At 45.8% G+C, this 72,089-nt stretch overlaps 2 protein-coding genes across 2 annotated transcripts; both read right to left on the minus strand.

The window, feature by feature from the left end:
* Positions 1-15,744: 15,744 nt before the first annotated feature.
* LOC147965809 (uncharacterized) lies at positions 15,745-16,446 on the minus strand. The gene has a single exon (XM_087530618.1). The coding sequence runs from the start codon at positions 16,444-16,446 to the stop codon at positions 15,745-15,747; it is 702 nt and encodes a 233-aa protein (XP_087386744.1).
* A 34,576-nt stretch (positions 16,447-51,022) lies between these two features.
* Positions 51,023-57,678, minus strand: SHOT1 (Mitochondrial transcription termination factor family protein). Its single transcript, XM_048679566.2, has 4 exons — positions 55,762-57,678; positions 52,748-54,486; positions 52,513-52,616; positions 51,023-51,820 (listed from the first exon to the last, which is right to left on the minus strand). Exon 1 carries the CDS (start codon positions 57,602-57,604, stop codon positions 55,850-55,852), a length of 1,755 nt encoding a protein of 584 aa, XP_048535523.2. The 5' UTR covers positions 57,605-57,678; the 3' UTR covers positions 51,023-51,820; positions 52,513-52,616; positions 52,748-54,486; positions 55,762-55,849.
* Between the last annotated feature and the right edge of the window lie 14,411 nt (positions 57,679-72,089).

The raw sequence follows: 72,089 nt of genomic DNA on the forward strand, positions 1-72,089 counted from the left end.
GAAAAAACAACTAAAATCTATGCGCCAAAGGCTAGAACACCTGAGAGCAAATTCACTGTGGCAAGGCCCGACTACAGAGGAAAGAAGGTTAGTTAGGAGAATTTCTGAATTGCTATCAAGAGAAGAGGCGATGGAGAAACAATGCTCGAGGGTGACCTGGCTTGCTGAGGGCGACCGAAATACAGGTTTTTTCCATGCACAGACAAGAGAGCGGGCACGAGTTAATAAAATCAAGTCACTTCAGTTAGATGATGGCAGAACAATTACGGCCCAGGCAAAGTTGGAGGGTGCAGCAAGTGAGTTTTATCAGTCCCTCTTTACGGCCCAGTTAGATACTCATCCGGAGGAGATCACTGCATATGTTGAACAAAAGGTGAGTGATGCGATGAATGAGAGACTATGCGCACCCATAACTGACACTGAAGTGGAGCGAGCTTTGTTTATGATGCATCCGAACAAGTCACCGGGTCCTGATGGTTTCACGGTTGGGTTCTATATAAAACATTGGCATATTTTGAAGAATTCGGTCTGTCATGCTATTCGACAGTTTTTTGAAACAGGGGTTATGCCCGAGGTGGTTAACAGCACTGTACTGGTCCTTATTCCAAAGGTTAAAAACCTGCAGAACTTAACTCAGTTTCGCCCTATTTCATTATGTAATGTGCTATACAAGTTAGCTTCCAAAGTTCTAGCGCTCCGGCTCCGTCCAATCTTAGATGAAATAATATCCGAGGAACAGAGCGCTTTTGTGCCTGGGAGGCTCATCTCGGATAATGTTCTAACGGCCTACGAGTGCATACATTATTTGAGAAGGAAAAAGGGTAAGACTGGAGATTGTGCAGTCAAGCTAGATATGGCGAAAGCATATGACAGGGTAGAGTGGAGCTACTTGAGGGCTATAATGCATAAATTGGGTTTTGCACAAATGTGGATTGACAGGATAATGGCATGCGTGGAATCAGTGTCCTTCTCAGTTCGGGTGAATGGGAAATTCTCTCAGATTTTCAAACCTACAAGGGGCTTTCGCCAAGGGGATCCCATTTCACCCTATTTATTCTTACTTTTCTCTGAAGGACTAACAAGCCTACTTAAATCTTTTGGTACAGGGCACTTGGGAAGAGGCATAAGGGTGGGTATCCACGCCCCATGGATTACTCACCTATTATTTGCAGATGATTGCCTCATCTTCACACAGGCATCATATGCAGGAGCAAGAAGAATTCATGATATTCTTGAGATATATAGACAAGGGTCGGGCCAACTTGTTAACCGAACAAAATCTGCAAAAAATTTCAGTACAAACTGTGATGATGATATGAAGGCAAGGATGCATGAAGGATCTGGTATTGCTACTGAAGCATTAATGGAAAAATACCTTGGATTACCTACTGCTCTTGGTAGGTCCATGGATGAACAATTTGAAGGAATTCTCTCATCACTTAAAAAGCTGTGTAAAGGATCGACTCCACAATTGCTTAATAGTGCTGGTCGAGAGGTACTTGTTAAATCTGTTGGTCAAGCGATCCCGACTTTCTCAATGAGTTGTTTCCGTTTATCAAAGAACATGTGCAAGAAGATAACTAGCATATTAGCTCGGTACTGGTGGGGAGGAGATGAAAAGAAGAGGAAAATGCATTGGAAGAAGTGGATTGACATAGCCACCCCGAAGAGCGAGGGAGGCATGGGATTTAGAGACATTCAGATTTTTAACCAAGCTATGCTTGCTAAGCAGGGGTGGAGGCTTCTCACAAACCCTGATTCACTTTGTGCAAGGTTACTAAAAGGCAAATATTTTCATGATTGTGATTTTATGGAAGCTAGAAATAAAAGAAATGCTTCACATACTTAGCGGGCCATCTTGCATGGTCGAAAAGCATTGAAGAAAGGGCTGATCAAAAGAGTGGGGGACGACAACACTATTAGGATCTGGGAGGACCCTTGGGTGCCTGAAAGCCATGATAAACGCCCATTGGTTAAACTCCCAACTACAACTGTGACCCTGGTGGAAGAACTGGTTAATCAAGATAATGGTGGCTGGGATATGCACAAGTTAGAAGCTAATTTTGTAGAACCAGATGTATCGATGATAGCCAGGATCCCAATGGGCAGAGCAGAGGAAGATTTCTGGTCATGGTTTCCGGACAGATTTGGAAACTTCTCAGTACGATCCTACTATAAATTGATGATTGAGCGGCGACGAGATGTGGAAGCAGCATCAAGTGCAAGCAGACCGGACAAGCTACTCTGGAACAAATTATGGAGCCTCCTAGTTCCACCGAACATTAGAAACTTCTGGTGGCGAGTGATCAAGGGTTTTGTCCCTTCACGAGCTGTCTTACGTTCTAGGCATATTGAACATATTGGTTTCTGTCAAGTATGTGGGCAAGAAGAGAGTATTAAGCACGCCCTCTTTGAGTGCACATGGGCTAAGCTATTCTGGCTGGAAATAAAGAACAATATGTCCATCAAAGTACCAGAACTACACCCTAAAACCTGGGCTATGGATTTGGTGGAGGGAATCAAAGTATAGAAAACTGAAGCATGTGTTATTCTTTGCGGTGCATGGGCCGTATGGACGAAGAGAAATGCACGTACGCACGGAGAGAGCTCAAGATCACTGATGCAGTCGGTGAAATGGGCTACTGATGTTGCTTATGAACTAACAGAGACTGGAAAGCAGCAGTTGACAGTAATTCCAAAAGAGAAACACAAATGGAAGCCACCAGACCAGTCTTACCTGAAAATAAATGTTGACGCAACACTTGATGTTGATACACATCAAGGAGGCACTGGATTATGTGTCCGGGACCATGAAGGAAAACTAGTACGAGCTCAGGCAATATGGTATGAGCATGGTCTCTCTGCTATGGCAATGGAATCATTTGCAATTCGAGATGGTACCCAGCTTGCATTGGACCTTGGTTACAGAAAGGTGATAGTTGAAACTAATGCCCAGAGTTTGGTGAAGTTGTGGAATTCTCTAGACATTGATCGTTCGGAGATTGCGACCACAATGAAAGAAATTCAAGAGCTTTGCGGGAGTTTTGAGGAGTTTCGCTTAACTTTCATTCTGAGAGAGGCGAATTAATTAGCACATCTTTGCGCTAAATTCTGTAATTCCTCTAGGAGACGATGTCTTTGCATAAATTATGTTCCAACCTTCCTCACGGCTTGTGTGATGAAGGAACCTACTCCAGCTACTTAAATCAATGAAGCTCTTGATTCTCAAAAAAAGCAACACAAATGCCACCAGATAATAAAACCTTCATTTCCATATGTTCTGTTTTAATTTTAACAGATGTGAACAATATTTGGTAGAGATTATTAGTTCAAAAACTGTTACAGGAACACGCATGCAAGATCTCAGCAGTTAAAACATCTTGAAAAGAGTACTATACCACTCATTGTATTTACTGTTGGATTATGGATGGGCTTAGGCCCGTATAAGACACTAATCCCTGGTTAATCTCGAGGCCCATGTATGAGCTGGCAGGTGGTGGGAAGTTTAGTCCCACCTTGCTAGTTGAGGAGAGTTGATACCCCTTTATAAGGGTTGCTCTACCACTTGCCATTGGGAGCTTGGGAAGAGGAGTGGTACACGTGCGCTCCTCCTCCTCCGCCGCCCGCCTCGCCACGCCTCGCCTCGCCACGACGCGGGTTGCGGGAATGAGCCGAGCCGAAGCTTATTTTTGCCGCTCAAATGAATTAATTAATCAGGGATTAATTAACGAGTCGCTAACATGTGGGCCACTGTCCAAGACGTTGGATTGTGGGTTGACTTGCGTTGCCGGGGTTGTGACCCTTGCCGGGACCCGCGTATTCGTCGACTCCTTGCCGGGAGTGGGCCGACTCGGTCGTGGGCCTCCGCAAGGCCCACGACTTTCTTCCTTACGGACTATATAAGAAGGCTCTGGCCAGTGAAGTAACCTAGTTTGGTTCACTCACTCCCTCTCGCGTGACCTAGCCGTCATCTACTGTTCCTCACTCTGTGCTACCTCCGGCGATCCCATCCCGACGACTGCGTGCATGGCTAGTCGGGAGAGTTCTTATAAACATAAAAGTGATAAGAGTTCCACGGAGGATGACGAGGAAGCTCCTATTAGGAGCAAGAGACAGAGGACTGCAAAGTCATTTGGTGTTGATTTCCTCGTGTACCTCGTGGATGATGATACTCCCAGCTCCATTTCAGAAGCTTATGCATCACCGGATGCTGACTACTGGAAGGATGCGGTCCATAGTGAGATGGATTCCATCTTGGCTAACGGGACATGGGAGATCACTGATCGTCCTTATGGTTGTCGACCATTAGGATGTAAGTGGGTGTTCAAAAGGAAGCTTAGGCCCGATGGTACTGTTGAGAAGTACAAGGCTAGGCTTGTGGCCAAGGGTTATACCCAGAAAGAAGAAGAGGATTTCTTTGACACTTATTCACCTGTGGCTAGACTGACAACCATTCGATTGTTACTCGCTTTGGCTGCCTCGCATGGTCTTCTTGTTCATCAGATGGACGTTTAGACGGCTTTCCTTAACGGAGAGCTAGACGAATGAAATTTACATGCAACAGCCGGATGGCTTTGTAGTAAATGGTCAGGAAAGAAAGGTGTGTAAGCTAGTGAAATCTCTGTATGGCCTGAAACAAGCGCCTAAGCGATGGCATGAGAAGTTCAACACTACTCTGACATCTGCTGGCTTTGTTGTGAACGAAGCTGACAAATGCGTATACTATCGCTATGGTGGGGGCGAAGGAGTTATACCGTGTCTGTATGTCGATGACATACTGATATTTGGGACCCACCTCAAGGTCATTGAGGAGGTCAAGTCTTTTCTGTCTCACAACTTTGAGATGAAGGACCTGGGTGTGGCTGATGTTATCCTGAACATCAAGCTACCGAGAAATTCTGAGGGTGGAATTACACTTTTGCAATCCCACTATGTTGAGAAGATTTTGAGCCATTTTGGATATTTGGACTGCAAACCTTCTACAACACCATATGATCCTAGCGTGCGGATTCAAAAGTTCAAAGGCACGGCTGTAGATCAATTGAGATATTCTCAAGTGGTTGGTTCACTGATGTACCTAGTATGTGCTACTCGTCCTGACATCTCATTTGCTGTGTGCAAACTGAGCCAGTTTGTTTCCAATCCGGGAGATGTGCATTGGCATGCTGTTGAGCGAGTGATGCATTATTTGCAAGGTACTGCGAACTATGGAATTCACTATTCTAGGTACCCGACGGTACTTGAGGGGTATAGTGATTCGAATTGGATGTCTGATGCTGATGAGATGAAAGCCACAAGTGGACATGTCTTCACACTTGGTGGTGGTTCTGTTTCCTGGAAGTCTTGCAAGCAGACGATCTTAACCAGATCGACTATGGAAGCAGAACTCACAGCATTAGACACATCATGCGTCGAAGCAGAATGGCTTCGAGAGCTTTTGATGGATTTGCCAGTGGTTGATAAACCAGTGTCGGCTATCCTTATGAACTGTGACAATCAAACAGTGATTGCCAAGGCTAAGAGTTCAAAGGACAACATGAAATCCACAAAGCACATAAGAAGAAGATTGAAATCTGTCAGAAAATCAAGAAACTCCGGAGTAATAGCGTTGGATTACATCCAGACGGCTAAGAATCTGGCAGACCTTTTTACGAAAGGGCTATCACGGATTGTGATAGAAAATGCATCGAGGGAGATGGGTATGAGACCCATGTAAGTTGCCATGGGGGTAACCCAACCTATGTGATCGGAGATCCCGTGAACTAGGACCTAGGAAAACAATCCATCGGTCAACTAAGGAGAGTATCCTTAATTAACCCACTCCGTTGGAGATGCACAATACTCTCAATTCTGTAAGGCAGGCTGACTTTTTGTCTTAATGTGTTCCAAAGCTTGTGTAAGCAAGATGCTAACCTACAGAGCATTCTTTGGAGGAACACACCTATGTGAGCCCGACTGCTGGTCACAGTCTATGAGATTGGGTAATCTCTAGTAATCTCATGGGAAGGTACAGAGTATGACTAATAAGCTCCACCCGTGGGGTTAAGCCTACGGCAGCCGTGTATCAGCTGACAATAGGCGAAACTTCTGCACGCCAAACTGACAATTCAAGGCATAGTCCATTGTTCAGTTGTGAAGAAGTCTAATCATGTTGCTCTAGGTGGAAGTTCAACTTAACAGTCTCCACTGAAAATTATGGTATATCAAACATTGTTTGGAACAGTTGACAAACTTATGTGCCTCGAGATCTGGTGGGGGATTGTTGGATTATGGATGGGCTTAGGCCCATATAAGACACTAATCCCTGGTTAATCTTGAGGCCCATGTATGAGATGGCAGGTGGTGGGAAGTTTAGTCCCACCTTGCTAGTTGAGGAGAGTTGAGACCCCTTTATAAGGGCTGCTCTACCACTTGCCATTGGGAGCTTGGGAAGAGGAGTGGTACACACGCGCTCCTCCTCCTCCGCCACCCGCCTCGCCTCGTCACGGCGCGCGTGCACCACGGGTTGCGGGAATGAGCCGAGCCGACGCTTATATTTGCCGCTCAGGAATGAATTAATTAATTAGGGATTAATTAATGAGTCGCTAACAGGTGGGCCACTGTCCAAGACGTTGGACTGTGGGTTGACTTGTGTTGCCGGGGGTGTGACCCTTGCCGGGACCCGTGTATTCGTTGACTCCCTTGCCGGGAGTGCGACCCTTGCCGGGAACAACGACTCCCTTGCCGGGAGTGGGCCGACTCGGTCGTGGGCCTCCGCAAGGCCCACGACTTTCTTCCTTACGGACTATATAAGAAGGCTCTGGCCAGTGAAGTAACCTAGTTCGGTTCACTCATTCCCTCTCGCGTGACCTAGCCGTCATCTACTATTCCTCACTCTGTGCTGCCTCCGTCGATCCCATCTCGACGACTGCGTGCATGGCTGGTCGGGAGAGTTCTCATAAACATAAAAGTGATAAGAGTTCCACGGAGGATGACGAGGAAGCTCCTGTTAGGAGCAAGAGACAGAGGACTGCAAAGTCCTTTGGTGATGATTTCCTCGTGTACCTCGTGGATGATGATACTCCCAGCTCCATTTCAGAAGCTTGTGCATCACCGGATGCTGACTACTGGAAGGATGCGGTCCATAGTGAGATGGATTCCATCTTGGCTAACGGGACATGGGAGATCACTGATCGTCCTTATGGTTCTCGACCATTAGGATGTAAGTGGGTGTTCAAAAGGAAGCTTAGGCCCGATGGTACTGTTGAGAAGTACAAGGCTAGTGTCGGTGTCAAAACCGGCGGATCTCGGGTAGGGGGTCCCGAACTGTGCGTCTAGGCGGATGGTAACAGGAGAAGGGGGACACGAAGTTTTACCCAGGTTCGAGCCCTCTTGATGGAGGTAAAACCCTACGTCCTGCTTGATTAATATTGATGATATGGGTAGTTCAAGAGTAGATCTACCACGAGATCAGAGAGGCTAAACCCTAGAAGCTAGCCTATGGTATGATTGTATGTTGTCCTACGGACTAAAACCCTCCGGTTTATATAGACACCGGAAAGGGCTAGGGTTACACAAGGTCGGTTACAAAGGAGGAGATGTACATATCCGTATTGCCTAGCTTGCCTTCCACGCCAAGTAGAGTCCCATCCAGACACGAGACGAAGTCTTCAATCTTGTATCTTCATAGTCTAACAGTCCGGCCAAAAGATATAGTTCGGCTGTCCGGAGACCCCCTAATCCAGGACTCCCTCAGTAGCCCCTGAACCAGGCTTCAATGACGACGAGTCCGGCGTGCAGTATTGTTTTCGGCATTGCAAGGCGGGTTCCTCCTCCGAATACACCACGGAAGAATGTGAATACAAGGATAGTGTCCGACCCTGCAAAATAAATTCCACATGCTACCGTAGAGAGACTAATATTTCCACAAATCCAATTAGCTGACTTGTTTTGGCAACACGACATTATGTCATGGCCCGGTGATTATTCGAACCGTTTCCTTTAACTAGCCCCGCACATAACGCGAGGCAGTTTTTTAACACGTCTTGTCAAAGCCGAGATCGTGTTCCCCTTATTACGGGATTCTCATCAATACGGGCGTGGGTAACCCAACCGCGCCATCGATTACGGCGCTTGGGGGATAAGCGAGTTTTACCAGGCTAGTGGGGGCGCATAGTTTCGGCCGTCCATATAAAGGGATAAGGATTCACCTTTTCATCCACGCCTTCTTCCTCCATTGCTCATCCATCTTCGCACACTCGAGCTCCAGCGCCCAAGTCCGCATTTCCCACCTCGAACTTCTCCAACCATGTACGGAGTGGGAGGCAGGTGGATGGTCTCCTCCGTCACGGAGGGACACATCAAGAAGCTGAGGAGAGCCGGATACCTGCCCGACGACATTGCGCACCGGCTCCCAGATGAGGTGCAGCTCATCCTCACCCCCAGGCCCCATGAGAGGGTAGTGTTCCTTACCCATTTCCTCTGCGGACTGGGATTCCCTCTCCACCCATTTGTCCGGGAGCTCATGTTCTACTACGTCCTGGATTTCCACGATCTGGCCCCGAACTTCATCCTCAACATCTCGGCGCTTATCGTCGTGTGCGAGGCCTTCCTCCGCATCAAGCCCCACTTCGGCTTATGGCTGAAGACCTTCAATGTCAAGCCGAAGGTAGTGAGCGGCCGCCAGGCGGAGTGCGGAGACGCCATGGTGGGCAAGATGCCCAACGTCACATGGCTCGAGGGCTCCTTCGTGGAGACCATAAAGGGGTGGCAATCAGGGTGGTTCTACATCACCGAGCCGCGTGACCCTAAATGGGCAGCGGCCCCCGAGTTCCGATCTAGAATCCCAACGCGGCTCACCTCCTGGCAAGAGAAGGGCCTGTCCTGGGGTAGTTCGGGAGAGCTGACCGGACTCCAAACATGTATTCAAAACATGGTGAACAAGAAGCTCAAACTCGTCAACGTAGTCCAGGTCATGCTCATCCGCCGGATCCTCCCGTGCCAACAACGGGCTTTCAACTTGTGGGAGTTCAACCCGGCCCAGCACCGAACTCTGAACAGGCTCTTCGACACAACTCACGAGGATGCCTGGAAGGTGATATTCAAGGGTGCCGAGGTTCCCCCTCCCACTACCGAGGATCGCGGATTCTGTGCGAAGCGCCAAGCCAGAGCGGTAAGCTGTTTTACCTTTCACAGGATACTTGTTTTTCATAGTTTGACTCTATGCGGGATCTAAGCTCCCGTACCTTTGACAGGACTGGCAGGAGACGGCCAGATAGATCGACTGTCCGGCTCCTTTGCCCGAAGGCCCGGCAGACGCTCTCCTGACGAGGATGCTGACTCCGGCTCCTTACAAGGTGCCGGAGAAGACCAAGAAGGCCAAGGGAACCCGAAAGAGTTCCCGACGCCAGGCGTCATCGGACTCACCGTCCGATAACTCCGCGACACACTCCTCCCCCGAAGACGAGGAGGAAGAAGAAGATGCTCCCCCTTCAGTTGGGGGAGACAAGAAAAGGAAGGCCGCCCCAACTGGGGAGGCTGAAGGGTCTAAGAAGGGAAGGACTCTCCTTCCGGACAGTTCCACCACCGCCGCCGAAGGCAAAGATGAGTGGCTGCTCAGGGCCAAGCCCCTGGCGAAGTCGTAAGTGTTCAGATACCAGAGTAATTCATAGTATTCCTTTGTCGCACTGCTTCCCCTAACACCGAATATGATTATGCAGGCCGCCACGGGCCCGTATCGATGTATCATCGGACGGCTCCCTGGGCTCGTCGGATATGGATAGCGATCCACTTCCGACCGCCACCTCCCCTTGCCCTGCGGACGACGCCGAGGTATTATCTCAAGAGGCACCGGGTCGAGGGGAGACAGTCCCGGAGGCGCCTCAAGGCGACCTTCCGGACTCCGGGAGCAGAGGGAACAAGGCCCCTGAGGGCTCCGAGTTCGGCCCTCAACCGAACACCGTGCCGGAACCTCCAGTGGTTCTGGACTTGGGCAGGCGGCCTCCTTCCAAGAGGGGCAAGACGCCTGTGCCGGTGACCTCTGTCCATCCAGAGGCGCCGGACTATCTGCTGGGAGCGCTTCGCAGCGCTTCCATCGACGAGGAGCACCGTACTATTATGAGTGCGGTGGTCCAGAAGGTTCAGTCCGCCAAGAGCGGATTGACTGAAGCCTGTGCCAGCCTTCTAACAGGCTTTGAGGTAAGTGTTTAAAATATAGGAAAAATATTACCGCATATACAGTAGCCCCTGATGCTCTGTTCGGTGTTCACAAAGAAAAGCCGAACAGAGGATCAAACAATATCGCAGGAGTCTAATATAAGTATGTCAATATGCGTATGCAGGCTTCGCTGCTGGCCTCTGCCGCACTGACTGCGGAGGTCGCCGCACTGAAGCAGGACCTTAAAGGGTCCAAGGACGAGCTCGGCCTTGCCAAGAGGCAGCTCGAGGAGAACAAAGGTAAGTAGTACCTAGTCTATGGATATGTATAAAAAGAATGTGATTGCAAAAAATGACAGGATCATCATGAATTTGCCAGGGGCCATGACCGAAGTGGCAACCCTAAAGCAAGCGCTGTCCGAGGCCGAAGATAAAGCGGCCAAGGAGCGCACCGAGCGGGAAAGGAAAGAGGCTCGGGTGGGCGAGGTGCAGCAAGAGCTCCAGGCTCTCGTGACGAAGCATGAGGCGTTGGAGCTTGACTCAAAGACGCGAGAGTCTGAGCTTGCCGCGGCCCTCGAGAGCGCAAAGAGTGCCAAGGCCGAAGCCCAAAAGGCCCTCTAGGAGATTGACGCGATGAAGAAAATAGCGGCGGGTAAGGCATTCTATATGCAAAGCAAGCATGTGAAAGTAAATTACCTTTACTTACCCGAATCCGGAGCTCTCCAGGAGCATTCGCAGATTTGCCCCGCAGCGTGTCGGATGCCGCACAGTTTTACCAGGCCGAGGAGGGAAGCTCAACGGAGAAGCTGTTCTGGTCTCAGTATACTGGGACCGAACATCCGGTGCCTATGAGCGACTAGCTGAAGCAGCTCGTCGAGCTACACAAGGCGACCGAACAGGCCATGAAGGGCTTGATAGTCCGGCTGTGGCCTGGCGACGCCCTTCCGAATAGCTACTTCGGTCTGGTGAGGCGGCTTGTGGATGCCTTCCCACGGCTGGAAGTCGTCAAGCAGGCCGTCTGCATCGAAGGTGCACGCCGGGCTTTCGCCCGTGTGAAGGTGTAATGGGCCAAGTTAGACGCCGTGAAGCTGATCAAGGAAGGACCGCCACAGGGCAAGGAGCATTGCACCCCCGAAATTTATTATCAGGGTGTCCTGAAGGGTGCCCGTCTTGTAGCGGACGAATGTTCAAAGGATGAAATATTTGAGTAAACTTGCTCGTGTGATCATGTATGATGAAAACTTGTTTCATATGTGATGTGCAACGCTTGTTTGAATTTAAAATATTACCTTCGGTTTGGCTGTTTATCCAATCTGAGAGATGGCTAGTCCTCGGCTTCTGCCCCCATGCCGCGAGTGCTGGGGTGTTCGGGATAAACCTAAGCACTCTTGTTCCCATTTTTGGGTCCTTCGAGGGAGGTGCTCACCATAGCAAACAAGGCAACCGGACTAATAGTGCTTTATCACTCTCACTTAGCCATAGTATTCTATAATTTTAAATTTAGGCGAAGCCCTTGGTATTCGGAAGGCCGAATTCGGGGCGCGATACACGCCTTTAAGCCGGACAGGACCGGCTCCTCGCTCTAAGTGGCATCAGTCTTTAGGGACTCAAAACCTCGCCGAACAGCGACCAGTCTCTCGCCTTATCATGACAGTCAGTTTTAGCTTTCTCTACTAAGGTGCTTAGCCCAGCAAAACCGGGGCACAATCGCAGTAGTTCTCCTAGTGCTACCTTAGCCGATAGAGCGGAACGTAAGGTACCAAAACATAGGAGCCGGTCAAACCCAACATTTGACCAAAGACATGATTCAGAGCTGATGCATATAATGCTATAAGTTCGGGCTGCCGCACTTGTGAAAGTGTTCGGACTTCTCACACCATAATGTGGGGTACTTGAGCCCCTGGTGCATTGGCCGTACCAAAGTGTACGGTTGCAAGGCGTCATTAATGAACACACACACACACACACACACATACAGACGGTCTATTCTGCTAATATTAGCAGAATAACTATTCTGCACACCACTTCCGCACTGCACGCTGAACGCAAGTGCACTTCATCTTCTTGACGTTGGGCACTGCAATGCTTCACGGGAGAACTGCTTCATTTTCCGGTGTTCTGCCCGCGTGTTCTATGTGGAATCGGGTGTTGCGGGATGATTCAGTTTGTGTCTGCATCTCATTTTAGCTTTATTCTTTCTAATTTACAGGAAAATATACTAGAGTGCTTGCAAATCGAGGGATTTGGCGGACGAGCTTTCTCTGTTAGTTCGTGTTCGCGTCAGATGCGATTTTTTTTGTGCTTGGATGTTGTTATTTAGTAGGAATTGTTTGATTGCGTTCATTTTAATCGGTCCGTTCACTTTATAATTTGTTAATTTTTAGGAGTTAGTTTTCAATTTCTTGCTATTTTGGTTGTGCGGGCGGGTGAGCTTCGTCCGCTCCTCTGTTCTTGTTGATTTTTTTTTTGCCCGTCCACGCGTGTTTGAATATTGTAATTACTGTTGCTGTAGGTTTGAATTCATTGTATTGCGGGTATAATTGTCATTTTTTGAATCGCGGTTTTTAAATGAAAGGTGATGCTGTTCGTCAAGTTGCCATGTCTTCCATGTAAATTTTTGCAGGTGTATTTTTCGATAGTTTAGTGGCTGTACAATTTTTAGGCGAGTTATGGAAGTGCGAGTGAAATTGACACCTCTATCAGTCTATCACATTGTCTGTAGTTTCAGTGCTTTAATTTTATTTGTTGTAGTTGCGGCATACGTTGTAGTGCACTGCATTTTCTTTGGTAGTGTACTTCGTTGTAGCTGTATTACAGTGGTTATGGCTGTTTATGAGATTTCTCCTTTTCTTAAACTACATTCTGTGTTCTAGATGACTGCATAATATGCATTTCTGTACTGCATTAGCAGTGTTGTTAATTTTCTATTCTGCTATTAGAATGCATGGTCCATGATACGCTTGTGTTAGCTGAATAGTTATTATAAGATTCTTTTTGAACTGCATACTATGATAATTGTTTTTGAACATCGTATGTTAAGTGCAAAGTTTCTACCATTTTGTATTTCCTTGTTACTGTTTCAGATGGCTGCTTTTTGTTATTATTAGTACCACACTATGTGTTCGAGAGAACTGCATTACTGCCAACAGCAACTTTGTCTAAAAAGGATGATAAAATGACGTAGTTGAGGTTGCGTACTTTAAATAGGCATCATTCAAATTGTCTGTTGGACATAATTTTAAAAGCATACAGCATAAGCAAAGCATTAGAAATATTGGTTGCTTCATATTAGACAGTGTGGAGTGCAAATATTGTAAACTTGATGGAGTCTTCTTCTTTGTAGAAAAAGACCATGGCCACTTCTCCGGCCTCAAAGCCATTCTGGGAGACAAAATCTTTCCAACCAGCAGTTATGTTGATGCAGTCTTCAGAGTCGATGTGGTAGTCAGCTTCCATGTCTCCATAGCCATTCTTGTGTTCTGTCTCCAAAGTAAGCTTCCCTGAACTCGGAGAATGAAATTTTATTGTGGATGGCAGTTTCTGCATATTGTAATGGGTGGAAAAAGAATTTGTAAATAAACAGCAAATGTTTTTGTTTTATACTTAGTATGATTTGTTTATGTTTACTTAAATAGTTACATACATATGATTGTATTTTGTAAAGTAGTTGCAATGTATGAACAAACTTATATACGCAATTGACTCCTAGTTTTACTGGAATATATATTATACTGCAACATGTGTGCACTGTGATGTCAGTAACAGTGTACTTCTCCAGCATGTTAAGATAACTGCAACTTATCTACTGACCCTTTTTTTTGTACATATGTCAATACATGGTGTGGTACTGAAGAAAGATAGGTGGAAGCATCTAGTCTTAATAGCTAACATATCTGAACAAGAATACAAATTCTATTTTGTTTTTTTGTTGATATTACTGAACAAATTGATTGAACTATATATTCAGATGTGTATTTGCAGTCTAGATTATGTGCAAAAATTGTGAGTGGAAAAACATACCCAACTTTCCTGTAGATCTGCGTTTGTGAGGCGATGAAGAAATTGCGCACGAAACCCCCTGTTGGGTATCATCAGGCAGCCGAGCATGCTGCGCCACTCGGTGTTGGTGAGCTGCAGGCCTTCTGCGTAGACGCATGTGTCCGCTACCGGAGATATCCTTGCCAAGCACCCGCACTTACAGTCCATGGCGGGTTCAGTGGAATTCCGGAGAAGAGCTGTGGATGGGATGAACCCTAGATCTACGTTTTGAGGAAAATGAGGAACGGGGGGAGGAGTTGTGTTAGTCTGTAGCACGAATGGATAAGTTTTTATGCAACCAATCGAGCAATGGAAGTAATAAATGGTGTGGTTGGCGTTAGGTGGTGGATTGGGTGTGATTCAGTGAACACAAATGCATTTAAGAAGCAACAGGACTGCTTACTTGAAAATAGCGAACTGCATTGTCATATCACGGCGAACTATGAACGCGTGGTTGGGCCTGTGTTTGTGTATGGTATGTAGTATTTTTTTATTTTCAGTGGCCTCTCTTTTTTTTGTTGGCCCTGTGTTCTGGTAGTGAAGACGCAATTGGGCCCAGGTCGGCCTGTGAGCACACGGCTGGTTCCTGGTGCACTGTGTGCGGTCTAATGTTTAGTCCCACCTCGCCCGCGGAAGGCGCGACCGACATGTTTATAAGCGGTGGCGAGGCATGTGTGTCGAATTCCTCTTGTTACTTATTTGGGCGCTTAAACACGGCGCTCGCAACTGTATGCTCTCTGACCTGTGGGCCCATGTGTGGCCGGCCCCATGCACTGTGACTGAGAACGACTCGCCTTCTGTGGGCGTAGACCTATTACGATAATGGTTGGGGCCAGTGCCACCTGGGTGGTCATTTTTTTCTTTTTATTTTTCTTTCTTAGGTGTTTTTTTCAATGTCGGGAGCTTGCACTGCATTGATCAGGGTTCTGTACTGCATGTGTACGCATTATGTACTGCATGTACAGTTGCCATTTTTTTGTTTCCGTCTTTTTGCTATTATGTAATCTTTTTTCCCAATGTATGGGAGTGCACTACTTAGTAAATCATATGCGTAATGCGTTGATTATGGTTCTGTACTGCACATTCATATATTTCTGTACTTTATTTGATTATTTTACGTGTTTGCGTTTTTCATTTTCTGGTTTTTCTCTTATGTATTTTTTTTTCAAATTTAGGTTCGTGCACCGCTTTGTTGGGTATGTTAAGACTTCATTGGACGGATTCTGTACTGCATTCGTACACAACTTGCACTGCATGTGTCCTGTTTGCACACTGCAACTTTTTTTTTCGTTTTCTGCACTGCTCGAATCTAATGATACATTAGCAGACAACAGAAAACAAATTATCACAGATATTCTGTACGACAATTTCATCACCAGCAAGCTAAGTTGAACAGAAAGCAAACTAACATAATCAGAGTTCATCATTACAAAGCGATTGTGCATGGCAAGAAAACTAGGTTCAGCACACAAGCAAACTAACGATACATAAGCAAACAACAGAAAGCAAATTTGATGATAATTCTAAAAGAATGCTGGCATTGTTGGCTCCTGACCGGCACCATCTTCTTCTTCACCAGTCAGGCTCTCCCCATCCCCAGCTGCTCCTGGCGCGCTTCTTGGGGGGCTCCTCCTTCTCCAGCTTTGCACGGCGAAGGCCGTCCTGGGTGAGGGTGATGCGGTTCCATATCTCGTACACTGCGTAGGCGTCTTTTGCCGCGTACTCGATGTGCCTCCTGGACAGAGGCAGGATGGCCCAGCGCTGGTGCTCGTCGTCGGTGATCTTCTTCTTCATGTTGTTGTAGTAGTCGTCGATGAGCACGCCGGAGACGTCTCCGAGGGAGTCCAACGGCTTGGTTGCCTCGGGCACCCTCCACTCCTTCTGGATGTCGACGAAGTTGGCGACCTCCAGTTTGATGCACTCCAGCCTGGTTTTGTAGCCGTCGATGGAGAAGCCTGCAAAGGTGTACCTGGGGTCGGCGAGGAAGTTGTCGAAGACGGTGCACCTTTCACTGTCGCTCATTTGGAAGAGCAGCACCAGGTGATTCTTGCCGATGGAGAGCTGGCAAAGGCCGGGTTTCTGCATCGCTTCAGGGTCGTTGTTGTACTCGAGATCAATGCCGACGATCTTGTGGCGCTGGAGGCTGAGGTGGCGCTCGTACTGCGCGAGGGTGATCGCCATCTGCTTCCTGTCGTTGGTGTGGATGACGTGCAACTTGGTGTTGCCGTGCGCCTCCACGGCGTTGTCGCCGTTGTACTCGTCGGTGAACGTCATCGCTGGTGGCAGGGCTTGGTGCTTTTGGTGGGAGCGCAATGGATACTTGTGTTGTTTGTGGATCAGAAGGCCTTTGGCAGGGGTCTGAATTTAAGGGGAGAGCGCGGGGTGGGATGGCCTCGTCGGATGAACTGCACGATCGCGCTGATGATGCGGTTGTGCGGATCGTGGGTTGGTTTTTGCATCTGTGATCGTGGGCTTGTGGCGATGGAACTGCTCCGATCGGGTGGATGTATGCGAACGTGGTTTTTTTAAGGTGGGTTTGTTTTATTTTTGATCAGGACATTTTTTTAACCACCACCTTTTTCTATGCGAACGGGCATTTTGTCATGTTTTATAGATGTATACTGCGTGACAACATAACTGCATTGATTACACTTACGCACTGCGTTGCGTACAAATCAGAACTGCAACATTGTATACATGTGTGTACTTCATCATTTTTTGCGTGTCTTTTGCTATATGCTTCGGCGGTCTGCATTGTGCAACGGAATGCACTGCATACTTCTACCACACCGTACTGCATCTTGTTTTTGCCGGTACTTATTGCAGTCCCTTGCACGGGACAGGTAGGGAAATGGGAGGGAGGGGGTGGGGGGGCCCACTTTTTTTTGAACTTATTGTTTTTCTTAGTCGGTTTTGTTGGGCCTGTGTTCGGGTAGTTCAGAGACGCATGTACGTTGTCAAATTTTGTGTGGCTGGGGCTGGCATCATTTGGGTGATCAGTTTTTATTCTTTGTATGCTTTTTAATGTCGTGGAGTGCACTGCTTTTTGGTAAATCATTGGTGCACTGCATTGATCATGGTTATGTACTAGATGTGAACTTCATTCCTTACTGCATGTACAGTTCTCATTTTTGTTCCCGTGTTTTTACTTTTTTTGTAATCTTTTTTTCGAATGTACGGGACTGCACTGCTTAGCAAATTACGACTGTACTGCATTGTTTATGATACTGTACTGCACGTTCGTGTACTTGCGCACTGCGTTTACTTTTTCCGCGTTCGCGTTTTTCTTCATCCCGAAAAAGAAATGCATAATGGCGTACTACATCCCGTATAGAAATGCACTGCATTTTTCTAGCAGTGCGTACTGCATTTGTTTTTTTTGCCTGTGCTTACTTCACTGTACGGGAGGTTTAAGGGGCGAGCGGAGGGGGGGCACATTTTTTTGTGTGGCACTTAATTGAAGGTAGACTTTTTTCGGATGTGTTTTCTTAACATGCGTTTTGTTTTTGATTTTAACTTTTTTTACGAACTGTATGTATTTTATTTGTTGTTTTACCGTTTGAACTTCATGATTCTTCACAGAGAACTGCATCATGTTTTTTTGTTGTTGTTTTTTAGTAATATGTGCGTTTTGATGTAGACTGGCTTATTTTTGTCCGGGCTATTTTTGGGCCGGCCCGTTATTTGTGACCCTTTTTGCGACACGCGGGCCTCCTACGTATCGTTTCCAGGCTATTCCACCGCTCCGCTGTCAGAGAAAGAGACCGAGAACAATCCCCTTTCCTCTCTTGCAGTTTCTGCCGAGGCATCTCTCCCTCGGGCAAAACCGCCATCGCGCGCAGCAACCGCCGTCGCCCGGAGAACCGCCGCCCTCAAGAGGTCCTTATTCCTGCATTCGGTGTCGCTGTCCGCTCTATGAGCCCTTGCCGCTGCGCTCCCGCAGCCCTTTCCTGTCTGTTCCCATCGTCGCCCCCCCTTCCCCCTTCCCGCCGCCGTCGCCGCACACTTTTCTTCAGTACGTTCCGCTTGGCTCGGTGTTGATTGTCCCCTCGCCTTGTTTTTGTGATTCTTGTAGTTGTTGTAGCTCTTTTTGCTTGTGTAATTTTTCGTAGGCAGTCGATTTTATCTCGTTTTGAAGTCGATAGTTGTGTGTAGCAATGCGGATCTAGGGTTTCGTGAGATTTTCGCCGATTTTGTTGCTTATGTCTGTCACTTCGTCCTTTGTGTTGCAGGGAAACGCTATGTCTTCGCGGAGCAGGCCGGGAGAAGGAGTTCAGGGTATGTGGAGTGCTTATTCGTTAGGCTTTGTTTATTTTGTTTGGTGTTTATCTAGTTTCCTAATTCATCCTGCATATTGGGTTATGCTCTGTTAGTTTTCAGCGTTCGTTTGCATTATTTTGTCATGTGATGTTTTTGTAATTTATTTTTTTTGTTTTTTTAATCTAGCAGGTGATTGCAGTGCTCATAATGATACACCAATTGTCTCTCCTTGTCCTGGTGGTAAGGATCATGGTGTCGAGGGAGGACATCAAGTGAATTCGCCGATTGAATCTTCTCCTATAAGTGTGGCCCCTTCTTCTGGTATGTGATTAATTTGTTTATTTTTGTGTATGCTTTGTTTTATCTAGTTCGACATTTTTGTTGCGTATATCTGTGAATTTAGTATATGTAGCACTGCATTTTATTTTTGTATGTGAACTCCAGTGTATGTACTTGTGAACTGCATTATTGTTTTATTCAAGTTTTTTGTACAATGCATTATTTTTTATTTTTGAGTTTATGGTTGAGCACTACATTTATATGTCTAACTGTACTGCATTTGTTCTTTTTGTGCAATTTTTAACAAGCATAGACAAACTTTATTTTGACGCAGTGTCTGTTTTCCATGCTGGGGCGCCTAGGTTTGAGGAGGTTACTCAATTGATTGACCATTATTTTGCAGAGAGTAATGTTGGTGTGAGCTTTGATCAGAGACGTCATGTCTTGTCTGAAACACAGTCGCAGTCTGTTGATGGTACAGAGGAAGTTACACAGGATTGGATGGTCCCGGAACAGCTTCGTCAATATGAGTTGAAGCAAAGCAAGAAGAAGTTGAGGTTTGAAATTGAGTCAAAAGAGTTTGCTGAAAAGGAGATGCAGAGGAGAACTGCAGATGGTGCCAAGGGTGGTAAATTTGGCAAGGTGAAGAAGAGGTTGAGTACTGTTGCTGAGGAAGGTGGTACACCTCGGCGGAGTCCACGTGTTGCTGGAATGAAGAAGAATCTTGGCAAGAGAACTGCTGAAGTTGGTGGAAGTGATGATCCTCAGCTCAAACGACTACATGTCACTGAAGGTCCCAATTCTGATGACGACAACTTTGTGCTTGCTGATTATGTGAAGGGTGTTCATCCTTCTAGATGCAAAGACTGTAGTTCATCTAAGAGTGTACCCAAGCGTGCCCATGATGATGTCGACGAAAACGTTGGTGGTGATTCTGGTGAGGAGGTGGATGCTGCTCCAAAGGTTTGTTGAAGTGCACTGCATTTGTTTCCTTCATTTGTTATTCTTTCTGTATTTTCTATGTCTCTTTTTTATGCCTAATCTTCTAATGTGGACTGCATTTCCCTTTACACAGAGGAAGAAGTCTAGTAAGAGCAATGCAACTGAAGATGATGGCGAGGGAGATGATTCTCGATTTAACAAGACCGTGCGTTTGTCGCTTCCCACTGTTTGCAAGGCTGCTTCTTTGTTGAAAGAGGCGCATTGCAGCCGTGTTAGGGATGCTGGATTTGGTGTTGTCTTTGATCTGACAGTAAAGAAAAATGTGTCGCGCATTCTTATGTGCTATTTGATGGGAGTGATTGACCCTGCCACTATGTTAATGGACTTTGGGAATGGCAGGGTTCTTCGAATCAATCGTGATGCAGTTCATCACATTTTTGATTTACCCATGGGACGTCACACTGCACCCATGCCTGCTTCCAGCGATCATGATGAATCGTTGACTGCCCTCAAGGATGAGCTTGGCTTTGACCGTTCAAAAAGTATAGGTGTCAAGGACTTGCTTGAGAAGCTGAAGGTGTTGGTGGAGGAAGATGATTATGTGAGTGTTGACCTTGCTGTGAAGGTGTTCTTCCTGATACTTTACTAGAATTTGCTGTGCCCGGGGCCTGCAGTTCGTTTGGGTAGAGTTGCTGCGATGGTAGAGAACATGGATTATGCGGCTATGGCTCAGATGGACTTTTGTCAGCTTGTTGTTGATGAGTTGCAGGCAGCTGTGGTTAGGTGGCAATCAGAAGGCAGCAAGCAGAATTGTGCAGAGGGTTGTGCCATTGTCCCCCTGATTATGTATCTTGACTGCTTGAAGCTTCGCAAATTTTCAGTCATGCACACGTTGATGCCACGCGCGTCATACCTGATGACCAAGGACCCGATGAAGTTGTACAATGAGGATGTGCTTGTGAAGGGAAAGATTTACTTGGAAAGTTACAAATTTGGGAAGCTGCCGGTTAGTGCAGTTGATTTTTTAATATCAGATTTTTTTTAAAAAATGTGCAGTCATTATAATTGTGAACTCTTCTAGTACTCACATGTGTACTTCTCTTTGCATGTTGTCTTTTTTTGCAGTGGAAGGCGTCACGTGATATTGTGTACAACCGTCCCGTTGTAGTTGTACACGGCAGCTCTGATGCGGGGCCTGGCATTCATGATAGGTTTTATGAGCCTATCTGTAGTCAGCTTCCTGCCTGTGATGATGAGGTGCCGCATACTCGTGGTTTCATGCCTCGACAGATGTTTGATAATACAAGCTCTTATAAATAGACATTTGTTGGCAGTAAAAAGCATGAGGAGATTGATGAGCTTCTTCTGAAGGTTTTGAAGCTGACTGAAGATTTGCCAACCTCTGGTGACAGGTTGAGGACAGTTGTTGGTTTTTTCCCTATTGGCCATGGCCCACGAGATGAAGATATTGTTGCTGCTCACAATTTTGATTGTGGTGTGATTGAGAGCCTGAAGATTGCAGTGACAAATGTTCGTTCTTCGTATGCTCAATTGAGACATTCACAAGAAGAAAAATGCGGTCGGTATGAGAAGGATGCTGGGCATATTGTGGATGAAATGATCCGTCAGGACGCTGGCGTTGGCGCTGATAATGTATGTTCTAGGTTTTTTGTGGCTCTGGACCTCTTTTTTGTGTATTATGTTGACTGCTCCTCACTATTTTTGTTTTTTTTTGTTATAGGCTGGAGTGGAATCTTCTGGTGTCGATGGAACTAGAGACGATGGAGTTCGTCAGGTATAAATACTCCTGCCATGTCTGTTCTGCCATGCTTCCCTTTTTATTTGAACTTACATTTGTTTGGTTCCCATATTTTTTTGTGTACTTCTCTGTTGTGAAGTGTGTACTGCTTGTGCATAGTTGGAGTTTTTTCTTTTTCGGTCGGTACCATCTTATTTCTCGTTTTTTTGGTTTGTTCTATGCCCGTAGACTGGTGTCGCTGCTCGTGATGTGCACAAAGAGACTTACGATTGCTCTGGGAAGGATGAGGTCTTAGGTGATGCAGCGTCCCCTCTGGATGTTGTAGCTGATAAGGTATAGTTGTATTACTTGTTCTGTTAGTGGGTTGTAATCTATTTTTTTGTCTGTTATAAACTTGATGTACGCTGTTATGTTCATCCATATGCATTTTCATTTGCGTATGTTAGCTGCAATAGTTTTACATGTGTGATCTTCACTGTTTGACAGAAGTGAACTGCAGTTCTTTTTGGCATGCGTGATCCATACTTATTTACGTACGTGAGCTTCAGTATTTAACATAACTGAACTGCAGCATTTGTCAAAGCAAACTGCAGTTTTTTTATGTATATGTGGGTTGCAGTTGTAGTTGTGTTTGACACATGTGTGTTGGTGTTGTTTTGCATATGTGGACTGTAGTTGTTATGTGTATGTTGCCAGCAGTCTTTTGACATAAGTGTGCTGTGTGTTGTTGTGTTGGTTATCCCCATGCTTATTTTTGTGTTACTAGGTGTTTTTTAAACTTTCCACAGGTTGGAGAACAAAACGTGGAAGTCCATCTTTTTAAATTTTCAAAATAGCTAGCAGAATTCCCTTATCTTAATATTTAAACTTCATTGTTTGTATAAGTGAACTTCATCTTTTTTATATAGATGATGAACTCCCTGTTGTGACACCGTCGAGCATTGATCCAGCTCTTCTGAAAAGATACAATGAGTTGTACGCTGCTGTTACAAGGGCTCGGAAGGACAAGAAGAAGAAGTGTGGTTTTTTAGAAATTGTTTTGTTCATATGTATTATCTAATTTTTGTATTTACCCGTTTTTATTTGTTGTTATTTTTTTTAGTATCTTATGTTTGAGTTTTTCATGAAAAATTCAGGGACATGATTGCTTTTAAAACTGAGATGGGTGATATTAGCATTGGCGAAGTTGGTCAATCCTTTTGGGATAAAGGGATGCTCACTACAAGGCTTGTAGATCTTGGGGTTTCTTTGCTGGTAGATAAGTTTAAGAGATCTCCGACAATGGTTCTCTCATACCATATTTGTGTAAGAATGCAGAAATTTTTGTTTTGTTTTTTTCATTTTCTTTTCTGATTTCGTGCGACGACTTGTTTTTCTTATTTGATTTTTGGTTTTGATTTGCAGACAAATATTTGGAATGGTGGTACTGTAGGCAGGAGTGTTAAAATGATGTTCTCTTCAAAAGCCGAGGAGCGTGTTGATAAAAAGGATATGGTGAGAGACGTTTTTATGTGTATTTTGCCTGTTTTGTTTTTATAGCGTTCTGTTTTTTCTTGTTATAATAATTTTATTTATTTTTTCATGCTTCCAACAGGTCCTTTTTGCAACTTTTGATCCGCCAGATACGAGGGATTGTGTTGGTCATTATTGTGTAGTTGCGTTAAATGTGAAAGAAAGGCGGTTTGAATTTCTTGACTCGCTCAACAAACCTGGCAGCCCTGATGCGGTCAGGGTTTTTAGGAGGATGGTTAAAAATATCAAGCGTGCATGGAAAGAAGGTAGCTTGAGTTCTGATGAGCCGCTAAATCCTCCCACACTTGATGGATTTGTGTTGAAACATGTCATTGTCCCATTGCAGCCAAATGGGTGCATTCTTTACAGCCCTTCTATGTCATACCGTTCAAGTTTTTTTTCACTTAATTTTTGTGAAACTGATGTTTTTTATTCTTTTTATTACAGACATGATTGTGGATTCTATATGTTTCAATTCTTGCAGACATGGGATGGTGTTCGAGTTGCTAAGTTTGGGGTGGAGCACATTGGCTACATCAGAAAGGCCATGCTCTATAGCTGGCTAACATCGAGGAAGTGTTGCCTTGATTTAACATCACTTCTAATTTTTGCAGATAAAGGTTGTTTTATTGAACTTCTTTATCCTCGCTTTATTTTATTTTTGACTACTGCTTGGTTCCGCTTCTTTATGGGCAAGTGGGCTGCATTGTTATTTATATGTGGGCTGCATTTGCTGTATACAAGTGCGGGCTGCATTGCTGTAGAGAAGTGGGCTGCATTGTTCTTTTATATGTGGGCTGCATTGCTGTATACAAGTGCGGGCTGCATTGCTGTAGAGAAGTGGTCTGCATTGTTATTTATATGTGGGCTGCATTGCTGTATACAAGTGCAGGCTGCATTGCTGTAGAGAAGTGGGTTGCATTGCTCTTTTACATGTGGGATGCATTGCTGTATACAAGTGCGGGCTGCATTGCTATAGAGAAGTGGGCTGCATTGTTCTTTTACATGTGGGCTGCATTGATGTATACAAGTGCGGGCTGCATTGCTGTAGAGAAGTGGGCTGCATTTGTTATTTATATGTGGGCTGTATTGCTGTATACAAGTGCGGGCTGCATTGCTGTATACAACAGTGGGCTGCATTCTATTTTTTCTCTATACATGTTTTTTGGTTTTTGTGTTTTGTACTGAGTGCTTCCATGTTTTTTCTGCACGTTTTTAGGTTTTGATTGGGGGCTTCATGAAGACTGTACGTCACTGTTTGAGTCCTAGGGTTCTGATGTGGTTATGGAGGATTGTGTCATTAAAATCTCTCCAGATAATTCTGGTTTGAACACAAATGTGGCATCTGGACCTGATGGTGGAAGTGTCTCTCGACCTAGCTCTCCACACGATGTATATGATGTTGATGATGATGATTTTGTTACACCGTGTGCACGTGCAACTAGGACTAGGAGTGCAGCAATTAATCGTCCTCATTTGAATGAGGTTGAAGTATTTTCGAACAAGAGGGCAGGTGAGAGGGCTTTTAAGTTGAGATGCTCTATAGAGAAATTGAAGCCTCCGAGGTTCAGATATATGGATGAGGCGATTAAAATAAAGGATCTTGTTCTCAGCAAAGATTTTGTAACCAAATACCGCGAGTAAGTTTTTTATGTGATGCGTGTGCCCTTTCATGCATTTTGTGTGTTTTGATTTTAATTCTAATTTTATTGATCCCATATGTGTATGTTTACTGCAGGAACGCGTTCTTTATGGTGCATGGTCCTTTTGGTGATGTCGATACTTACAGTATCGACTATATCTATGATACATTTGGCAAAGGAGCTTGAATGGATTCGTATATCATGAATTTTGTCATCAAGTACTGGAAGCAAGACCCTGAATTGGGTTTAGCTTATCAATCCGGTGAACGTTTGCTACTTTCACCTTTATTTATCACGGTAAACGTTTGCTGTCATTCTTTTCCTACTGCACTGGGCTTTTTCATGTCCATGCCTACTTGCATCGTTTATTCTTTTTTTTCATGTCCTTTTTTTGTTCTTTTTTGTGTGCAGTACGTTCTTCAAATGGAAACCTCTGTGACGAGAGATAATGAAGGAAATCCTGTGTTGCCAGTTGTGCATGGCTCGTTTGTTTTAGAAGATGCAGTTAAGCAGTTCAATTTTTTTTGTGAACGACGGCGCAAACCTGTTGGATGCAAAACTGGTAAATTCATTGTTTTTTGTCATTTATTTTTCCTGGTTTGTTGCATTTCTTTTTATAGTTATTTTTGGAACAGTGGTCCTGGTGGTACGTGTCGAAAGAACTTTTGATTTCATTTTTTTATGCGAACAGATTATGATGTCGCGATTCAAGGATGGTCATTATTCCTTATACACGATGAACCAGCATCGCCAGACCCTTGATATCCATGACAGTAGGAAGTACACTGGCCATCCTGATGTCACGACAAGGTGGCGCAGGACTGACTACCACGCAGATTGCACTGAAGTGGTATGTTATTTTATTCTTTGCCAAGCGTAAAGCTTTCTTTGTGTTTCTCTCACTGTATTTTTTTATAAACTGCAATTGTTTATGTAGTGAACTTCAACATATGCGCGACAGAACTGCATTTTTCTCACATGTGCACCTAAAAGAGGGATTGTTTTAGATGTTTGGGAACAACTTTTTTTTGGGTTCATTTGAATATCAACTTTTTGATCCGTGATGTTTGTTATTCTTACCTTGTGCTTCTTTTTTTTGCCAGATGAGGAGGATGACTCAGCTGCTGAAGGCGATTTATGGTGAAAAAATGTATAAATCGAGGAACCTTCCTGACTGGGTTAAATTGGCAGAGAAGCCATCTTACCCGGTCGTGCCAGCGTAGGGAGCAAATGAGTGCGGAATCTATGTTCTGAGGATGACGCAGTTGTATGACGGCCAACGTCTAGTTGAGAAAATTTTGAAATCCGACGTAACAACTTCTCTGTTTTCTTTTTACTTTTTTGTTCTTTATGACAACCTTTTTTTTAATCACTTGTTTGCATTTGTTTTCTTTTTTTCAGCCTGCTGCTGAAGATTGGAAGGCGGAGTACATGTTCGAGCTACTGTTCAATCCTTTGAACATGTTGTGTTATGAAGACATGCCGCTTGAGTTACGTGAACTGATTGCGGACCTCGGGCTCACTTCCCTGTCGCAATCGTAGACGCAGTCGCAGACGCAGTAATAGTCATTTTGGGCACTGTTTTTCTACTGGGTGCAAAAGGTTGTGCGTGGACAATAGCTAGGTTTTGATGTTGTGTTTGTGTGTGCTGACCAAGGTAGACAATGTATGAAAAAGACTTTTTTTGTCGTTGTGTTTCTTCTTGTTCGTTTATGCAGCAGTGCATGTGGATGATTTTGTATATGTATGTATTTTATATCAATAACTGATACAATATATATAAGTGTATAATTTTATTTTTTGTTGACGACCACGGTCTATGCGAACTGGCATTTTTGTCACGCTTTATATGTATGATATGTGTTCGATAAACTGTATCGCATTTGATGCCGAACTTCTTTGTCCAATATAAGAGAACTGCATTTTTTTGGCATTCAAGCAAAGTGCTGCACGTGTGTGCATGCCGAAGCTGCATTGCTTTATGACACCGAACTGCTTTTTTTTGCCAAAACAAAAAACGCATTGCTTTTAGCCTATAGTTGCGTTTTGTAGTTGGTTTTTTTATTTGTTTGTACGTTAAGGTACATGGGGGTTGGGGGGTTGCCCCCCCCCATTTTTTGAGTTTATTTATTCGTGTAGGGGTAATCGGGAACTGGATTGCCATACCTCACTGCATCGTGTAACGTAATGCACTGCATTGTTTAAAGCTACATACTGCATCTTGTTTTTGCTTGTACCTACTGCAATCGCTGGTACGGGACGGGTAGGGAAAGGGGGGGTGCCCCCCCCCATTTTTTTTAAACTTATTGTTTTTTCTTAGTCGGCCTTGTTGGGCCTGTGTTCGGCTAGTTTAGAGACGTACTTGGGTCCAAGTCGGCCTGTGAGCACGGCTTGATTCCCGTTTCGCTGTGTGTGCGTCCTAATGTTTAGTCCCACCTCGCCCGCGGAAGGCGCGCCGACCTGTTTATAAGCGCTGGCGAGGCATTATGGTCGAACTCCTCCGTATACTTATCTGGGCGCTTATACACGACGCTCTTAGCTATATGCTCTATGACCTGTGGGCCCATGTGCAACCGGCCCCATTCACTGTGGCTCAGAATGACTCCCCTTCTGTGGGTGCAGACCTATTACGAGACTGGCTGGGGCCGGTACCACCTGGGTGGTCAATTTTTTTCCTTTGTTACTTTTTCAACGTTGGGGCGTGCACTGCTTTTTTTTAGTAAATCATGCGTGCACTGCATTGATTTAGTTTCAGTACTGCATGTGCACGCATACCGTACTGCACATTTTCTGGGCTACATTTTTGTGCACTGCATCGGTATTATTTTTCTTTATTGTTTTTCCTCTTTCGTATCCTTTTTTCTTAGTGTACGGGTGTGCACTGCTTTTGTGCTCCTATGCGCATTGCATTCGTCATAGTTCTGTGCTGCAGGTGTACACATTTTGCACTGCGTGCATCCTCCTTTTGCCAAAAAGTTGTGACTGGGTATGCCAATGCTGCGAAAGTGCTTCTCTTTTGCTTTTTTTTATCATGTACTGCACTTCATCCACACATATAGTGAACTTCCTGGTACGAATTTGGAGAACTGCACACATAAAATGGTGTGTGGATTATAATTTTTTAGAGTATTTTTTTAATGATCTGCGGTTTTGTTTGTGGGAATTGCTGCAGTTAAAGTACACCTTATTTTTTCGTTCCTTTTTCTTTGGTAACATAAGCCTTTATTGATTGTCCTTTATTCTTGGGAACATAATTTCCATTAAGTCCCCTTTAATTTTCAGTTTTGACCTTTTTGCATTCCTCTTATATAAATGAAGGCTAACTTATACCATTCCTTTGCATTTCATTTCTGCGCTAGCCGCAAGTTCTCTCCTTTCTCCAGTCTATTATTATTTTTTGCTTTTCTAGATTTTGGTTGCGATGGCTCCAGGCCCCTGTGCGTATCTCTTCTGCTGCGGCCATGGTTGTGGTGTGCCGACGCACTGCAATTGTTCAGCTTGCTCGCAGGCCCGTCGTGCTCGTCGTGGTGGGAAGGTGTTGTGCCGAACTGGGCGAGCCGGGCAGCTTGCATATGGTACAGTATTCACGGAAGGATTGGATATGGGCCAGATCAACGTTTCTGCGTTCTATTCTGCCTTGATTCGGCGTGGCCTTGGCTGCACGAGTCCTTTTGTCCATCAGCTTACGCCAACAGATGTGGAGACTCACTACAAGATGGTATGATTTGTTAGATATGATTTTTTTTTCTTTGTGTTTTTTGTATAATTCCATTGCATTCTGAACTTGCAGTATTTTAGGAACGCACTTTTTTTCTTTGTTTTTTGAAGTGCACTGCAATGTGTTCTTATTTCTTGTTTTTATTTTTATGCTTGTGTGCATGTAGCTTATGTTTTAGTTTACATGGTTACAATATGTGAACTGCTTATATATTAGCTGAGCACTACATGTTTCCACATTTTTCCCAATTTTTTTGGTGTGTACTACATGTAGCTAGTCTATAGTACTGCGTGATAGTTCGAAGCGTACTGCATATTTGCAAGTTCCATACTGCATATTGAAATGCGTTTTATATGTACTACTCGTTGGACTGTTGTGCACTTCATCTATCTCTGTGCACAGTATGAGAATTGTACTGCTAGTTTCGTTCTCAAACAGTTTTATTATTTTTTACAGAAAATTCCTAAACGAGTTGTGAGGTATGTCCGGCTCAAGAAGAAAGGAATTCTTCAAGTTGTTCTTGGTAATGGATACCTTCAACTAGCCAAGTACACTGTAGGCGTTGACGGGCGGCTGTGTCTGCACAAAGGGTGGAAGGAATTTGTCATTGATAGTGGCCTGAAGTCTGAGCAAGTTGTTGTCCTCAACTTCTTTGAACTTGAGGATCGTACGGTTAGAATCACGTTTGACGTGATTGGCTAAGGTTATGAGGTTGATTTGTAATAAGTACTTTTGCGTGTTGAACGCTTCATCTTTTTGATGTGTTTTGTAACAAGCACTTTTGTGATCTGAACCACTTCAATTATTTATTCAGTGGGAAATTTGTGTTTACATGGTTACAATATGTGAACTGCTTATATGTTAGCTGAGCACTACATGTTTCCAAAATTTTTCCCAATTTGTATGGTGTGTACTACATGTAATTAGTCTATAGTATTGCATGATAGTTCGAAGCGTACTGCATATTTGCAAGTTCCATACTGCATATTGAAATGCGTTTTATATGTACTACTCATTGGACTGCTGCGAGCTAACAACATTTTTTACATGGTTTTTGAATCAAAATGTGTCAATGTTTTACTCAAGACTGCTATATATATATGGTATACTCTATATACCATTTTCTCTTTTACATGGTTTAGTTGAATAACTCATAGTCAACGAGAAATTTGTGTTTACACAAAATTTAAACTGATACATAAGTCATAGAGATAAGCAAACTGCTATACATACGATTAATTTATTGTCTGTTCATCTATTTGGTCGTTAACCTGCTGCTTCTGCGCGGTGACTGGAGCGTGTCTAACGTCGCACTTTCTTTTGTTTTCCATGGCGGTGTTGCTGGTTCTTGTCTTTGCACCTTTGTGTTTGTAGCCCCCGCGTGCTGGTTGATCGCTGCTTCGGTTTTCCAGCGCTGTGGACTGCATCCTTCTTTGCTCCCTGCGTGCTGGTTGATGGCTGCTTTGGTTTTCCAGCGCTGTGGACTGCATCCTTCTTTGCTCCCCGCGTTCTGGTTGATGGCTGCTTTGGTTTTCCAGCGCTGTGGACTGCATCCTTCTTCGCTCCTACCTTGTTTTTTGAAAGTGGTGTTGTTCTCGGTTTTTTCTGTACAGCAGCATTTCCTTGTGGTGGTCTTGTTGACACTGTTTCTTCATGTTCTTTGTCCTCTTCACTCTCTTCAGTCTCTTCACTCTCTTCTTCCTCTTCGTCATCTGTTTCTTCATACGCCACTGTTTCTTCAGTTTCTTCACGTTCTTCGTCCTCTTCACTCTCTTCTTCTTCCTCCTCTTCTCCATCTGCTTCTTCATAAGCCATTTCTTCTTCAGTTCTGTCATCATCTTCTTCTTTGATCTCACCTTCTTCATCTTCCTCATTTTCTGATCTTTTTCGTTTTCTTTTGGGGCAGGTTCTTGAATTGTGTCTCTTCCTCTTTTTGCAGATGCTACAACGTCTCGGTTTCGTCCATTTCTTAGTGTTGTGAGTAGAATTTCTGTTTTGTTGTGCATCTCCATGTCCTCGTTTTTCTTGTTCATTTCTTTTTGTACACGTCCTGGAATTGTGGCAGCTGATTTCATTACATGTCTTGCACCTTCTTATTCCCAGTGGGTGACCATCACTGTCCAGCTCAGGTTGTGGCTTACTGTTTTGTCATCATTTTTCTCCTTGCATGCCACCTTTTTCTGGGTTGCATCTCCCCCTTTCTTCCTTCCTCTTGTGTTTGAAATAGGAGGTGGAAGAATTGTTTCTTTTTTGATAGCACCAGTTCCGATGTGTTCAGTATTTTCTACTTGCTCGGCATTATTGTCATGCTGGGATTTTTCTGCTTGCTTTAGTTTTGTTGCTTCTTCTTCTTCTTCGTTGAGCACGTCAACTTCCTCTATCAGTGCCCTCATACCAGACAACGCTCTGTGGCACCCAGCGTCGGACCTTGTCGCTCTGTTTGCAAGGTCCATTGTTGTTTCTGTCAGCAATTTTCTACGGCAAAAAAGCGAGGTTCCATCTGGTGCTGTTTGTTCGTAGTCTCTTCTGTCAAACATTGCATCTGATCTTGCATTACGGGTGTATCTTTTCATGATGTACACCTCAGGAATGTTGAGTACTCTCAAATGAGAAAGCATGCATAAGACATGGACGCAGAAGAGGCCTGCAGACAAACACATGATTTTTTTTGTTCTGTAAGTGAACTGCATGAAATTAGTAAACATATATTTTTTTTCATTATTTGTTCATTTTTTAAAGAAGTGAACTTCATTTACTTTTGTGAATTACACATGCATATGTACTTTTAAAGTTCAGTAAGTTAGCTTTTCGTGCATGACTATGAGAATCTAGAATTTTTTTTGCTAGGAGTCTCACCTGTGTGTGTCCAGAGTTTGCACTCACATTCGTAGACACCTTTCTCTTCATCGGCGACCACTTGGAAATTATGACTTGCCCAGTCAAATGCATCCGATCTGTTGTAGTGGTGTACGAGATACTTTGTCGGGTTCTCAGGGCACCGTTCTGCTCTGAATGCAGTGCTACGGTAGAGTGTTTCTTTGAAATCTGCAAACACTGCCCTTGTATACACTTTTGATAGCTGAACTTCGAAGCCAAACTTTGTTTTTGTTTTTACCTCTGACTGCATGATCACAAATGCACTGTTACGATCCAGAGAAATGAAAAAATTGTTTGTTTTTGTAGTCATATTTTTTAAGCAGTTTTTGATTGACATTTTGTTTACCTCATTTGCTACTGTCTCTGCGTGCTCGACGGCCTTCCTGGTCTGAATGCACTTGTCCACCTGCTGAGCAAACAGATGGAGATCATGCTTCTCCCTGACAAAAATTTTCTTCAGTATGCGGTTCATGCTCTCGCTTCTCTGTGTGGAAGTCATCCGAGCACAGAAAATTTCCTTGTAGTAAGCTGAGATCCACTCGTGCTTGTCATCCCACAGTGAATTCATCACTTCGTCGTCTTGCAAGTTGTACCTCTGAATGAGGTTCTTCCATGCTCGTTCAAATTCTGACGGCATTAGTGGGTGGTTCAGCACTGCATTGAGTTCGTCCTTGAGCTTCTCGTGCGCCTTATACAGCAAGGCGAGGTGGTCCTTGTACTTCTTCATGATATGCCACCGACACAGCTTATGCAGAGTTTGTGGGAGGATAGTTTTTAATGCTGCCTTCATCGAAGAACACTGGTCTGAGAAGAGACAAACAGTGTTTTTTTATTAAGTTGTTTGTGTGTTTGCAAGATAGATGGAAGAAATATAAGTGCACAAAACAAAACAAAACAAAACGTAAGTATGCAGGTGTTTTTTTATTTTTTTGTACCTGTGAGCATGCAGATTGGCGGCTTGTTGTTCATACACCTCAGAAAGGTTTTGAAAACCCACTCAAATGATGGTATTGTTTCATCTCGCACGAGTGCAACAGCAAATATGGTGCTCTGTAGATGATGGTTCACCCCCACAAACACTCCCAGCGGCATGTGGAATTTTTTAGTTTTATACGTCGTGTCAAATGTAACACAGTCTCCAAAATCTTCATACGATCCTCTGCAACTTGCGTTCGCCCAAAAGACGTTTCTTACACGGTTATCTGCATCAACGTCATAATCATAGAAGAACTCTGGGTTTATCTTTTGCATTTTCTCGAAGAAATTCAGAAGTTTCTTGACATCTTCAGACTCTTCTCTGGCAAACTTCTGTTTCCTGCATTTTCAGAGACAATGCAAACTTATCTCACCAAATAGGGAATAATTACAGACAGAATGCTCAAGAGATATGCTCTGTTACGTGCTTACCTGTTAACCCAGTCGCGGCTAGTATGTCCCATGTACTGCAGACCACCGGACATACGCGACAGCGTCGACATCATCTGAGCATGTGTGTGGTTGTCCAGTTGCATGTCTTTCACTAACTGGTCTATCAAAGGATCGTCTTTTTTGTGCGATCGCATGTGCAAAAGCATCCCGGGGCTTTCCAGCATCTTGTGATTGTGGTTGAGTTGAACCATTTCTATCACAAATTTGCCATCCTTCCTTTTTTTGACTCTAATCTTTGCATTGCAGCCAATCCTTTTTGATGTCTTCTGACATACCCGGTGATAATCTGACACAGCCTGCTTGTGGACCCCTTCTCTTGAGCAGACAATGTAGGCATTTGTCCTGTGTTTTGCCCTCTTGCGTATACCAAACCCTGCACATCTTGCATAATTGTTGTAAAAGTCCCATGCCTTGTCGTACGTGGTGAATTTCATTCCAGCAGCAGGTACGAGGTTCAGCGGCATGTTTTTATCCTGCATTAATTGAAATGCTATATGAGAAAATTTGTTCTGTTCTGTTTTTTGAATACGAGGAGTGCATACGAGTTTAATAAAGCATTTGCAATGTTCCTAGCCAAAGCTCACAAGAAATATCAGTGTGCACTGCAATGTTATCTGAATGGACTGCAACTATTTATTTTTTTCAGACCATAAACTTACATGTGTGTAGAGTCGTTCGCTTGATGGTGTTTGCAGCTCGCCGGGTTGTATTGGACATGGTGGGGTTATAGCAGATGTGTGTAGTTGAGGATCTCGCGGCGGTAACAGTGAGGAGGATTTGTACCTGCTGTTTACTTTTGACCGAGGCACCATTGGTGGCCGCAGCGTCGAAGTTGATGCAGCAGATCTGGTTGGAGCTCTGTTTTTCGCTGCAGCAGGTGGACGCTGAGCTCTGTTTTGGGGTGCGGCAGGTGGACGTGGTGGTAATCCAGTGTTGTGACGATGTCTTGGTGGATTGGTTTGAAAATTTTGGAGCAGTGGCACATCATCATAGACATAATCATCATCTGCTGCAACATCGTGTTCAACTGCGTCATCATTGTCTGTTCGGACATGCTGTCCAAACATAGTGAACTCGTGCTTATACTCTAGGTTGAGAACTGTTATCGGCTCATCTTCATCGTCATCGTCTTCATCATCGCGTTGGTGAGTGCCTTCCCAGACGAATGTGACATCATCATCATCTTCAACTACATCTTCGTCATGTGAAAAATCTTCTTGTGGAGAGTACTGCACCCTGTTTGTCGTCGTGAAGAATCCACGAGGAATCTCAGGGGTAACCCAGCCAGTATCTCTTTCAGAAGAATATCCACTCTTCTGAAAGTTGTTGTTCTCAGTGCTGTCAATTATGCGCGGCATTTTGTATCTGCTGAACGTCATCTCCTGCACACAAAATGACCGAGCTGCATTGTCAGGTTAAATGAACTAAATCATGCGAACTGCAATGTGTTCAAAATGGTACTGCCGAAGCATTGCATGGTGACTGCATCACCCCGCAAGGTGAACTGAAGCAACCGCACTGCATCATTATCTGTAATGAACCTATACAAGCGTACTGCATTTTCCCCCACAACAAACTGAAGCAACCGCACTGCATAGGTTTTGTACTGCATAATCACGCGCTGTACTGCTTGTACTACTTTGTCTATGATAACTACACTGAGATGGTTGAGGAAGTGTACTGCTTACCTCATGATGCAGTGATTCCTTGCGTTTACAGGAGGAAGTTCCCTTCTCGTCCGCCTGCACAACTTTCACGTTCGCCTGTGCAGTCCACTTGCCCTTCAGAAGTTCATGGGTGGTCTGGACGTTGCTCAAGGTGAACGGGGAAGGAGGATTTGCTCTGAAGGTCGATGCAGACTTATTCCAAGAAGCTATCGTGGATGAAGCAACCTTGCGCACACTCCTCCTTGCTCGAATTGGTTTGATGTCGAGGCAGCACCAATCCACATCTGATGAAGTACAGCTTATTGCAGGCCCGGAGGAGTTCGGTGGCGGCGCTACCGAGCTGCTGCCGTGGAAGAAGGCCAATAGGCTGGTGTTGCTCGGTGCCTGCCGCGGAAGAAGGCCGAGAGGCAACGGGCGGCGTCGCTGCCTGGCCGCCACCGCGGAAGAAGGCCGGGAGGGGAGGGGTGGCGTCGCTGTCGGCCGCTGCCGCGGAAGAAGGCCGGGAGGGGAAGGGCGGCGTCGCTCCCAGGATGCCGCCGCGGGAGAAAGCGGGGAGGGGAGGGGCGGCATCGCTCCCAGGCCGCCGCCGCGGAAGAAGGCCGGGAGGGGAGGGGCGGCGGCTCGCCCAGGCCGCTACCGCAGTAGAAGGCCGGGAGGGGAGGGGCGGCGGCTCGCCCAGGCCGCTGCCGCGGTAGAAGGCCGGGAGGGGAGGGGCGGCGACACGATCTTGGTGGTGTGCAGAATAAGGCGTTTTGGTGTGCAGAATAAGGTCTTAAGGGGTGTTATCATAATAGACCCACCCTATATATATAACAAGAATGCAATAATAGTCGTAATGTTATGCATTGTTTATTCAAAAAGGTGCGTTAAAGCAGAATGATACAGATAGTGCGATAAGCGAAAAGTAGGACTATGTCCCTTCCAAGGGCAAGCTGACGAATAGTATTAAAGCAAATATTTCACTCGTTATCGTAATCCACCTGCGAGTTCCGTGGTGTGACGTAGCTTTGTGCCTCCTTGGTTGCTGCATCATGTGTTCGGCAATCATGCTGCCGGACAGGGTTTCCAGAGATTAAAGTCCTGAAAGAGAAAAATAACAAAGCGGGAAGCCCCTGGTGCAGTTTAAGCTGCGTATTGGGGCGTGCCGTAGTTGTGCCCCCCTCCCCGCCTGTGCCAATGGTATTTTTAATGCGTGATTATGTATGCGTGGCACGAATTTCGCCGTTTGCCTTGGGCCGGGGTGGGGGCCGCATTGCTACGCGAGCTCAGATCGTGCCAGGCGGTCTAGTTGCCGATTACTCTGAGCGCGTTTGAAGGTGTCCAGGTCTTGAAACGCCGAACTGGTGGATTGCCTTGAGAGGCTGCTTTGTGCTTCTGCTGCGAGGGCCGTAGTGTGCTCCTCCGTGCGGAGAGAGCGCTCTGTGTTTCCATTAACTGTGATGACCCCCCGTCCTGGCATCTTGAGCTTAAGGTATGCATAATGCGGTACCGCATTGAATCTTGCAAATGCGGTTCGCCCGAGCAGTGCATGATAGCCACTGCGGAACGGGACTATATCAAAGATTAATTCTTCGCTTCGGAAGTTATTTGGGGATCCGAAGACCACTTCCAGTGTAATTGAGCCTGTGCAATGGGCCTCTACACCTGGAATGACGCCTTTAAAGGTCGTTTTTGTGGGTTTGATCCTTGAGGGGTCTATACCCATTTTGCGCACTGTGTCCTGATAAAGCAGGTTCAGGCTGCTGCCTCCATCCATAAGGACTCGAGTGAGGTGAAATCCGTCAATGATTGGGTCTAGGACTAGTGCGGCAAATCCGCCATGACAGATACTAGTGGGGTGGTCCCTGAAGATCGAAGGTGATCGGACAGGAGGACCATGGGTTGAACTTTGGGGCGACTGGCTCCAACGCATATACGTCCCTGAGCGCACGCTTCCGCTCCCTTTTTGGGATGTGGGTTGCGTATATCATGTTCACCATCCGCACTTGTGGGGGGAACCTCTTCTGTCCTCCGGTGTTCGGCTGCCGGGGCTCTTCCTCGTCATCGCTATGTGGCCCCTTATCTTTGTTTTCGGCAATTAACTTGCCGGCCTGCTTGAATACCCAACAATACCGATTGGCGTGGTTGGTTGGCTTGTCGGGGGTGCCGTGTATTTGGCACGAGCGATCGAGTATGCGATCCAAACTGGACGGGCCCGGAGTGCTTCTTTTAAATGGCTTTTTCCACTGACCGAGTTTAGAGCCTATGAATCCGGCATTGACTGTCGTATCCTCGGTATTGTCGCTGTTAATGCGGCGCTTATGTTTATTTGACGTGACCTGCTATTGCCGTCCTTGGTATCCGAAGTACCACGGTTCTTTGATATGTTATTACTGCGAGCCAGCCAGCTGTCTTCTCCCGCACAAAAGCGGGTCATGAGTGTCGTGAGGGCTGCCATAGATTTCGGCTTTTCCTGACCAAGGTGCCGGGCTACCACTCGTCGCGGATGTTGTGTTTAAAAGCTGCTAAGGCCTCTACATCCGGATAGTCGACGATTTGATTTTTCTTTGTTAGGAACCGTGTCCAGAATTGCCTGGCCGATTCCTCTGGCTGCTGAATTATATGGCTTAGGTCATCGGCGTCCGGTGGTCGCACGTAAGTGCCCTGAAAGTTGTCGAGGAATGCGGCTTCCAGATCTTCCCAACAGCTAATGGACTCTGCTGGCAAGCTGTTAAGCCAATGCCGCGCTGGTCCTTTGAGCTTTAGTGGGAGGTATTTGATGGCGTGTAAGTCATCACCGCGGGCCATGTGGATGTGGAGGAGTAAATCCTCGATCCATACCGCAGGATCTGTTGTGCCGTCGTATGATTCTATATTTACGGGTTTGAAACCCTTTGGGATTTGATAATCCATGACTTCGTCTGTGAAGCATAAGGGGTGTGTGGCGCCTCTGTATTGGGCTATATCGCGACGCAGCTCGAATGGGTCTTGCCCACTGTGTTCGGCCCGGCCGGATTTACTTTTACTGTATCTGGCGTGACGTTTATCGTCTTGCATAGTGGTGCGCCCTCGTGATCCGTAGGTCGATCTTGCATGTTTTGCTTTGTCCTCCAATACGTCTCGCAGGTCTGGCGTATTTCCCCACGCCTTTTTATTTGAATGGCGTCGGGGTGTAGGCTGAGTTTTTGGCTGGAATGCCTCTCTATCGCGGCCACGAGGTGGCCGATCAGCCACGTCATATGCTTCTTCCTCCAGTCGGGGTAGCAACCTACATTTTGGGTAACTCTTGGAGGGGCGCTCGAGTTTATATTCCTCGGCCGCGAGGACTTCGGTCCATCTGTCGGCTCACTGGTAACCCGCCCGGAGCTTGGCGGTTCACGGGCTACCCGACCGGTCTTGGCGGTTCATTAGTAACCCGGCGGGCGGGTCAGATGGATGACGAGGCCCATGGCCCAGAAGGCCGGTTCACGTTTAATGGTGGGCCGGTTTATGAGGAAAGCACAAAAAAATTCCCTTACAAAGGAAGCAAGACTAGGACTCCACCTGTAATAGAGTAATCCTAATCCAACTAGGACTAGTCATGTAAACCGCCCCTTCAACATATATAAGGAGGGGCAGGGCTCCCCAAAGAGGGACAAGCTACAGGCAACAAGAAACAATATCTAGGGTTAGACACAAAGGAGGAGCCGGCTTATGCGGCGACTCCCTCATGAGCGTAATGAGACCTAGCCACAAACAGCATGTAGGGCTATTCCGGATGATGTTTCCCGGGGCCCGAAGCTGTCTAAATCCTCGTCTTGTGTGATGATCCGCCTTGCGTCTCTCCGACCAACCCCTTCAAGCTACCGCATAGATGCGTTGGCCTCGCGACTAAGTCCTGACACTAAGAACATCTGCCGTGACAATTCCGCGACAGTTGGCGCCCACCGTGGGGTCTGCGCACGGTGGTGTTGAGTTTTTGGAGGGATCTCTCGCCGGGTTCGAAAAGTTTGTAATTTTCCGGCTAAACAAGAACCGGTTTGGAAAGATTGGCATCAGCCTCAAGATTTACGATATGTGAAAAAGAGATTAGGGTTACGTCGCCAGCACCGCCGTAGGTGACCCGGCGGGCCATTGAATCCGAAACAGAATCAGTTTTCTGCTGTTGCGCCGTTCTACGCCGCGCCCGACAAGAACCGTCTGGAGTTTCGAGGAAAGCTGGCAGATCAAGTCCCGAGGCGCAACAACTAGTAATTTTCCCGTAAGAACTAGCGCATCACCTCAAGGGTTAATGGTGTGCATCGGCTCAGATGCTAGTACGTGCTTAAAACAAATCCAAAAGTACTCCAATAACACGTGATGAAGGTACTCTACTTGAGTACTGCTCCGACAACTGCTACAAGCGCCGGCTGGCTGTGCATCAGGCCCAGGATCATCAGTCAACAACGAAAATATAAAAGCAACAGCGGGGAGGAAGGCGCGGACAGACTCGTCTCCTGCTACCTTCCACTACTCGCCTCCTGTCATGTGCATCAAGGCATTGCCTCCGCGCCGCGTTAAGTGGGCTATGCCTCCAAATCGCCGCGATCACCGGGCGGCTTACAGCGGGCCTCCATGGTCGTTCCGGGTCATGCTGGACTCCGCCTCTCCGTCCAAGTTGTCACCGTACCTTGTCTTCCGTCCGAGTGGCTGTCGCGCCTCGCCTTCGCGTTGTTCTGCCGCCTCTGCTATAGTTGGCCCCGAGCCGCCGAGTCGCTGGTGCGTTCCTGCCTTGGCCTCGTCCTGAGCCGCCGCCGCCGCGCCTTGAGCCGGCCGAGTAACCCGCCCCATTGCTGGGCTTCGTCTCCCGCCTCAAGCGGCCACCGCGGCCTTCAAATCACTGCCTCCGCCGAGTCGCCGGAGCGGTCCGTCCTGAGCCCCGCGAGCCGGTCCTGCTCGCCTCGCTGATAATGAGCCGGCGCCGGGTCGTCCCGGACGAGCCCGGCAAACCAGCCATGACCCGGAGGGAAGAGTCGTTTGTGGGCACGGACTCGCACTATCTCCGAGCCACCGGAGCAAGCTTCGGATCGCCCCAGGCCTCTTCAGCCGCTGCGAATGCGCTGCCGCCTCTGGATCTCCGTCGACCACAAGAAAATACTACTCTGTCGCTGGGGAGGACTCCTCGGTTTGCCTGGCCGCCGTGACCTCATACTACGCCGGCCTGATCCGCCGCGTCTGAACCGCCGCCGCGCCCTGGGCCGCCGCATCGCGGCTCGGCCGCGCGCCCCGCCTCCACGGGGGCTTCTTCGAGTCGGGCTTGGAGTTGACCCCGCCTCTCAGTCGTTGGACATGCTACTCCGATCAAAGTCATCGTCTCTGAAGCCGCCTCGCAGTTGGGAAAAACTTTGAGGCCTAAACCGCCCCGACCTCCGCAGCCGTGCCAGGCCTCAACCGTCCCGACTCCGAGCCACCGTCCGTGGCCACGGTCGTATTTGTTTCAACTCGCTTCCTCGATTGTTTACGCGTCGAGCCGCTGACCACCGTTGTCGTCTTGCCGGCCTCGCTCCGATCTGTGCTGCGACCCTTGCTTCCGCGCTAAACCACCTGGTCTCGTGCTCGAGCCGCAGGGCTCTATCTCCACTACCCTGAGCCGCCTGCGCCGGCTAACCACCGCTTCCGCGCTCAAGATGCTCACCGGCTCGCCGCTCACGTCAACCTCCGCATGAGTCGTCAGTCGTCACCCATGGATTCTGCTTCTCACCAGCCTTGCACTATCACCGGAGGACCTCCCCGCGTTGAGCCGGCCACACTGCCGAGCCGCTGTCCGTGTGCCTAATTCGTCGCCACGAGCCGGGAGTCACCTTCTGTCCGAGTTACCGTCAAGCCTCGCCTTCTGTCCGAGTCACCGCTGCGTACAGCTGCTCCGGCCGTTTCTAAACTGCCGGCCACGCGACCGATGCTTGTGGCCCGGCCGTTTCTTCCGCCATGACTCGCCTCCGCTTTGCCAAGGCACCCCCTGCTGGTGTGATCTTGTCTTGCTAGCACAAAGCAAAATAGAATTGGGGGTTCAGCCGGAGGATAATGGACATATGTGTTGGTTCGAGGACTAGTCTACCGACAGTAATGGAGTACAAGTTCCAGGGGGCAAGTACTGCTATTAAAGTTTACAGCGGATCGATGGCAGTCAAGGTGCTGGGTTAAATCCCAAGACCAGAAGCAAGCATTATGCATTATCTACTTCGGTGCTCATTTGACGAATCAACAGGTGTCACAAAGGAGCGTGCGCCAATATTATTTTTGCGCTAGCACGTTCGTGCCGTGTTCTGAACGGATACGTGTGCAAGTCACCGCCCCCGCTGCGTTGAGCCGCCCCTATCACGTTGAATGGATCATCCATCATCCGAACAAAATAGGTGATATCCATCTAAGTTTATTTTATTAGCACATATTGTTTTTGTCAAAGAATAAGTTTATCTTTGCCTTGGTCTGCAATATTGTTTATGCAGGGCAATTATTTATGACAAAAAGTGATATTATACCGCGGATATGGAGGCACACCAACATCTTTTGGCATAGGTGGTCATCGTTACTCAACAGACTCCCGCACCGGCTTACAATGTCGTGGCCGTCTCTCGTGACCACACCAGCTTACAATGCCGTGGCCGTCTCTCGCGACCACGACGGCTTACAACAAGGAGGACAACTTGCCCGTCCGCACCGGCTTACAACGCCACGGCCATTTCATCTGTCTGTGTCGCCTCAGATGTTGCGGTCGTCTTTACCGTCTGTCTCTCGTGGCCTGGTCTACATCAACACACCAGGCCGCACTTGTCTGGATGAGCTGTTTATTGAATATGAGCAAGTCACTACTTGGAAAGCCCGGTTTTTCTTCCAACAACTTGGAGGCAAATTATCATATATTATCAGCCGCCGTCTGCACTGGATGGTTCAATGGGAAGTCGTGTAAGTCGCCGCCACTACAGTTTGGTTAAACTTCAAACAACCCGTTGGAAGGAGCCATTGGCCGAGTTGCTGACACGGCTCATACGGGATCATTTATAACCCGCCGCAGCCACCTCAACCTTCTGTGGATTCACATCGTGTTATCAACGCCAATGATATACACCTTCTGCTATGGTCAAATATGGAGAATCTCAAGCCAACTCTTCGAGTCATCTTGAGACTCGGGGGCTACAATGGTATGGCTCGGCAAAATTAGCCGGTTTCAATGAATTCAAGAACTCCGGGTCATTAAAGATAACCCGGCCCTGGAGGCTACTGCTTTATTGGCGAATATTTAAAGGCCGTCAGAAAATTTCCGGCTCAAAATGAAGATTTCGGTTTAAAATATAGCTCAAGAGACATCTCTCTCTCGCAAAGCTTTGAAGCTCTCAAAATCGGTTCAACATCCGGCTCAAGGTAAAGTTGTCCCTTACAAAGCTTTGAGGCTCTCAATATCCGGTTTAAGAATTTCCGGTTCAAAAAGAATTAATCTCTCGCAAGTTCGAGTCCTTAGAAAAAAATAATGGTTACCAAAGAAAACTTGATGCCATGATGCATGATTCAAAACATGGGTATCCAGCCTTATGGCTTATCTTATTATGGTCACTTGGGGGCTTCCTGCTCATCGGGCATAGCTATCAGTACCCTCTTGATCGGTGCAATGCCTAAACTTATATGGTCACTTGGGGGCTTCCTGCTCATCGGGCATAGCTATCAGTACCCTCTTGATCGGTGCAATGCCTAAACTTATATGGTCATTTGGGGGCTTCCTGTTCAAACATAGGTCGTATTCGAACCAAAGAGAACATAGCTGTCGATACCCTTTTGATTGGCAAACTGCCGAACCCACTTGGGGGCTTCTTGATCGTATCCGAATCATAGCTCAACCCCTTTGAGAATCGACGTGGATTGTATTCGAATCAGCGTCGCTAAACAACTCTTAAGGTCATTTGGGGGCTTCATGTTCAAACATAGGTCGTATTCGAACCAAAGAGAACATAGATGTCGATACCCTCTTGATCGGCATCGCCAAAGCCACTAGGGGCTATATGATCGTATTCGAATCTTAGCTTAACCCTTTTGGAACGGTTTACTGATCGTATTCGAATCAGAAGCCTCAAAAAATTTATCTATTTCTTATACAGTTTTTGTAATCACAAGTATTTGAGTTGTCACAAATATCATATGTGCCGGCTTTTACAGAATTGGGTTCTCACCCTCACTGTCCGGGTCATATAAACCGGCGGTATCATTCAAAGGATCGTAGGGATCTTGTGATCTACTTGTGTGCAGGATAAGACTATATTTGGGTGGTTACCCGCCCTGGCTTTTGACGTTAAGTCGCCAGGGTATATGTTGTTTAAACTTTGTGCAGGATTTGCAGAACTATGACTTATATGAATGTTTAAGTCCAAGCTCATCATTAAAATTGATGCTTCAAAATGATTATCTGTTCTGGATTTTCTCAAAGGCTATAAACTGCCGGGTTACAAAAATTCCGGCTTACAATGAATGCACATTAAGTCGTCATCGGCCAAGAGCCACCAGGTATTTAAACTTCGGATTTACTTGTCAACCGATGAGGTATTCAAATCTTTAATAGCCAAAACTGGCTGGATTTTCATGATGATATTGAATGATTGAGGTTTTCATACCGGATTATATTATTCAAATCTTGAATAGCCAACATGACTGGATTTCTATTGTGATTATCAATAACCAGTGTAATGATTGAGGTTTTCAAAGTCGCTTTAGTGCAACGGCTATTATTTTTATCAATGGATATGATTTATTCTATAATGGAAGGAATAGTCCCGAGTTGCTGCAGGCTTACGACCCGGCACTTGGGGGCTACGTTATTCAGATTGAGATTATATCAAATATGCAAGTCCCATGTCACTGCCAGCATGCACCATGGCACTTGGGGGCTAATGCAAATTCATTTTTTGCTCAACTTATTGAAGACCCGACTCATCACATTCTAAATGAGTTGGCCCTTGGGGGCTACCAATTGCTCCTGTCGAAAATTTAAGGTACACAAGCCTTAATCCATTATATTGAAAGATCCACTACTCAGTTGGTAGAGTACAAAGCTCTTAACCTTGTGGACGTGGGTTCAAACCCCATGGTGGAGATTACATCATATGATGTTATTATCAATGAATCATATACAAAGTCCTAGCTCAGTAATATCTTACTGAGCCGGCCCTTGGGGGCTACAAGCTGTTGCTCAAATCTACATCATCATATTTACAAAGTCCCTGCTCATTATTACATAATGACCTGGCACTTGGGGACTAATGCATATTGCTCTTTGCTCAAGACAATTCTATGATGACCCGGCTACACTACTATGACTATAGCCGACTCATGGGGGTTGCACAACTGGATTTTATTTAAAACCACGGCGATAAGTCCCGGCTTATTCATGCTGATTAAACCGGCCCTTGGGGGCTACAGGTAATATGGATATAAGGGAGAAATATCTTCGAATTATCAGTTTGAGTAAATCATATTGACCTGGTGTCTGCAAAAATCATAAACCGGCATCAGCGACAATTATGACTCGGCATCATCTATTTATAACCCGGCAATTTTGGTAATTATAAACCGGCAAGTTTTATATCTTCAAGTCGGCTGAATATAAGTTGAATATTTGAAGACCAATATTTTTGTCAAAGTCAGAGCACTGAAAGCCGACTCAAGTGAATTATCTCTTACAATATTTCTCAACAAGAGACCAATGTCAGCAAATTGATTCTGAAGCTGGCCTGTTGACCCGGATTTTTCAAAGGAAGTATCTGGATTTTTTGCATTGGCAAAATTTGAACATATCTGCTAAGGAGATTTGCTATGAGATTATGGATACATATCAAGAAGGAGATGACAGGACTTAAGGATGATCAAGTGCCGGCTTACAGGAATATTTAACCCGGAGTACAACCTGTCAATTTGTTCTTGTGTTTATGTTGCAGATCAGTTTAACATGGATAAATCCAAATTAAACTGGGGGCTAATGTCGGGGATATACCCCGTGGCGTAAACCGGCCGGAAGTATAACCCGGCCGGACTGGACGACTCACTGGTAACCCGCCCGGAGCTTGGCGGTTCACGGGCTACCCGACCGGTCTTGGCGGTTCATTAGTAACCCGGCGGGCGGGTCAGATGGATGACGAGGCCCATGGCCCAGAAGGCCGGTTCACGTTTAATGGTGGGCCGGTTTATGAGGAAAGCACAAAAAAATTCCCTTACAAAGGAAGCAAGACTAGGACTCCACTTGTAATAGAGTAATCCTAATCCAACTAGGACTAGTCATGTAAACCGCCCCTTCAACATATATAAGGAGGGGCAGGGCTCCCCAAAGAGGGACAAGCTACAGGCAACAAGAAACAATATCTAGGGTTAGACACAAAGGAGGAGCCGGCTTATGCGGCGACTCCCTCATGAGCGTAATGAGACCTAGCCACAAACAGCATGTAGGGCTATTCCGGATGATGTTTCCCGGGGCCCGAAGCTGTCTAAATCCTCGTCTTGTGTGATGATCCTCCTTGCGTCTCTCGATTCCGACCAACCCCTTCAAGCTACCACATAGATGCGTTGGCCTCGCGACTAAGTCCTAACACTAAGGACATCTGCCGTGACAATTCCATGACAAGTTCTGAGTGTGATTGGAGACAAGTTGGTTGACGCCTATATTCATATGGGCGTTGCCAAAAACTTGTGGGATGCGCTCGAAGTCAAATTCGGCGCAACTGATGCTGGCAGTGAGTTGTATGCCATGGAGCAGTTCCATGATTACAGGATGGTTGATAACCGTTCTGTATTGGACCAGGCTCATGAGATACAGTGCATTGCTAAGGAGCTGGAGCTCCTGAAGTGTGAGTTACCGGACAAGTTTGTCGCGGGTTGCATTATTGCAAAACTCCCTCCTAGTTGGAGGAACTTTGCTACTTCTCTCAAGCACTTGAGACGTGAATTCTCTGTTGAGGATGTCATTGGTCATCTCAGTGTTGAGCAGAACTCGAGAGAAAAGGACTCACACGTGAAAGGGGCAGAGGGTTCTTCTAGCGCCAATGTGGTGCAGAAGAACTTCCATAAGTTCAAGGGAAAGAACTCTATCCAGCAGAATACTACCTTTAAGAAGAAGGGTAAGAAGAAAGACAAAACGAGAGACGGCTGCTTTACTTGTGGTTCAGGTGACATTGGGCAAACAAGTACAAGAAGCCAGCACAGGACTCCAAGTCTGTGAATGTCACTCTGAGCAACAATGATGCGGCATCTGGGTATGGTAATCTGTTTACCATACTTTCAGTTTGTCAGTCCACCGATTGGTGGATTGACACTGGGGCCAATATTCATGAGTGTGCTGATGTGTCTTTGTTTTCTTCCTACCAGGTCGCACGAGATTGTTCCGTCCTGATGGGGAATGGCTCGCATGCTTCTGTTCATGGTGTTGGCATGGTAGATCTGAAGTTTACTTCAGGAAAGATTGTGCAACTGAAGAACGTGCAGCATGTCCCCGCCATAAAGAAGAATCTCGTTAGTGGCTCCCTTCTATGTAAAGAAGGGTTTAAGCTAGTATTTGAGTCTAACAAAGTAGTCGTATCTCGGTATGGACTATTTGTTGAAAAAGGATATGATTGTGGTGGTTTGTTCCGCCTTTCCCTGGAGGATTTCTGTAATAAAGTCATGAACCAAATTCATTCTAATGTGAACGAATCTAAGGTTTGGCATTCACGTCTTTGTCACATAAATTTCGGTTGTATGACGCGGCTAGCTAAGATGGATTTAATCCCGAGTTTCACTTTAGCCAAAGGCTCTAAGTGCCATGCGTGTGTGCAAGCTAAGCAACCTCGTAAGCCTCACAAGCTTGCGAAGGAGAGACACCTGGCACCTCTAGAGCTCATACATTCAGATCTCTGTGAGATGAATAGTGTGTTGACTAAAGGTGGAAAGAAATACTTCATGACTCTAATTGATGATTCCACTAGATTCTGCTATGTGTATTTGTTAAATACTAAGGATGAGGCTCTACACTACTTTAAAGTCTATAAGGCTGAAGTTGAGAACCAACTTGAGAAGAAAATAAAACGAGTCCGGTCTGATCGTGGTGAAGAGTACTTTTCTAATGAGTTTGATTTATTCTATGCGGAACATGGTATTATTCATGAGAGGACGCCTCCCTACTCACTCCAGTCAAACGGGGTTGTCGAACGGAAAAACCGTACTCTAACTGATTTGGTTAACGCCATGTTAGATACATCGGGTTTATCCAAGGCATGGTGGGGGGAGGCTGTATTGACATCTTGTCATGTCCTGAATAAAGTTCCCACAAAGGATAATGAGACTACTCCCTATGAGCAATGGAAAAAGAAAAGAACTACACTCTCTTACTTGCGCACTTAGGGATGTTTGGCGAAAGTCAATGTGCCGATAATCAAAAAGTGCAAGTTGGGACCAAAGACCATGGACTATGTTTTTCTTGGCTATGCCAAGCATAGCGTTGGCTATAGATTTCTAGTGGTGAAATCTGAGGTACCTGACCAGAAGGTCGGTACAATTATAGAGTCTAGGGATGCTACATTCTTTGAGGATATTTTCCCCATGAGAGATATGCAAAGCAATTCTAGACTGGAATCTAATGAGACTCCTGAACCTGCTATTCCGATGGAATATTATAAACATAAAAGTGATAAGAGTTCCACGGAGGATGACGAGGAAGCTCCTGTTAGGAGCAAGAGACAGAGGACTGCAAAGTCCTTTGGTGATGATTTCCTCGTGTACCTCATGGATGATGATACTCCCAGCTCCATTTCAGAAGCTTATGCATCACCGAATGCTGACTACTGGAAGGATCCGGTCCATAGTGAGATGGATTCCATCTTGGCTAACGGGACATGGGAGATCACTGATCGTCCTTATGGTTGTCGACCATTAGGATGTAAGTGGGTGTTCAAAAGGAAGCTTAGGCCCGATGGTACTGTTGAGAAGTACAAGTCTAGGCTTGTGGCCAAGGGTTATACCCAAAAAGAAGAATATGATTTCTTTGACACTTATTCACCTGTGGCTAGACTGACAACCATTCGAGTGTTACTCGCTTTAGTTGCCTCGCATGGTCTTCTCGTTCATCAGATGGACGTTAAGACGGCTTTCCTTAACGGAGAGCTAGACGAGGAAATTTACATGCAACAGCCGGATGCCTTTGTAGTAAATGGTCAGGAAAGAAAGATGTGTAAGCTAGTGAAATCTCTGTATGGCCTGAAACAAGCGCCTAAGCAATGGCATGAGAAGTTCAACACTACTCTGACATCTGTTGGCTTTGTTGTGAACGAAGCTGACAAATGTGTATACTATCGCTATGGTGGGGGCGAAGGAGTTATACCGTGTCTGTATGTCGATGACATACTGATATTTGGGACCCACCTCAAGGTCATTGAGGAGGTCAAGTCTTTTCTGTCTCACAACTTTGAGATGAAGGACCTGGGTGTGGCTGATGTTATCCTGAACATCAAGCTACTGAGAAATTCTGAGGGTGGAATTACACTTTTGCAATCCCACTATGTTGAGAAGATTTTGAGCCGTTTTGGATATTCGGACTGCAAACCTTCTACAACACCATATGATCCTAGCGTGCGGATTCGAAAGTTCGAAGGCACGGTTGTAGATCAATTGAGATATTCTCAAGTGGTTGGTTCAGTGATGTACCTAGCATGTGCTACTCGTCCTAACATCTCATTTGCTATGTGCAAACTGAGCCGGTTTGTTTCCAATCCGGGAGATGTGCATTGGCATGCTGTTGAGCGAGTGATGCGCTATTTGCAAGGTACTGCGAACTATGGAATTCACTATTCTGGGTACCCGACGGTACTTGAGGGGTATAGTGATTTGAATTGGATATCTGATGCTGATGAGATGAAAGCCACAAGTGGACATGTCTTCACACTTGGTGGTGGTGCTATTTCCTGGAAGTCTTGCAAGCATACGATCTTAACCAGATCGACTATGGAAGCAGAACTCACAGCATTAGACACATCATGCGTCGAAGCGGAATGGCTTCGAGAGCTTTTGATGGATTTGCCGGTGGTTGATAAACCAGTGCCGGTTGTCCTTATGAACTGTGACAATCAAACAATGATTGCCAAGGCTAAGAGTTCAAAGGACAACATGAAATCCACAAAGCACATAAAAAGAAGATTGAAATCTGTCAGAAAATCAAGAAACTCCGGAGTAATAGCGTTGGATTACATCCAGACGGCTAAGAATCTAGCAGACCCTTTTACGAAAGGGCTATCACGAATTGTGATAGAAAATGCATCGAGGGAGATGGGTATGAGACCCACGTAAGTTGCCATGGGGGTAACCCAACCTATGTGATTAGAGATCCCGTGAACTAGGACCTGGGAAAACAATCCAGCCGTCAACTTAGGAGAGTATCCTTAATTAACCCACTCCGTTGGAGATGCACAATACTCTCAATTCTGTAAGGCAGGCTGACTTTTTGTCTTAATGTTTCCAAAGCTTGTGTAAGCAAGATGCTAACCTACAGAGCATTCTTTGGAGGAACACACCTATGTGAGCCCGATTGCTGGTCACAGTCTATGAGATTAGGTAATCTCTAGTAAGCTCATGAGAAGATACGGAGTATGACTAATAAGCTCCACCCGTGAGGTTTAGCCTACGGCAGCCATGTATCAGCTGACAATAGGCGAAACTTCTGCACGCCAAACTGACAATTCAAGGCATAGTCCATTGTTCAGTTGTGAAGAAGTCTAATCCTGTTGCTCTAGGTGGAAGTTCAACTTAACAGTCTCCACTGAAAATTCTGATATATCAAACATTGTTTGGAACAGTTGACAAACTTATGTGCCTCTAGATCTGATGGGGGATTGTTGGATTATGGATGGGCTTATGCCCATATAAGACACTAATCCCTAGTTAATCTTGAGGCCCATGTATGAGATGGCAGGTGGTGGGAAGTTTAGTCCCATCTTGCTAGTTGAGAAGAGTTGAGACCCCTTTATAAGGGCTGCTCTACCACTTGTCATTGGAAGCTTGGGAAGAGGAGTGGTACACGCGCTCCTCCTCCTCCGCCGCCCGCCTCGCCACGCCTCGCCTCCCCTCGTCACGACGCGCGCGCGCCGCGTGTTGCGGGAACGAGCCGAAGCTTATTTTTGCCGCTCAGGAATGAATTAATTAATCAGAGATTAATTAACGAGTCGCTAACAGGTGGCCCACTATCCAAGACGTTGGACTGTGGGTTGAATTGCGTTGTCGGGGGGTGCGACCCTTGCTGGGACCCGCGTATTCGTCGACTCCCTTGCCGGGAACAACGACTCCCTTGCCGGGAGTGGGCCGATTCAGTCGTGGGCCTCCGCAAGGCCCACGACTTTCTTCCTTACGGACTATATAAGAAGGCTCTGGCCAGTGAAGTAACCTAGTTTGGTTCACTCCCTCCCTCTCGCGTGACCTAGCCGTCATCTACTGTTCCTCACTCTGTGCTGCCTCCGGCGATCCCATCCCGACGACCGCGTGCACGGCTGGTCGGGAGAGCAGGTGCCTCCGGAATCCTGTCGTTCGAGATCCTGCCCGGGAGAACGGCAATAAGGTTTTTGGGGAGCGTCTCGACGCGACTGCTCCCGATCCGTCCCCAACTCAGTTTACCTCTGCTTCCACTACTTCCTCTGCAACGACACCATGGTTGACGACGCTGCCGCTAAGAAGAAGGCCACGGACGACGCCGAGGCTGCTGCTGCCGCCGCCGTGTTGGCCTGGCCAACCGAAGGGTATGATCTGTTCATCCCTCGTTTACTCGTACTTATGCTAGCCGTATATGTGCTGCTCATAGAAGGTTCGATTCTATGTTCTGCACGTGCTAGTATGCTTAGGTATCGCTATGAGATACATACCTTTTATGTCATGCTTACTGTTTACTTGTGGATAAATCTAATCAAAAAAGTGCTAATATTTCCAACATTTACATCAGGTACCGAAGCCTAGAAATCTGTATTAGTACACCTATGTTCCTAAAAAATGTTGCGGTAGAAAGTTGCTTCTGCCTTGATTTTTCGTTAAGCCTGATAATCCCAAGTCAAGCACACACCATTTTCATGTGCTTCAAACTCTCATGTTGCCACCACACATTTCCTCTGTCGGACCTTCAGGCCTCGTTTGGCAGGCAGGTTTTGCAGCCCCGGAGTGGAGAGGGATCTGAGGGGATTTGGTTAATCCTTCTCTTCCATCCAATCCTCTCAATTCCCCACTAATCCCTCCCCTCTCATAAACTCCTTTATCTGGTTAAACCTCCTACAACAGTAGCAGCAAAGCAAGCGTCCAGTTCCATGGGTGTCTTGAGGGGTTTTCTGTACCACATGGATTGAGAGGGATTCGTGGGGAACGAAGAGGATTGGCCTGCTCAATCCCCAAGTGTCAAATGGGCTGACAAGAATTTCTGAGGATTTTGAACCCTGTGAGGATATTCTTCTCCAAACCTCCCCAAACCTCCTCCACCAAACAAGGCCTCAGGAATGGATGTAGCCCCAAGTGTGCTCGGTCCTATATCACACATCTCCAGTTTCATTTAGGAGAGTGGACAAGACTCAAGGGTACTTTGCATCTCATTATACCCAGATACAGAAATGTATTGCCCTGATGTATCCCTCTCAACTTTATTGTCTCCGAGGTCGGTGTTTTTTAAAGCTGTGGCACCAATTATCCTCCGATCCCATCCATCCTTGTACCCTGACGTTCCTGCAGAGACTGATGCTCAATTGCTCCCCCAGAAATACAATACTGCATACTTTTGATTTACTTGATTGTAGAACAATAGTGTGTGAACTAATTCTTCAATGCACTAGTACCACCAGTCAAATAGGCAATGTATAATCAAACTCCTCCATGTCGCCCAACTAAAATATATGCACCCCGCATCATCATACAAGTAGTAGGTCAAGCTTCAGCGCTAGGTGTTCTGGATCTCCACAAATTTAGCAAGGCTTTGCCACTGCGTTGGCACTTGTTCAGTTGGACAGATCATTCCAAGCCAAGCCATGGCATGACGCTGCTATCCCTGGCGACATCACAGATCAATGTCTCTTTGATGCTTGCACCAAACATACATCTCGGAATGAAAAGAAGACGAGCTTCTAGATCTCTAGATGGCTGCATGGCAAAGCCCCAATGGAGATTGTGCCTTCATTTTTTTTTAAAGCTGAGTCGCGGGAAGACGTTGCTGGTTTCAGAGGGCACCTGAATGGAGCATTGATGCAAGTTATGCACAGGGTCACCTTGCAACTCAGCTGCAAATCCACCATCTATGGATCGCCCTTCAGGAAGTTAAGCTCAGCCAACACAAGGATTCCATCTCATGGAAAACGACACAACCATACACCACACCCGGTGCAAATGGTGTCAGGGGCGATGGTCTTGTGGAAGAGGTCACCTTGGAGTTGAGGTGGTCCTTGAAGAGTAGCCAGGCGAAGACCTGCACCTTGATGGGGACACGGGTTGCCAAAATGAGATGGGTGCTAATGTCGTGGTTGGGCTGTCCGATGAGGAGATGGTAGGTGTTCTTGCTGGAGAACGGAAGCCCGTCGGCGGCGGCGGCGGCGGCATTGTGGTCGAAATCCTGCAACAAAGATAACACAACATCAAGCTCAGCAGAGGCAACCGCGGTAGTGCATATTCACTCATTTTGCTCCATATGTAGTCCATATTAATATCTCTAAAAAAGGCTTATATTTAGGAAGGAAGGGAGTAGTGCAACAACAAAGAAATATCAAAGACTACAAAGCTAAACTACAAAATATCCAATTCCACAAGCTCCTTCTGCTATTTGGTTTAGAATATATAAAAAAATAATACTCCATTGTCATTATGGAAAGTATACGTTCATCATATGTCACCAATATGTTATTTTGCATCCACTGAGACACACCAGTTTCACCAAACTTTCCGTGCAACGATGGTAGTAAAAGGTCTTCCAATTAACCTTTAGTAGCACAAGCAGCAAGCAGATCAACAGTCGATTGTTTTGCATCATGACAACCGCTGAACTGACAGTGTTCTTCGCAACAATTGCATCAGCCCGCAGAAGGTACAAATAAGAATTGTTTTGCATTTTTTTAGATAAAACATGAGTACTCCATTGTCATGGACAAATAAAACATGCAGTGCGTTGCAGATTTCCATAAAAGACCAGAAGAAATTCTATTATAGTGCACACAAGCGTAGAGCTTCCAATATATACGTTACTTGACTGAATACAACAGGTAATAGCATAAATCTGCAGTTAATCAAGAGAATGAGGCTATTACTGACCATGGACTTTCAAGTAGTAAACCCCGATTCTAGATCTTGCCAAATTACCAGTCCTAAAGGTCGAAGCGGGGACGTGAACACTGATCTCTTACAACAACTCTGGCCTGATATAGAGAAAACCACCGGTATCAATCACAATACAGAAGAAAGGAGCAAGGAAATCCATAAATAAATAAATATTAGAAGTGCTAGCCCATGTAGGCGCACTGGTTGTCAAAATTTAAATTGAACCCACCTAAGAATTCTTTCACACTCCTCATTTTGATAAGACCATGGCCTGAAACATAAATAGAAGAGCATTATTCATAAGGAAAATCCATCAAAGACAAATTGTCCTAAGATCTTCCAAATTTAGAGTAAAAGAAAGATTCTAGAAAAGCAAAGAGAGGCATCAATGCAGTGTCACTTATCAATGTTAGTAATTCATATAAATACAACTGTTTTTTTATTGCAATATTGCAGTTTTAATCTAAAAACAAATGAGCTCCTTTTCTTCATAGCTTCCTAATTTTCTGGTGCAGTTAGAAAAGGATCCTCTAACTCTGAATAATGGAAAAGGATCCTCTAAATCCTGGTCATGCAACAGTTAACTGTGACTGTAGCAGATGGAGTACATAGAAACTAATCATCGTACCTGGTGTCATGGAGTAAGTATGACCCGGTGAAAACTAATGACAGCCTAAGAAAGTGCACTCTTTAGCTTGAAAGGAGGAATTGCAAGGAAATATCGCCTTTTTTTGTCACCTGCAGGATGTTATTTTTTTGCAGCTCCTCCACCTTGGACTTTGTCTTGACTTCACATTCAGATAGCAGGGATTTGTAATGCTCAACCTGATGCAGGAATGTCTTCTTCTTTCTGCCTCATGTCACTTGGTTTTTGCTGTTACCGTTTCGTAAGCACCACCAAGGGAAGAAAACGGAAAGCATTTAAAATGGTAATAGTGATTTCTTCAGTTAAGAAATCAACTGCTCATTTGTTCGGTTACTTGCAGAGTAAGACCTAAGTGTGTATAGCTACTTTTACTCTCTGTACAAATTTTAGTGATTGTCAATCTGGATATTAGAAATGCAGGATAGCAAGAGAATATAAACATAAGTAATAGAAACAACACAATGAAAATATAGCAAGAGAAATTTCTACAGTTTTGGCTAAAAACTAAAAAAACGGGGCAGCCCGGAGCACTTAGCTGAGTAGCTCCCGCTTGCGCAGGGTCTGGCCACTTTGGGTCTTTTTTACACAGCCTTTCCCTACATTTATGCAAGAGGCTGTTTCCAGGACTCGAACCTGCAAGAGGCAACAGCTTTACCGCTGCGCCCATGCCCCCCTTCTGGCTAAAAAACCAAGGATTTAAAAATTAGATGGCAACAATGCAGCATAAATTGATTTAAACATTTCTCAAAACAATATATGGATTTATTACACATGCACGCATCAAGCTATCTTTTATCCAAATTATTTAGGATATTATTATTCAAAACTTAACAGAACATTCTGCCAAAAAAAGAGAGCAGGGAACACACATTTGTATCATCCAATAGATGTTGCACACTGCCATGGAACACCAGAGCGAACAGTACCAAGTCTACACGGAAAGTTTTCAACGATCACAATATGTATTTGAAAGGTAACCCTCACACCTATGGTTTCCGATTAAGCTTTATGAATATTGTAGATTACCTGCAATCACTCAAAGAGTGGATAGTGCAACCTACAGAATGGAACCATATAAGGTGTTAACAGATGTGTGGGATATGAAATAGAAAGGTACATACCGAACTAATTACGTAAACACACCTCTGCAGATAAATACCTATTTATACCTCCACTCGAATCTTTGGACCATAAGAAGTTTTTGTTCCTGGTATGCACCATATGGATCCAATCCAAGGTGCCATGAACTTGTATCAGAGAATACCATGTTTTCCCTTTTGACTCTATCTTGTATCATAGATAGATAACGATTGGCCATAATCCTAGAGCGGCAGAAGATACTTATGACTAATGATAGAAAGGTGTGAATGAATCAAAATAACAGGAGGTGCTAATGATTTTTTTAAAGCAGGAGGTGCTAGCTTAAAATGCAATCATGTAAAAATATCACTGATGTTAAACCTCACTTGACTCGGAGCTACTTCTGATTCTTTTTTGCATAACGTCATGCAACAATATTAGGTACAATCAATTAATAGCAATCAAGAACCACAACAGCACATTTGTGTATTGACAAAAGATTGCATCTCTTTCAACATCTAGCTATGCAGTTATTCAGATGTTATGCCAATGGATGTAGAAAAAGAAATCTTTTCATGTGCATTATTAAGCGAATGTCCTGCCACCACTAATTACCAGTCATGATGATCAGTGTGACTTAACTCTTCTACAATGGATTTCTGGACTGGGGTGTCCTGATCTAGAGTCAACATGTTTTCAGCAGTGATTAACCTGTTATGTTTCGCCAATGCAGTCCAGTTCTGATTAGATGGTACATGGTTACTGTGCCCTGCTCAAGACGGAGGCTGACGGACGTGAAGGAGCAGAGGAACGAGGCAGCAGCGGCGCCGGCCTACCACGGGGAGAGGAGGAAGGAGGAGAAGAATGGTGGTGGCGAAGCAATGGAAACGAGCGCGAAAGGAGGGGCCCGAGCAGCGGGTAGGGTTTTCTACCACTGGTGGCTTGACTTTTATCTCACACAGTGCAAAAAATGGACGGCTGAGATCAGAGGGAGCACCAGATCTAACGGCCACAAATGCAATGGCCCTGAGAAGCCCCTTTATTCACCACCTATTAAGAAGAGAGATACAAATAAATCAAGGTTTTTTCCTGTCAGAAGGGAGCAATCTATGTTTAATATAGCATGTTCTTACCATTGCGTCACCAGAGAAGATACCATGGCTGAGTGATTAGCCCGAAAATTATCATCCACTTGGAAATTATACATGAGTTCAGCATGATGCAATGATATGAGGATGATGGTACGATCGATAACAAAAATGTTAATTATTATCAGTGATAGTCTTTCACATCGGATCAATACAGAATATCTTTCCTTGAAATACATATCCGCCAAACGGGGCGGAAATGTGACTAGTCTCAGAGCTACAATGTACAGCACAATTTTTGCAAAATTGAATTACATGGTTGGCTATTGAATTGATATATTCCATTTCATCCTACATCCAGTGTCTACAGCTAAAACACGCTGAGCAAAGAATTTTGCACAACGGGAAGATATAACAACTCAGAAGTACCTTCTGAGGGAAAGCATGCCACAATTGGAGATGACAATCCTCTGTACCTCCGGCTCTGATAATCATGCCAATATAATTCAATAGCTAATTATTCATTATCTGGATGCTGGGACTGTATATTCTTGAGGTAATATTCCATGTGTATTCTTGAAGAGAAGCACTCAAGCCACAGCTTCGGCGCTGCGGGATGCATATTGTAGAGGTTGGAAATGAACCTCTTCTCTGAGTTAGCAAGCACAGTTGCAGGCGCTAATGGTCTTTTAAAAAGACCATAACTTTGGAGCCACCGAAGCATTGCATACCTAGGCTTGACCCGGTTCTCCAAATCAAAGCACAGTAATGCTGGGAAGCAATCAAGATACTCCAAAGAGTATCCCAGATCCAGAGTCATGTAGTTCAACTTTTCATTGAGCATCTCCTTGCCCTGGTTCAGCACCTTTGGGAACACACTCACGATCCGACACAGCATCTTGTACTCCACCCCTCTTTCCAGGAGGTAGTCAAATCGCTCATTCAGCATTTCCCGAGTGCTGTGCAGAACAGGAAGTATGTGTGCGGTTTTTTTGTTCTCACCATACCCAATGCTCTTCAAGAACTCAAGCTTGGTGTCCACATGCTGTGCATTCATCTCCACCTTCACCTTAACCATTCTGTCTGAGAATGCTCTCTCCACCTCCATATCATAACTAGCATCCTCCAAGACGAAATCTGGTGATAAATACCGCAAGCTCTCACCGCCACCAGAAATCTTCTCCAGGAATCGATGACTCAGTCCCATTGCACGCAGCACACCAGGGAGGTTCTCCAATCTGTTCCTCCCAACGACATACGGGTGCTTCTTCACCGCCACATCAACCTCGTCATCTGCCAACCCAACTCTCCTCAGGTACTCTGGCACTGAGATCACCACATCATCAAAATCAAGATCCAAAACCCCAGGATTGCTCAGTAAGAAGCTCCCTGCCTCCTCCCCTGGCAGCCCCAGCCTCTTGAAGAATTTCAACCTCTCACCAATCCGCTCCTCCTTAAGCTCAAGAAAAACCCTCTGATTGCACCCAACAAGCCCCCCGATGCTCCCAACCTTCATCCCAGCATCGTAGAACATCTGCATCCTGCCGCACACTCGCAAGAACACATCAATGTCATTGCTAGCCCCCAAATCCGGACCCAATCCTCCATACGCCCTCATAAGATCATCGACAAGGGGGGCACTGCTGGAGAGATCGTTCTCAATAAGCAAGGGGAAAGAGAGGCAGGCAGCGATAATCGCAGCACGCGGCAGCGGACGGAGGCTTTCCTCGAGGGCGACAAGGCGGGCGGAGATGAGGTCGGGAGGGACTTGGAGGAGGACATTGGGGAATAGCAGGCCAAGACGGGACCACGGGAAGCCGAAATGCGCGAGCGCGGCAACGGTGGGGAGGAGGGACGGATGGTCGGTGAGGAACATGATATCGGAATCGGTGGAAGGGGGCAAGCCGATGGACTCGAGGAAGAAGGGAAGCTCGTTGAGCGGATGGTAGGAGAGGTGGCGGCGGAGGAGGGAGGGGAGGTCGGAGGAGGGGAGCGTACTGGGCACGGCTGGGATGCCGGCGAGGAAGGTGTGGAGGGAGCACGGCGCAAGCGCAGTGATTGAGTCGGCGTGGGAGGAGGGGAGACAGCGCGTTGAGATGAGGTAGTCGGAGACGGCGGTGCGCGCAGCGGGGACGGCGGCGCGGCGGAGTCGGTACGGAAGGTTCCGTAGCTTCGGGAACCCCGAAGACTCCGTGGAGAGGAAGCGGCGCAGCGCGGCGCGTAAGAGTGGCATGACGGCGCTGCGCCGGTGTGCTGTCCTGCTCCACGCCATTGCTCTCCTTGAGCCAGGGCCAGGGGATTTCGGCCCGAGGGGTTAGGGTTTGTCAGACTGTATGTACTGTACTGTCTAAGAGCATGCCTAACCGATCCCTGTAAAGCTTTACACGAGTAAAAATACAGTTTTTCCCTTCCAAACTGCACGGTCCCTCTTACCTAGCAACCGTCGCGCTCCTTCACATCTCGATTCGGTTGCTTCTCATTATTGACGCCTAAATCGACGGATCTACGCCCATGGCCGGATTCGACGCACTCGGTCCTCGGCGTTGTCGCGTCTTGAAGGGATTCGACGGGGACCGAACCGCGCAACCACCTCGACCGCTCTGTGCCGCCTCTCGGTATGTTCTTTTCCTCTCGGCGCTCGCATCTCAACCGTTGAGCGACTGCCGACACAGCCACGTACGCCCGTTAGCCGGGCTCAGCCCTAGCCCAGGAGCTCGTAGACGAGCCTCTACCAGTCATCAAGTGTGATCACCATTGGCAGCTGATGTTGCACCTCGTAGCGGGCATGCCCAAACACCCTAGATGGGTTTTCTACAAGTATGAAAGGACGAAGTGAGTGCCATTTTGTTAGATTGTTCTTCGGATTGGCAGCAATTTGAAACTCATTGTTTACTTAAAAATGTATGTAGAAAAGATGCAAGTTTTGCTACTAGGAAGGAAAGTACATTGATCTATTGATAGTGAGATGTTGGTGCATTGGTTGCTAGAGATGAGATTAAAGAGGACCAAATGTTCAAGTTTGAGGAGGCGGACAAGACAGAAGTGTGCAAGTTCGAGAAGCCAATAGAAAATATCAACTAGTAGAATCACTTAAGGAAGTGGTGTTTTTAGTGAAGTGCGTATTTTTCCTTATAATTTTCTTTGGATCGGTTTTTTCCATGAAAAGCTTGTGAAATATGTGACCAAGATGTCATTTAATAAAATAGTTGAGGAGTGAAGTTTAACTCGATGGTACAAACATATACAAATTTTGTGTTGAAATATTAGAGAGTTAACCTTCGGGGATTGGTTAAAAACCACACTTTTTTAGAGGAGCAAATATATCCTCTAAAGGGTAGGAGGTCGTTCGCTCCGGGGATCAGATAGCGGCCCTTTAAGGTTTCAAAAAATCTGCGGAGTAAAATTTAGGGAAGCAAAAGGTGATCCTTTGGGCACAAAAAAATGTGCATCTCTAATAGTCACCCTAAATTTGGACACCACGTCTCCAACAGCAACACGAAAACAGCAGCTGCACTGCATATTTCTTCTTCAAATAGCAGTCGTACTACGTATTAATATCAAACTCATATAAATTTAATACAAATTAAATAGTGCAAACATGAAAAAAAACATCAATCTACGACAACAAAATACTCACATAATTCATCAATCCACAACATCAACTTTAACACAAAGTATTCATCAAACAATACAAGATAGTTCATCAATCTTGTTGCCCGTGCCATGTACATCACTCCTCCATGAGATATTTTTGATGATCTCCATGTGTATCGGGACATCTAATGTTATGGTACACCTCAAGAAAGTGTCAAACTCGGTCTTGCCTTCTACGCAGGTGCACCGTTTTTTCCATGAAGATCATAGAAGGTGTAATCAAATATTTCCCATGCTCATTCTCAATGGTCATGGTGTGCATGATCACACAAGTTGTGATGATGTACCAAAGGATCTCTTGATCCCAAAATTTAGTCCGTCACCTCCAACGGTACACCCCGGCTCCATGCCACTTCTCCTCCTCCGTCATTCCACACCTCTCCTCCGACCGCGGCACAGGTACCATCTGCTCCTATAATAGTCACCATGCCCGACAACCGTTCGGTGAAATGCCCGTGCTATTTTTTTGTCTCTTCTTCTCTGAAGCAATTAATTCGGATATGGAGTACGTATACAAGCACAATGTTGAGTCGTCCAACGGCTAGTCCGACAAGGAGGACTACCGGATGAGATGGTGATGACGCAGGCAGTTCTTGCATACCCGAAGCGTGTGGAAGAGCATGTTCTCAATTTCAAGGGATCGATCAAGGGTTGTCGAGTGCTCAACCGCAATAGAGAGCATGGCCGTTTGACACTGATGGACGACTACTTTGCCCCCGGGGCCCTCTTCACTGACAATTTTCGCCGGCGCTTTCGGATGTGCAAAAATGTCTTTGATCATCTCTACCATGGAGTCTGGTCCTTTGATGACTACTTCATATTGAAGAAGGACGCTCTGGGAATGATTGGGTTCTCTGGTTACCAGAAGTGCACGGTTGTGGGAAGGGTTGTGTTTGGACCTCGGGTACCTGAGAGAACCAACTGTCGCAGACACCGAGAGGATCTTGGCAATCTCAAAAGCAAGAGGGTGGCCATGTTTGCTCGGATCTCTTAACTGCATGCATTGAAAATGAAAGAACTGCTCAAAAGCTTTACAAGGGCAATATTACGGTCATGTTAAGAAGCTCACTATTATTCTTGAAGCAGTTGCATCACATGATATTTGGATTTAGCATGGTTTTTTTAGCATGCCCGGGTCTCACAATGACATCAATGTGTTGTAGTGATCACCATTGTTTGCTAGGCGTCTGGGGAAAAGCTCCTCCTTGCCACTATACTACCAATGGGCATGAGTACAACATGGGCTACTATCTAGTTGACAGTATCTATCCTCCATGGGCTATATTTGTCAACACCACCTCTAATTCAATTGACCACAAAAAGTCTCACTTTGCCCCAAAACAAGAAGCAGCTAGAAAGGATGTTGAGAGGACATTTGGAGTTCAGCACGCACGTTTTGCAGATGTTCGTAGACCTGCTAAACAATGGGATTAGGAGACCTTGTGTGGGGGTGATGACCTGTTGTGTGATCATGCAAAACATGATCATGGTGTTGGGGAACGTAGCAATAATTCAAAAAATTTCCTACGTGTCACCAAGATCAATCTATGGAGTCATCTAGCAACGAGGGAGGAGTGGATCTACATACCCTTGTAGATCGCGCGCGGAAGCATTCAAGAGAACGGGGTTGATGGAGTCGTACTCGTCGTGATCCAAATCACCGATGATCCTAGCGCCGAACGGACGGCACCTCCGCGTTCAACACACGTACGGAGCAGCGACGTCTCCTCCTTCTTGATCCAGCAAGGGGGGAGGAGAGGTTGATGGAGATCCAACAACACGACGGCGTGGTGGTGGAAGTAGCGGGATTCCAACAGGGCTTCGCCAAGCGCTGCGGGAGGAGGAAGATGTGTCATGGGAGGGAGAGGGAGGCGCCAGGGCTTAGGTATGGTTGCCCTCCCTTCCCCCCACTATATATAGGGCCAAGGGAGAGGGGGAGGGCGCAGCCTTGCCCCTTCCTCCAAGGAAGGGTGCGGCCAAGGGGGGGAGGAGTCCATCCTCCCCAAGGCACCTCGGAGGTGCCTTCCCCCTTTAGGACTCTCCCCTCCTCTTGTCCCTTTGGCGCATGGGCCTCTAGGGGCTGGTGCCCTTGGCCCATGTAGGCCAAGGCGCACCTCCTACAGCCCATGTGGCCCCCGGGGCAGGTGGCCCCACCCGGTGGGCCCCCGGGACCCTTCCGGTGGTCCCGGTACAATACCGGTGACCCCGAAACTTGTCCCGATGGCCGAAATAGCACTTCCTATATATAATTCTTTACCTCCGGACCATTCCGGAACTCCTCGTGACGTCCGGGATCTCATCCGGGACTCCGAACAACTTTCGGGTTACCGCATACTGATATCTCTATAACCCTAGCGTCACCGAACCTTAAGTGTGTAGACCCTACGGGTTCGGGAGACATGCAGACATGACCGAGATGACTCTCCGGTCAATAACCAACAGCGGGATCTGGATACCCATGTTGGCTCCCACATGTTCCACGATGATCTCATCGGATGAACCACGATGTCAAGGACTTAATCAATCCCGTATACAATTCCCTTTGTCTAGCGGTACGATACTTGTCCGAGATTCGATCGTCGGTATCCCGATACCTTGTTCAATCTCGTTACCGGCAAGTCTCTTTACTCGTTCCGTAACACATCATCCCATGATCAACTCCTTGATCACATTGTGCACATTATGATGATGTCCTACCGAGTGGGCCCAGAGATACCTCTCCGTTTACACGGAGTGACAAATCCCAGTCTCGATTCGTGCCAACCCAACAGACACTTTCGGAGATACCCATAGTGTACCTTTATAGTCACCCAGTTACGTTGTGACGTTTGGCACACCCAAAGCACTCCTGCAGTATCCGAGAGTTGCACAATCTCATGGTCTAAGGAAATGATACTTGACATTAGAAAAGCTTTAGCATACGAACTACACGATCTAGTGCTATGCTTAGGATTGGGTCTTGTCCATCACATCATTCTCCTAATGATGTGATCCCGTTATCAACGACATCCAATGTCCATGGTCAGGAAACCGTAACCATCTATTGATCAACGAGCTAGTCAACTAGAGGCTTACTAGGGACATGGTGTTGTCTATGTATCCACACATGTATCTGAGTTTCCTATCAATACAATTCTAGCATGGATAATAAACGATTATCATGAACAAGGAAATATAATAATAACTAATTTATTATTGCCTCTAGGGCATATTTCCAACAGTCTCCCACTTGCACTAGAGTCAATAATCTAGTTCACATCGTCATGTGATTAACACTCACAGGTCACATCGCCATGTGACTAACATCCAAAGAGTTTACTAGTGTCACTAAACTAGTTCACATCATCATGTGATTAAGACTCAATGAGTTCTGGGTTTGATCATGTTTTGCTTGTGAGAGAGGTTTTAGTCAACGGGTCTGCAACATTCAGATCCGTATGTACTTCGCAAATTTCTATGTCATCTTGTAGATGCAACTACTACGCTACATTTGGAGCTATTCCAAACAACTGTTCTACTATACGAATCCAGTTTACTACTCAGAATAATCTGGATTAGTGTCAAAGTTTGCATCGGCGTAACCCTTTACGACGAACTCTTTTACCACCTCCATAATCGAGAAAATTCCTTAGTCCACTAGTTACTAAGGATAACTTTGACCGCTGTCTTGTGATCCATTCTTGGATCACTCTTGTACCCCTTGACTGACTCATGGTAAGGCACACTTCAGGTGAGGTACACAGCATAGCATACTGTAGAGCCTATGTCTTAAGCATAGGGGACGACCTTCGTCCTTTCTCTCTATTCTGTCGTGGTCGAGCTTTAAGTCTTAACTTCATACCACAACTCAGGCAAGAACTCCTTCTTTGACTGATCCATCTTGAACACCTTCAAGATCATGTCAAGGTATGTGCTCATTTGAAAGTACCATTAAGCGTTTTGATCTATCCTTATAGATCTTGATGCTCAATGTTCAAGTAGCTTAATCCAGGCTTTCCATTGAAAACACTTTCCAAATAACCCTATATGCTTACCAGAAATTCTACATCATTTCTGATCCATAATATGTCAAGAACATATACTCATCAGAAATTCTATAGTGCTCCCACTCACCCTTTTGGAAATACAAGTTTCTCATAAACTTTGTATAAACCCAAAATCTTTGATCATCTCATCAAAGCATACATTCCAACTCCGAGATGCTTACTCCAGTCCTTAGAAGGATTGCTAGAGCTTTGCATACTTATTAGCATCTTTCAGGATTGACAAAACCTTCCGGTTGTATCACATACAACCTTTCGTCGAGGAAACAATGTTTTGACATCCTATCTGCAAGATTTCATAAATAATGCAGTAATCGCTAATATAATTCCAACAGACTCTTAGCATCGCTACGAGTGAGAAAGTCTCACCGTAGTCAACTCCTTGAACTTGTCGGGAAACTTCTTAACGACAAGTCGAGCTTTCTTAATGGTGACATTTACCATCATTGTCCGTCTTCCTTTTAAAATCCATCTGTACTCAACAGCCTTACGACCATCGAGCTGTTCTGCCAAAGTCTACACTTTGTTTTCATACATGGATCCTTTCTCGGATTTTATGGCCTCGAGCCATTTATCGGAATCCGGGCCCACCATCGCTTCTCCATAGCTCGTAGGTTCATTGTTGTCTAGCAACATGACTTCCAAGACAGGATTACGTACCACTCTGAAGTAGTACGCATCCTTGTCATCCCACGAGGTTTGGTAGTGACTTGATCTGAAGTTTCATGATCACTATCATAAGCTTCCACTTCAATTGGTGTAGGTGCCACAGGAACAACTTCCTGTGCCCTGCCACACACTAGTTGAAGAGACGGTTCAATAACCTCATCAAGTCTCCACCACCCTCCCACTCAATTCTTTCAAGAGAAACTTTTCCTCGATAAAGGACCAGATTCTAGAAACAATCCCTTATTGCTTTCGAATCTGAGACAGGAGGTATACCCAAGTGTTTTGGGTGTCCTATGAAGATGCATTTATCCGCTTTAGGTTCGAGCTTATCAGCCTGAAACTTTTTCACATAAGCGTCGCAGCCCCAAACTTTTAAGAAATGACAGCTTAGGTTTCTCTAAACCATAGTTCATATGGTGTCATCTCATCGGAATTACATGGTGCCCTATTTAAAGTGAATGTGGCTGTCTCTAATGCCTAACCCATAAACTATCGTGGTAATTCGATAAGAGACATCATGGTATGCATCATATCCAATAGGGTGCAGTTATGATGTTCGGACACACCATCATACTATGGTGTTCCAGGCTGTATCAGTTGTGAAACAATTTCCACAATGTCTTAATTCTGTGCCAAACTTGTAATTCAGATATTCATCTCTATGATCATATCATAGATATTTTATCCTCTTGTCACGACGATCTTTCAACTTCACCCTGAAATTACTTGAACATTTCAATAATTCAGACTCATGATTCATCAAGTAAATATACTCAACATCTACTCAAATCATCTGTGAAGTAAGAACATAACGATATCCACTACATGCCTCAGCACTCATTGGACTGCACACATCAAAATGTATTACTTCCAACAAGTTGCTTTCTAGTTCCATTTTACTGAAAACGAGGCTTTCAGTCATCTTGCCCATGTGGTATGATTTGCATGTCTCAAGTGATTCAAAATCAAGTGAGTCCAAACGCTCCATTTGCATGGAGTTTCTTCATGCATATACACCAATAGACATGGTTCGCATGCCTCAAACTTTTCAAAAACGAGTGAGCCCAAAGATCCATCAACATGGAGCTTCTTCATGCGTTTTATACTGATATGACTTACGTGGCAGTGCCACAAGTAGGTGGTACTATCATTACTATCTTATATCTTTTGGCATGAACATGTGTATCACTATGATCGAGATTCAATGAACCATTCATTTTAGGTGCAAGACCATTGAAGGTATTATTCAAATAAACAGAGTAACCGTTATTCTCCTTAAATGAATAACCGTATTGCGATAGACATAATCCAATCATGTCTATGCTCAACGCAAACACCAATCTCGATGGTAGAGGGAGCGTGCAATGCTTGATCATATCAACATTGGAAACACTTCCAACACATATCGTCAGCTCACCTTTAGCTAGTCTCCGTTTATTCCGTAGCCTTTTGTTTCGAGTTACTAACACTTAGCAGCCGAACCGGTATCTAATACCCTGGTGCTACTAGGAGTACTAGTAAAGTACACATCAACACAATGTATATCCAATATACTTCTATCGACCTTGCCAGCCTTCTCATCTACCAAGTATCTAGGGTAATTCTGCTCCAGTGGCTGTTCCCCTTATTACAGAGGCACTTAGTCTCGGGTTTGGGTTCAACCTTGGGTTTCTTCACTAGAGCAGCAGCTGATTTGCCGTTTCATGAAGTATCGCTTCTTGCCCTTGCCCTTCTTGAAACTAGTGGTTTCACTAACCATCAACAATTGATGCTCCTTCTTGATTTCTACTTTCGTGGTGTCAAACATCGCGAATATCTCAAGGATCATCATATATGTCCCTGATATATTATAGTTCATCACGAAGCTCTAGCAGCTTGGTGGTAATGAGTTCGGAGAACCATCACTATTTCATCTGGAAGATCAACTCCCACTCGATTCAAGCGATTGTTGTACTCAGACAATCTGAGCACAAGTTCAACAATTGAGCTTTTCTCCCTTAGTTTGCAGGCTAAGAAAATCGTCGGAGGTCTTATACCTCTTGACGTGGGCACGAGCCTGAAATCCCAATTTTAGCCCTCGAAACATCTCATATGTTTCGCGACGTTTCAAAAACGTCTTCGGTGCCTCAACTCTAAGCCGTTTAACTGAACTATCACGTAGTTATCAAAATGTGTATGTCAGATGTTCGCAACATCCACAGACGACGTTCGAGGTTCAGCACACTGAGCGGTGCATTAAGGACATAAGCCTTCTATGAAGCAATGAGGACAATCCTCAGTTTACGAACCTAGTCCGCATAATTGCTACTATCAACTTTCAACTAAATTTTCTCTAGGAACATATCTAAACAGTAGAACTGAAGCGCGAGCTACGACATAATTTGCGAAGACCTTTTGACTATGTTCAGGATAATTAAGTTCATCTTATGAACTCCCACTCAGATAGACATCCCTCTAGTCATCTAAGTGATTACATGATCCGAGTCAACTAGGCCGTGTCCGATCATCACGTGAGACGGACTAGTCAACATCGGTGAACATCTTCATGTTGATCGTATCTTCTATACGACTCATGCTCGACCTTTCGGTCTTCTGTGTTCCGAGGCCATGTCTGTACACATGCTAGGCTTGTCAAGTCAACCTAAGTGTTTTGCGTGTGTAAATCTGTCTTACACCCATTGTATGTGAACGTAAGAATCTATCACACCCGATCATCACGTGGTGCTTCGAAACTACAAACTTTTAGCAACGGTGCACAGTTAGGGGGAACACTTTCTTGAAATTTTAATGAGGGATCATCTTATTTACTACCGTCGTTCTAAGCAAATAAGATGTATAAACATGATAAACATCACATGCAATCAAATAGTGACATGATATGGCCAATATCATATTGCTCCTTTTGATCTCCATCTTCGGGGCTCCATGATCATCATCGTCACCGGCATGACACCATGATCTCCATCATCATGATCTCCATCATCGTGTCTTCATGAAGTTGTCTCATCAACTATTACTTCTACTACTACAGCTAACTGTTAGCAATAAAGTAAAGTAATTACATGACGTTTATGTTGACACGCATGTCATAAATAAATTAAGACAACTCCTATGGCTCCTGCCAGTTGTCATACTCATCGACATGCAAGTCGTGATTCCTATTACAAGAACATGATCAATCTCATACATCACATATATCATTCATCACATCCTTTTGGCCATATCACATCACATAGCATACCCTGCAAAAACAAGTTAGACGTCCTCTAATTGTTGTTTGCATGTTTTACGTGGCTGCTATGGGTTTCTAGCAAGAACGTTTCTTACCTACGCAAAGACCACAACGTGATATGCCAATTTCTATTTACCCTTCATAAGGACCCTTTTCATCGAATCCGATCCGACTAAAGTCGGAGAGACAGACACCCGCTAGCCACCTTATGCAACTAGTGCATGTCAGTCGGTGGAACCAGTCTCACGTAAGAGTACGTGTAAGGTCGTTCCGGGCCGCTTCATCCCACGATGCCGCCGAATCAAGATAAGACTAGTAACGACAAGCATATTGAACAAAATCAACGCCCACAACTACTTTGTGTTCTACTCGTGCATAGAAACTACGCATAGACCTAGCTCATGATGCCACTGTTGGGGAACGTAGGAATAATTCAAAAAATTTCCTACGTGTCACCAAGATCAATCTATGGAGTCATCTAGCAACGAGGGAGGAGTGGATCTACATACCCTTGTAGATCGCGCGTGGAAGCATTCAAGAGAACGGGGTTGATGGAGTCGTACTCGTCGTGATCCAAATCACCGATGATCCTAGCGCCGAACGGACGGCACCTCCGCATTCAACACACGTACGGAGCAGCGACGTCTCCTCCTTCTTGATCCAGCAAGGGGGGAGGAGAGGTTGATGGAGATCCAACAACACGACGGCGTGGTGGTGGAAGTAGCGGGATTCCAACAGGGCTTCGCCAAGCGCTGCGGGAGGAGGAAGATGTGTCATGGGAGGGAGAGGGAGGCGCCAGGGCTTAGGTATGGTTGCCCTCCCTTCCCCCCACTATATATAGGGCCAAGGGAGAGGGGGAGGGCGCAGCCTTGCCCCTTCCTCCAAGGAAGGGTGCGGCCAAAGGGGGGAGGAGTCCATCCTCCCCAAGGCACCTCGGAGGTGCCTTCCCCCTTTAGGACTCTCCCCTCCTCTTGTCCCTTTGGCGCATGGGCCTCTAGGGGCTGGTTCCCTTGGCCCATGTAGGCCAAGGCGCACCCCCTACAGCCCATGTGGCCCCCCGGGGCAGGTGGCCCCACCCGGTGGGCCCCCGGGACCCTTCCGGTGGTCCCGGTACAATACCGGTGACCCCGAAACTTGTCCCGATGGCCGAAATAGCACTTCCTATATATAATTCTTTACCTCCTGACCATTTCGGAACTCCTCGTGACGTCCGGGATCTCATACGGGACTCCGAACAACTTTCGGGTTACCGCATACTAATATCTCTATAACCCTAGCGTCACCGAACCTTAAGTGTGTAGACCCTACGGGTTCGGGAGACATGCAGACATGACCGAGATGACTCTCCGGTCAATAACCAACAGCGGGATCTGGATACCCATGTTGGCTCCCACATGTTCCACGATGATCTCATCGGATGAACCACGATGTCAAGGACTTAATCAATCCCGTATACAATTCCCTTTGTCTAGCGGTACGATACTTGCCCGAGATTCGATCGTCGGTATCCCGATACCTTGTTCAATCTCGTTACCGGCAAGTCTCTTTACTCGTTCCGTAACACATCATCCCGTGATCAACTCCTTGATCACATTGTGCACATTATGATGATGTCCTACCGAGTGGGCCCAGAGATACCTCTCCATTTACACGGAGTGACAAATCCCAGTCTTGATTCGTGCCAACCCAACAGACACTTTCGGAGATACCCATAGTGTACCTTTATAGTCACCCAGTTACGTTGTGACGTTTGGCACACCCAAAGCACTCCTACAGTATCCGGGAGTTGCACAATCTCATGGTCTAAGGAAATGATACTTGACATTAGAAAAGCTTTAGCATACGAACTACACGATCTAGTGCTATGCTTAGGATTGGGTCTTGTCCATCACATCATTCTCCTAATGATGTGATCCCGTTATCAACGACATCCAATGTCCATGGTCAGGAAACCGTAACCATCTATTGATCAACGAGCTAGTCAACTAGAGGCTTACTAGGGACATGGTGTTGTCTATGTATCCACACATGTATCTGAGTTTCCTATCAATACAATTCTAGCATGGATAATAAATGATTATCATGAACAAGGAAATATAATAATAACTAATTTATTATTGCCTCTAGGGCATATTTCCAACACATGGAGGATGAGGGGATGTTGCCGCGGGTCTTGAATTTGAGAACATGGGTGATCCACATTTGAAGAGTTTGTTCAAATGCATCAACAAATTCGGCATCAGGCAACTCACGAGAAACTGAAGCAAGATCTGATTGAGTATCCGTGGGTGGTTAAAGGGGACAACAATATTGGAGTATAATATTTGAATTTTTTGAATTAGAACTATTTGATGCATTTGAACATTTAAACTTTTCTAGACTATATATGCGGCTATTTGAGTGTGCAGGCTGAAATGTTTTTGGATGGCCGGATCCCGCATCCATGCCCGCGGACTAGTCCCTCCGGTCCATGGATGGATACGGTGTCCGTTATGCGGGGCAACGTTGAAGTTGCCCTTATATACACATGGGTAAATTTTGTCTCATACCTTTAGAGCATCTACAGTCAGGTACCCCAAACTTTCATCAAACGCCTGGGCAGATGGCCCGGTCAGTGACCGGCCAGAAAAACCTGAACCAGACGGACGCCTCAAATGCCCGGGCTGACCGGCATCCCTCATATCCAACCCAGAAATGTAGGGCGGATATGAGGCGCCTTGGCGAGTCCGCCACATCGGACCCGACAACCCTACCCCACCATAAATCACACCAAATCCACCCCCTCGACCTATCGGAACCATTTTCTCTCCCCTCTCTTTCTTCCTCCTCTGCGACGGACGTCTCACAACTTCGCCGCCACCCTTCCTCCGCAGCCATTCCGACCCTCTGCACCATCAGGGCCGGTACAATAGTCCTCTCTCCTATGCTCGCCGCCGGGGACGTCGTTGCCGGCTCGGACGCCACCGCGGTACATCCGACAACTCTCAGGCCACCCCTTGCTCTCTATGTGTTTGACACATTGTCTGGCCCATGTTTTATGATCTGTTTGTAGGGAAAACAATGAATCCAGTTTCTTCGTCGGACCAGGAGTATGGATCGACGGAGCTTGATCAGATGATTCAAGATGAGTTCTTCGATTCGACAAAGAAGTGGACATGATCATGCTCATGAGCATGTAAGAGGAAATGGTACGGTAGGTGGATCATATTCTCGACTTCAAGGGCTCAATCGAAGAAAGAAGAGTGGTCAATCGGGATAGGGTGTTAGGAGCACGTCTACTACACAGGGACTACTTTGCTCCGAACCCAACTTTCTTAGATGATCCATGGTTTCATCGCCGTTTTCGCATGCAGAAACCATTGTTTTTGCGCATTATGGAGGGAGTGGAGGCACAAGATGACTACTTCAAGCTCCCAAGGGATTGTTGTGACCAACTTCCTTTCGATGCTAAGCAGAAATGCACGACTACTCTGAGAAGGCTTGAACTTGGTACCGCTGTAGATGCCGCTGGTGAGATGACCGGATGTGGGAGAATACATGACTGAAGACTACTATCAAGTTTGCTCACGTCATGGTGCAGGTGTCTGGGGCAGAGTATCTGAGAGAACCAAATGTTCGTGACATAGAAAAGTTGTTGGCTATTGGAGAGGCTAGAGGGTTTTCAGGAATGTCCGGATCAATTGTTTGCATGCATTGCCAATGGAAGAACTGCCCCAAAGGTTTGTAGGGAATGTATCAAGGTCACACCAAAGAGGCCACTATCATACTGGAAGCAGTGGCGTCATATGACTTATGGATTTGACATGCTTTCTTTGGAATGCCGGGTTCTCATAACGACATCAATGCGCTTCAACGATCTCCCGTGTTCAGGAGGCTTTGCAATGGGGAATCATCGTCGTGCAACTACACTGTCAACAGTCTTGACAATAACATGGGATACTACCTTGCCAATGGCATCTATCCTCAGTGGGGGGCGTTTGTGAAGACCATATCTGAACCACACGACAACAACAAAACCACGTTGCTGAAGGAAATATGCCCTAGAGGCAATAATAAAGTTGTTATTTATATTTCCTTATATCATGATAAATGCTTATTATTCATGATAGAATTGTATTAACTGGAAACTTAGTACATGTGTGAATACATAGACAAACAGAGTGTCCCTAGTATGCCTCTACTTGACTGTCTCATTAATAAAAGATGGTTAAGTTTCCTAGCCATGGACATGTGTTGTCATTTGATGAACGAGATCACATCATTAGAGAATGATGTGATGGACAAGACCCATCCGTTAGCTTAGCACTATGATCGTTTAGTTTATTGCTATTGCTTTCTCCATAACTTATACATGTTCCTATGACTATGAGATTATGCAACTCCCGAATACCGGAGGAACACTTAGTGTGCTATAAAACGTCAGAACATAACTGGGTGGTTATAAAGATGCTCTACAGGTGTCTCCGATGGTGTTTTTTGAGTTGGCATAGATCGAGATTAGGATTTGTCACTCCGATTGTCGGAGAGGTATCTCTGGGCCCTCTCGGTAATGCACATCACTATAAGCCTTGCAAGCAATGTGACTAATGAGTTAGTTATGGAATGCTGCATTACAGAATGAGTAAAGAGACTTGCTGGTAACGATATTGAACTAGGTATGATGATACCGACGATTGAATCTCGGCAAGTAACATACCGATGACAAAGGGAACAACGTATGTTTTTATGCGGTTTGACCGATAAAGATCTTCGTAGAATATGTAGGAACCAATATGAGCATCCGGGTTCCGCTATTGGTTATTGATCGAAGATGAGTCTCGGTCATGTCTACATAGTTCTCGACCCCGTAGGGTCCGCACACTTAACGTTCGATGACGATCGATATTATGAGTTTATGTGTTTTGATGTACCGAAGGTAGTTCGAAGTCCCGGATGTGATCACGGACATGATGAGGAGTCTCGAAATGGTCGAGACATGAAGATTGATATATTGGAAGGTTATATTTGGACACCGGAATGGTTTCGGATGAGTTCAGGCATATACCGGAGTACCGGGGGTTACCGGAACCCCCCGGGGGTTTAATGGGCCTACATGGGCTTTAGTGGAAGAGAGAGGAGGCGGCCAAGAGGTGGGGGCACCCCCTCAAGCCCAATCCGAA

Source organism: Triticum urartu, chromosome 6A, assembly GCF_056163025.1.
Source record: "Triticum urartu cultivar PI428250 chromosome 6A, HENAU_Tu73, whole genome shotgun sequence".
Lineage (NCBI taxonomy): Eukaryota > Viridiplantae > Streptophyta > Magnoliopsida > Poales > Poaceae > Triticum > Triticum urartu.

Bases quoted from the DNA above. Each gene is read 5' to 3' on its own strand.
- LOC147965809 (XM_087530618.1), bottom strand. From the start codon at position 16,446: ATGACGTTCACCGACGAGTACAACGGCGACAACGCCGTGGAGGCGCAC.
- SHOT1 (XM_048679566.2), bottom strand. From the start codon at position 57,604: ATGGCGTGGAGCAGGACAGCACACCGGCGCAGCGCCGTCATGCCACTC.